This window comes from Camellia sinensis, chromosome 9 (genome assembly GCF_055761805.1).
Source record: "Camellia sinensis isolate YWXY chromosome 9, ASM5576180v1, whole genome shotgun sequence".
NCBI classification, from domain to species: domain Eukaryota; kingdom Viridiplantae; phylum Streptophyta; class Magnoliopsida; order Ericales; family Theaceae; genus Camellia; species Camellia sinensis.
Genome location: NC_138969.1, coordinates 190,307,356 through 190,379,444, shown reverse-complemented (window position 1 = coordinate 190,379,444; position 72,089 = coordinate 190,307,356). Strand labels below are relative to the sequence as shown.

At 37.6% G+C, this 72,089-nt stretch overlaps 2 protein-coding genes across 2 annotated transcripts; one reads left to right on the top strand and one right to left on the bottom strand.

Moving 5' to 3' along the window:
* Positions 1-25,842: 25,842 nt before the first annotated feature.
* On the top strand, positions 25,843-30,516 carry LOC114315629 (S-type anion channel SLAH1). The gene is made up of 2 exons (XM_028262239.2): positions 25,843-26,743; positions 30,137-30,516. The coding sequence occupies exons 1-2, from the start codon at positions 25,892-25,894 to the stop codon at positions 30,410-30,412; spliced, it is 1,128 nt and encodes a 375-aa protein (XP_028118040.2). The 5' UTR covers positions 25,843-25,891; the 3' UTR covers positions 30,413-30,516.
* Positions 30,517-70,779: 40,263 nt separating this feature from the next.
* On the bottom strand, positions 70,780-71,778 carry LOC145800003 (uncharacterized). The gene is made up of 2 exons (XM_082889654.1): positions 71,451-71,778; positions 70,780-71,345 (listed from the first exon to the last, which is right to left on the bottom strand). Exons 1-2 carry the CDS (start codon positions 71,776-71,778, stop codon positions 70,780-70,782), a joined length of 894 nt encoding a protein of 297 aa, XP_082745780.1.
* Between the last annotated feature and the right edge of the window lie 311 nt (positions 71,779-72,089).

Here is a 72,089-nt window from a genome sequence, read left to right as displayed (position 1 = left end):
TAAACTAGTCGTAGGACAGTTGGCATTATCAGACCCAAGCGGGCAATCTTTCACTATGTGACCTGTCTTGCCACATCGGAAACAAAGACTAGATGCCCAATAACACGCCCTTATGCCTCCTTCCACAGTTAGGGTAAACTGGAATAGACCCACTGCTTTGACTTGAGCTATTTGTAGACCCCGTGTTCTGCTTTTTACTTACATAAGAACAACATTTTCTGAAACAGTACCCAGACCTTTTTCCACTCCATTCTATTGTTGTCGTTAGGGCCTTACTTTGTTTCATAGAGGCTAGGATAGATTCAGCTATTAAGGATCTGTCAAGGACTTCCACGTATGTTGGCAACTTCAATACGCCTACTCGATCAAATATGTCTAAATCCAATCCTCCTTCAAATTTGAGGGCTTTCTTATAGTCTATGTCCACCATGTGAGGAGAAAATCTGGCTAACTCAGTGAACTTAGCCTTGTACTCAGCTACGGACATTCTACCTTGCTTGAGTTCTTGGAATTCAAACACTTTTTCGGTCTTGAAAACACTCAGGGAAGTACTTGTCATAAAAGATTTCATTGAATTGAGCCCATGTCATGTTTCTATTGGTATTCCAAATCAATAACCACCATCTCTGAGCTTCTTCTTTAAGAGTATAGGTGGCCAATAAAAACTTTTGAGTCTCAATACAGGGAAAAACTTCAAACAACTTCTCTATTTCAAGTAACCATGTCTCCGCTTTCAACGATTCAATGCCACCCAAGAAAGTTGGCGGTTTCATCTTCATGAATTTCTAAGTTAAGTTGATGATGTCATTATTATCGGGTTCAACTTGTACCAGCAGAGGGGGCAAAGGTTGTTGCCTCTACTATTGTGTCATTACTTCGGTCAATGCTGCAAGCATCTGTTCCATTCGACTCATGCGAGCCTCTGAGGATTCACTTGTATCGTTACTTCTTGCGTTCCCCATGATGCTATAGGGAAAAAGGTAATAATAAATAGAGGACTAATCTTGTTCAGTTCTTTCAATTTCATATGTTCAGGTTCAGATTTAGTTTTCATAGTTATAGAAATTCTTCACGCACACACACATGCAGATGATATATCCTTACTTCTTTCTAGGACATGCTATAGCTCATATGGACTTGTGTGTGCAATATAACTCGTGCTCCGATACTACTCTGTCACGACCCAAACCCGCCCCTATAGGTTTAGCGTCATAACCGGCCAGTAATCCTTGGATTACCAAAGCCCTCTTAACAGTATAACATATAATTAAGGGCTGAGGAAGCAATAAGTAAACATACATAGTCCATTGAGCTGTGCTAACAAATATGAGACAAAATTTTCAAAATAAACGTATATATATACACGTGATGTCATAAATACAATAGTCTTATGTCACCCTTTTATACAGATAAAGTCAAAAGGGAACTTAGCCCAAGTACAGATAAACAGAACAAATTCAAATAAAGCCTTGACATGGACCTCTCAAAATGAACCTCCTCGAGAGGCACAGTGGTTGGCTAACAAAAGAGAATCTTAGCCGTCAACTCTTGGCTTGATCACATTCCTGATCACGTACATTCATAAAGGATATAATGAATGATATCTATACCAGATTCAAAAAATAGGTTCATATTTATTTCAGAAGCAGAAGCAGATCTATATTCATAATCTTGTTCAAATCGTATACAGAAATTAGAGTTCGTACTTGATCATACGTGGTACATCTATTAGTGCTAACAGAATAGATATAGAACAGATGCAAAAATATATGGTGGTTATGAATAACCAGTTCCATAAAGGAACCTCCAAATCTGTGTAACAAATAATAGATATGCTGAGCTCCATGATGGAGCCTCCGATACAGGTAATAGAGTGCAGACATAATAAGTTCCATAATGGAACCTCCGATACTAGGTAATAGCTAACAGATATCACATGATGCTACGGATGCCATAAATACATTGTCAGAAATTGGACAATCATTCATTTTACAGAACATAGCATTTCAGAAAACAAATTTTAATTCATCATACAGAAAATAAATAAAGTTTAACATAGCTTTACTAAGGGGGTGTTTGGAAAGTAGCTTTTTTTGGCTAAAATAGCACTAAAAGACAGAATAGGCTAAAATAGCTAATAAGACAAAATGTCACATCAAGCCCATAATCATTTTACTTTTTCTCTCACAAACATCACATCCAACTATAAAAAAAATCAAACTATCTTTCCAAACACAAAAAATTTAGCCTCCTAAAATTGTCAAAAACTAAAATAGCCTATTAAAATAGCAACTTTCCAAACACCCACTAAGTTATTACTCACAGAGGGCTCCAAAAATAGACAGATGGTACAAATGAATCAGATAGCTTACGGCGCGTGATCTACAACAACACATAACATGTACACATTGTAACATATGCTTGGTTGGTACTTAAATTCTTTCGTTCCATACTTAGTGTGTTTCTAGGTCTTAACTTCTTGTTGAGTCTTAATCATGCCTAGGAATGCCTAGGATGTAATGTGGATGCCAAAATGCACTTGAACATGTTTTACAAACTTGTTGAAAATAGGGGTCTCGCTCGAGCGCAACTTCCTTCGCTCGAGCGGACATGCAAACTTGTGAGGGGCCGCTCAAGCACAACTTCCATCGCTCGAGCGGCCTGTAAACTTCGAAAAAGTACTGGTTTAGAGATTTTTACGCTCGACGGACGGTCGACGGTCGCTCAAGTGTAAGACTCAGGTCCTCACTCGAGCACAACTCTTGTCGCTCAAGCGGTTTGCAAAACATGTAAACTTCGGGGAGCTTGCATTTCACGCTCGAGTGGACTTCTGGTTGCTCAAGCGGAAGTGTAAAATCACAGAGTGGTCGGAAGTGCAGAATCTGGAATTTCCATATTGTACTCCCCAGCTCCAAACTCAAATTCAACCCTTCAAAATACTTCTCTTGGGCCCCAAAACTTGAGAAAACAAGTCTAAATTTGGAAAACATAAAGAATTAAAGATCATTTCATGAAATCAAGGCCCATAAGTATGCCAATTTTACAAACTCAAGCTTAAATTGTGAAAACATAACATGAATATGACATGCATGGAGTGATTTAAGCTCCAAGTTTCCAAATCATGAGCAAATGAGATGTTTAGATAAAAAACTTGTTGAATTCCTTAAACAAAACCAAGATATGGACATGCATGTGGAAATTCTTAAGAATCAAACTCAAAATGCTATGATATATGCAAGCATGCTTGATACACTTCTATAGTCAACCATCTAAGTTCAATTCTTGCACTACACAACTCAATTCTTTGAATTCATGTGCTAAGTGACTTAATCCCAAAGCTAGAAGGTTGAATTCTTACCTTCAATGGTCAATTGTTTGAAGTCTCAAGCCAAATTCTCCAAATTCTCTTGTAATTCTCCTAAGATGAGCTCATTCTTCTCTTTTCCCTCACTCTCTACGTTTGTCTCTTGAAGGCTCAAGGATGATGAGAAAAAGGTGGCTCAAGTGGTGAGTATAGACCTAATGTAGGCTTGCTTACGACATTTAATCAATCTCAACTTAAGCTAGGCAATTGACATCAATTATTCTAATTTGATTCGTTCCGAATTGAATTTTAATTGAACCTGCCATAATATTCTAAAAATTCCGAATAACACATATACCAAGTCAATTTCGTGATCGAATGTCGATAAGGCCTTCGATTCACAAAATATAACCAAATTTCAAACAGATATTCCTAAAATAGACAGATAGATACACAAATAATACAATGCACAAATAATTAACGCAATATTTCATCTTAATTACTTATTAGGCATATTAAATCGTGGGTTAACGTTAATTAGAGGTTGAGGTTGTTATACTACTGGTGGCAAGATTTCATCTAAAAACATCTGAGTATTCACAAACTACCCTTGGCAACTCAACTCGGACTTCATCACACTCACTACCCAATAAGTTTGCAAACTAAGCTCACTCCGACCACGCGGATCATATATTGGTGACAAGACTCTATCAGCTTTGTCCCCCCATGAAATAAAAATAATCACCGCTTAAGGTACATACAGTAATCCTTTAACGGTAACAATCTATGACAACCTGATACTCAATATAGCATCAAAACTCGACATGTTAATCAATACAAATGCAAAAGGAAGTTGGTGACCGGCAACCTCTATGTCACAACACCGACACCCTTGTTCTAAAACAATCTCACCACCAATAGGTGACTCTACACTGAGAGGAGATGCTAACCGAACCGATTCTAATCCCAAAGCCGATGCAAATGCAGATGAGATAAATGAATGGGATGTATCCATATCAATCAACACATTTGCAATAGAATTGCATAACAAGAAAGTACATCTCACTACCGAAGGCGCTGGTACTAAATCTGGTATGGCAACAGCATACACAAGCCCTGTAGCTCTCTGCTCTACTTGCTCACCCCTTAACTTGCTCACCCCTTAGAGCATAAGACTAATGCACTTACTGAGCCGAAGAGGCTCCCTGATTGGTTCTCGAGGCCTGTGCTGATTGTGCAAACTAGTGGCCCTATGTCTGTCTCAAACCAAACGCACCAGATATGCCACCCAACTGAGGGCAAAACCTCTTCAAGTGCCCAACCTACCCACATTGATAACAAGTAGGGGGCTAGCCTCTCCCCTAACTCTGGCTCTGAGAACAAGTCGAAGATTATGCAAACCGCAGTCCTCTTCCCTTTTGCGGGTAAGCTGGAGACTTGTGGCCTAACTAACCACACTTAAACCAAGTAAAATTTCCCTAACCACCTCTCCTAGAACCCAACTCGGTACTGGAAAAGTGGACCTCGATTGAACTCCCTGGGATTGCTGTAGGTTAGAAGCCCTTTGTCTCTTACTATCCCCTTAAACATCCTGACTCCTCTTGAAGCCCCTCCTCCGTTCCTCCTCCATTTGCATCACGGTCTCATGATGAGCCGCTGACTCTACAAGTCACCCGTAATCTCTAATCATTAAATGGACTACCTTGAAAAGAAGCCTGGCCCTTACCCTTTTTTCGAACTCTATACAACGGCGCTCCTCTGTCACCACTAACTCTGTTGTAAATCTAGAGAGGCTATTAAAGGCTGCCTCAAACTTAACTATAGGCGTGTTGAGCTGCTTGAGCTGTGAGAACTGCTCCCTCAACTTTTCCCTAAAAGTGGAAGGCAAAAACTTATCCTGGAAGGCGTTGACCAAAGCCTCCCAAATCACTCCAATGCGCCTACGCACATATTTCCACCACTGACCTGCATCTCCCTTTAGCTAGAAGGATGCTAGGGTCACTCTTAGTTTATTGTCCTCAATGCCAAGCTTCTCAAATGTCTTCACTATCTGCTCTAGCGACTCATTCACCTTCAGTGGCTCCTTGGAATCACCCAAAAACGCATCCAGATTTGACCGAAAAAATTCTCGCTTCAGAAAAGACGGCGCCGTCTCAGGAACGTGGGCCAGGACTTGATTCTCAACTTCTAAGAATGTCTATGGATTCCCACAATGCTCCGGCCATCTCACGAGCTAAGGCGTCCATGGCCTGCTGACCTGTCGATTCGGCCACGTTGGCCTGACCAACTCCCTCTTCTTGTGCTAGAATATCATTCAGTATTGGCACCTCCTATCGTCAAGGCCTACCACGTCTACCACCGCAACCACGTCCTGACATCCTAATGAAGGTAACAAAAGAAATTAGCACATTACAAATGTATTGAAGCTAACTCACTCACGTCATAATACAATGGACAATAGTAATTCACTCCATATAAACATATAGTCACATAAACACATACAAATTTCCTTCATGGATAATGACCATCCCGCAGTGTTGCTAGAGTTCCAATTAGAAAGAGCAGTGATCAAGTGCTCTTCTAATAGGACTTCTAGAAACCCGTAGACTTAATTAACATCCTAGAAATTAAAGCACATACCCATAAATTCCCATAGATATGTTATCACATGGCATTATAAATATACAAACATCTCTATCAAACGAGATAAACCCATTGTGGTAAGAACCACTTCCCACGTACCCAAAGTATTCAAACTCGATACGCTTTGATATCAAGTTGTAACACCCCAAAATAATTATAATAAGCCAACCGTAATGATAATTAAATAACACTATAAATCAGAGTACGATATCCTTCCATTTCATGAAACTCAGTTGTACAAAAAAGGTAGCACATGCGAATATACATTCATAAGTCCTAACCCTGAATCTATAGCATGTGTCAACAACAAAAATAAGAAGTAGAAGTTAAACAGATAATGAAAATGCCCTGAAGGCAACAACTTTCCATGACAATGCTTGGTTACATTAAAAGTGACTTTTAAGCTCAATACATATAAAGCCCTAGGCTTGTACAAACATTAAATACGAATGACAAAATAACAAAACTGAACCTTCAGCTGCACAGTCCTTCTAAGCTAAGTCCTTGGTAGAGGTATCTCACCAACACCTAAAAATGGTTTTCCCATATAGGGTGAGCCAAAACCCAGTAGAAATAATTCAACACAATATATGAATCTTAACAAAGATATAAGGGTGAAATACATATGTAATGCCCATGTCAAAACGTTTTACATGTCTTTCCCAAAACCATGTCATGCTCAGTTTATATCTCAATTCTCAAATCATGTCTTTTACATTAGAAAACAAGCGGGAAATCTCAACTAATACAACCTTTCATGGATATTTCGTCCGCGGGAAACTGTCAAATGGCACCCATGTAAACATAGTCTATAGAAGCACTACTATTGTCATTTTACGGATATTTTGTCCGCGGGAATCAGCACCCATGTATACGCGCATTTTTTGGGACTTTCACCCTAGACACATTGGCCAACTTAATTTGAAGATACATACGTCTTTCCAATATTCAGTTCTTTTCTCAGATTCATATACATATGCAATATATTAAATGAGCAACAATGTTCAATGTACAAAGATAAGAAATTAGTTTCAATTCACCTAGTTCTCATGCAATTTCTACAACAATTATAGCTATCATTCACCAATAGCGTAAAATAGATAAATAAATTCCATTAAAGATACACTTTTCCAAAATCTCAAATGGGAGTGATAATACATATCCAACTCCACCATCATCCTCAATATCCATCCAATTTCACATTCCCAACATTAATTCCATTTATTTATACAAAATAAATATTTGAAACATTTAGGTCAAAATCCCTTTTTCTTCCAAAATCCAATCCAAATATCAAAATTAATAATTTTATCACCACTCAACCTCATTTTTCACTCCCACAATCATTTTCCATAAAATCATTTGTAAACCCCTCTTTTGATTTTAAACCAAAACCCTAGGTTTGTTCAAAATCCTCTAAAATCACAAGATTGTTCAATAAAAACAAATAACTAAGTTAAAAATCATAAAAGATGTTAGAGAATCCTTACTTCGAAGCTAGAAGACCAAGGAGAGAATGGAGAAATCTCAAGGAAGTCGAAATCCAACTTTGCTCGGATGAAAACGAAGCTCTAAGTAAGCTCTACCATTTTCTCAAAGGAAGTAGGGTGAAGAAATCAATGGATCCAAGTGTTTTAGAAGAGAGAAGGTAAGTGTTAGGGCGAGAGAGTCTCAACTTAGGGTTCTTAGAAGTCTGGAGAGGGAGAGAGAGATATATATGAAAAAGTGATATAAAATGGCCTTTTTACAAACTGATATACACACAGCTCGCTCAAGCGCAAGAATAAGTTGTTCTACTCGAGCACAAGAAGATTCGTTCGTGCGCAGAATACACACTTGCAGAAGTTTTATAGACAGAAGACCGTCGCTTGAGGGCAAAAAGTCTCGCTCGAGTGAAGAACACTACCTCCCCAGTATCTCTGCAGGCTTGCAAAAGTACTGGGAGCTCACAAAACTCGCTTGAGCACAAGAAGTTTCGCTTGAGTGAAGAGGCCAAATTCTGGACAATAGCGGTTTGAATCAACTAGCAACTAACATGTTCCAAACACAACCAAGACACTCCAATACTTAAACTCAATGAGAAATAAGGATGGTATGAATATCTAAATAAGACAAATGAAACCTGAATTCAAAACATCAACGGGTCGAGTCTAAACCAAGAACGTTATATCTATTTTGTTGATCATGTGATTGAGAAAATAAAAAATAAAACAATATATATATATATATGTATGTATACATTATGATGCGGATTTTAGGCTCATATTTGTATGAAAAAAATTTCATTTTTCCCACTATATAAAAGTCCAATCTAAACTACAAATTATCATTCTTAGTAATTTCTTTTGGATATAAATTCGATTTAAAATATATATATATATATATAATTAATAGGTTCATTATTATTATAAAAATAAAATAAAAATGTTGTGATTAAGTAATTGCTTTCTTTATGATTAACCAAAAACTGTCTTAAAATCAAAATACTCCAACTAAATCATATAATAATAATAATAATTATTATTATTATTATTGTTATTCACTTTGCTTGGTTTGGGTTTTCTAAAAATATTTTTCAGAAAATTTTATTTTCTTATTTTTCATAATTTTTTTGTTTTTACTAATTTTTTTTTAATATTTTAAGCATTTTTTAAAAAAATTTTTTAGACACATCTAATATAAATACACTTAAAGAGTATGATTTTCGTGAAAAAAATCTTTAAAAAATTTACTAATAGAAAAATTATAAAAATTCAGTATATTTTTCTTATTTTTGTATATTTATTAATTTTTTGAAATATTTTTTCACAAATATTTTACTTTTTAGATACATGTAAGTAATATGCATCTAAAAAAGTATAAAAAAAAAAAGATGCTTAAAATTTTAAAAATATTTATTAAAAAAATAAATTAAACTCAGTTTTCAAAAAACTAAATTTAGAAAACTGAAACCAAACACACTGATTATTATTTTGCAAGTTGCTTTACATATCTTTGTGATGTTCAGAACTAATAACTTCTCAAGGAGTTGTCTAACAACATGAACCTTCTTTTACTGTAAGTGTTCTATTTTATTTTATTTTTTAGTATAAATTCTTTAATTGTTTAGTAAAAAAATGATATTTATTTATTATTTATTTTTTATGTATACTACTATATAAAATAAGCCCTTAACTTGGTTATTTAGATAGGACTCAATAAGCCAATTATAACCAAATCACTTCTTCATTTCTACTTTTTCACGTTTGTTTCCCAAACTGTTTTACTGTTCAAAAAGCACTTTCTTATTTTGTGTACCGGTAGGAGTGAAATTTCTACTTGTAAAGATTTACTGGAAATATTTCTACACAGTGTTTGAGGATGAGATAGGAAAATAATTAATAAAAAAAATTATAAATATTAAGGAAGACACCAAAAGATATTAAAATATATATATTTAATTTTTTTCACGATCTTTATAACAAAAATATTAGGATTGTTCCTAAAAAAATTAAAAAATAAAAATTACGAAAATAATTAAAGATAATTCAAAATTTTAAATTTGTTTGTTATAGCTTATAAGGTTCAATTTATTTTTTTATTTTTTATATTTATTGATTAATAGTTTATTATTTGTAGATAGTAATAAGATTCTAAAAAATATTACATTAAAAAAAATGAGATAGGATACCTTAAAAAATTATGTACAAATATAATTTTAAATTTAGTTAAGCAAATAAAGTAAAAAAAATTATAAATAATAAAGAGGACATCAAAAGATATTAAAATTAAAATTAAATATTATAATTTGTTTTGAGTTGTATACACATTGTGTGCCCACGGCTAATTATTATTATTTGTTTAAAAAAAAAAATACTGTTATAGGTCACCCCTTATCGAATCATGTCCTTGTCGCCCTTTTTCTTTGCTTTGAAAGAAAATAGCGTACAACCCCTCACAATCCACACCCCATCATTCTTTGAGCTCCGACGTCAAGAACACCAAGATTTGGAGGCTTGTTTTAAAAAGTTGGTTAAAAGTTATTTTTTAAATATTTTTTAATTTTTTTTAAAAATATTATAAAAAAAGTAAAGAGATAATCTGACTCAAAATAAATTAAAAATCAAAAATTAACTCTTAATCATGATTCCAAAACACCCCTAAATATAAGGATTGGAAGGCACATTCGTATTGATTGCGGTGTAGCGATATTAAAAATATTGAGTGATATATATTAAAAATTAGGTGATGCGATTGTGAATTTTTATAAATCAAATGTTGCAAAAAATTAAAAAAAAAGTTTGTAGTAATTAAACTAGTTGTATTGATTATGAATCAAATAATGAATCATGTATCGTTAATTAGCCGATACATATACAATATTATTCCCACCTTATGGACGGATATATACAACCGTGGAGAACACAAAATCTAGTTATTATCTTAAGGGCAATTTATGGTGGTGTTTGGGAAGTTGGTTCCCAAATTTTTTTCTCATTTTTTTCACTAAAAGACAAAAGTTTTGTAAAACCAAAAAAAACAAATACAAACAAAATATCACATCTAACCTCATAATCATTTCATTTTTTCTCTCACAAACATCACATCCAACCACAAAAAAACTCAACTATCTTCCCAAACACTAAAAATTTTTTATCCAATAATATCCTACAACTAAAAAAACCTACATAAAAACCCACTTCCCAAAGTCATCCTTATATTTCTAATTATGACAATTTTATTTTTAAATTTTTTATATTAGGTCATTTGATAATACCTATTTATAAATTTAACTGAAATTAAGAGGTAAAATAATTCATTGCATGTTTGTCATCCAATTTCAAATAGTTCATTCCTTTTTAAATGGATTATTTCGCTATTAATTTTTAGGACGAATTATACTATCAGTCCATGTAATTTGAGATTTGTGTCACTTTAGTCTCTAATTTTTTAATTATGATACATTTAACCCTGAATTTTGAATATTATTCTAAATAAGAACAATAAAAAATGTTTCATTTTCAATCGATCCGTTTCAAGGGCAAAATTGTTAGACAATGTATTTTGTATTAGTTAATTTGTATATTGTTTGAAATGTAATGACATTTTTTTAATGAATAATGTTGGAACTTTCTTGATTATAAGATTCTATTTGGTTTCGTTTTCAGAATCTATTTTTAGAAAAAAAAAATTGAGAAACTAAAAATTAAATTGGTGAAAAAAATTAAAAACACATCATTTTTATATAATTTTATCTTTTGCGATGGTTGAAATAATTTTTGAAATATTTTTTTTACATTTATTTTTGTTAAATTAGTTTCTATTTTTTCAAAAGTTAAACATAGCAACAACTTTGATATCATTATTAAATCAATTTATTAAATCAGAAAAAATTCAAATTAAAAACATTTCATATATTAAACATATCTATTACACATTAAAAGTCTAATAATCATCTATTACATGATAACTATTAAAACATATCTGTACAACCATCTATTATATTATAACCATAAAATTATAGTATCAACAAAAATAACCACCCATTATATGATCAACATCCAAACACATACTAAAAATTAATTTGGTAAAAAATAAAACATAAAAAATGTAAAAAAATTTGTCATTTTTATATCATTTTATCTTCGGTGTGTGGAGATAATTTTTAAAAATTCAAAAAAAAAATTTCACATTTATTTTTGTCAAACTAGTTTAAGCTTCGTTTGGGAAGTGAGTTGGTTTTTTGGATTTTTGACTTTTTTGGCTATTTTAGCCTAGGCTAAAAAGCTTGATTTGGAAAGGATTTTTTGAATTTTTGACTTTTTTGACTTTTTTTGTGAGAGAAGAGTATAATGATTATAGGTTAGACGTGATGTTTTGTTTGTTGTGATTAAAATAGCCTATTTTGTCTTTTGTGGCTAAAATAGCTAAAAAAAGCCCATAAACCAACTTGCCAAACGGAGGCTTATATTTTATCAAATTGACGATTTTACTTTTGAAATGGAGTAATAATGTTTTCAATTGTCTTTATTGAAACGAGATTCAAAATTTAGAATAAAATGTACCACAATTGAAAGATCAGGAACCAAATTAATACAAGTTTTAAATTACAGGGACCGTTAACGTAATTCATCTTAATTTTTATATAATTTTTTTATTAAATGTTATTGATTGTAGTAAATTAATACAATGCGAAAATTTTAGAAATATTTTAATACAACTAAAATCACATGAATTAAATTATCACAGGCGACGAATTACAAGACCACGTGTATAATTTGCCAAATATTTGGTAGGGTTTTACCAAATAGTTTAGGAGGATTTTCGTATAAATCTTAATAAGTGAACTTATTATCTAATTGATCTCGTGAAAATTAATAATATTTTTTATTAAATATTATGAAAAAAAATAATTAATTTTTAACTTTAAGTGATAGTTTAAAAAATTCGTCACAAAAAAAATCACTAATTGTAAATTTTAGTGATAACTTATGAAAATCGTGATAAAAAAAAGTTAATAATTGTTAATTTTTAGCGACATATGCAAAAAATCATCATAAAAAATTATTTTTAATAGTAATTTTATTAATATTTATTTTCAATAGAATTTTATGAGAATTAAATTCAATTATTAAGACTTATTGATAATTTACTCAATAATTAATAGTTTAATAGCTGACACAGCTATAGAACAAGCATTGAAAAGAGATGTGCCACGTAGCTCGAAAGACGGCCCCCCCGAATCCCTCGAATTCAAAAACGACGTCGTTTTTTATTTTTAGTTTTTTTTTTTTCATAAGAAGAGAATCAGAGGAAGAGAAGGAAGGAGGATGAAGAAGGAGAAAGAGGAAAAAGAAGAAGAACTGGAGGGGAGGGGGCCAACAAAATCGGGCTGGAGGCAGAGGCAGAGCGGAGGCGGAGGCAGGGGGCGAAGGCGGAGGCAGAGGCGGAGCTGTGACGAGCGGGGCTGCTGCGACGAGCTGGAGCTGATGCGACGAGCGACGGAGGGTGACGATCGGGCGAAGGCGACGGCGGGCGGAGGGCGACGGCGGGCTCCTCCTCTTCCCCTCTCTTCTCTTTCTCTCTTCTCTTTCTCTCCTATCTCATTCGAGGGATTCGGGGGGCCGAAATTAAGGGGAAAAAACATTTTCCCATTGAAAAATAGTCATGTGGGGAACAGGACATCCATATATCCAACAACTTCTCCTCAAAATGAATGTTGAGTCTAACCGTTCATGATAAAAGCTTTTACTTATTTATTTTTTTTTCTTTTCTTTTTCAATATTTATTTATTTATTTTTATTATGAAGATAAATCACAAACACACTTTTTAAATTTTGTTTCAAATATAAATTGTCATGTAATTCAAGAAATTATATTATGCACCTTCAAGTTTATAATCACATAACAAATGACTATTTTTATTAATAAATTATCAAGTCAATTAACGATTTTCAATAATGTTATAAATGTATTTCAATTAACAATTCAAATAATTTTATTATTGTATAAGAGATAATTAAAATTTTATTTTATTTTTTGTAAATTCTGTTAAATATTATTTTTTGACAAGAAGTTATTTACAATTTTTATTTTTTTGGGTGAATATTTATAATTTTTATAATCACAAATAGAAATGTGTATTTTCAGCAAATCTGAAGATATATTTATGATTTACCTTATTATTATTATGGGAGGTGATCAAAGGTCAGTTAGACCATCTTGCTCATCAACCAGTGCTTACCAGATTAGGTTCGAACTTTTGATAAGAAAAGCTGGTGATCATCCATGTCAGCTCTCTCTCTCTCTCTCTCTCTCTCTCTCTCTCTCTCTCTCTCTCTATATATATATATATATATTCAACATTTTAATAATGGAGTTACAACTTTGCAATGCTACTGGTTATTTGGAATAGCTAAGAAAGTTATTTTTAATTTGTTGATTTTTTTATTATTTATATTTGTTATAATTTTATTTTTGTTTTTATTTTTAAGATCTTTTTAAATTAGAAGGATCTTAAAAGTAAAAATAAATTTTAAACAAAAAATATCATTAAAGACAATAGAATTTAAAAAGAAAAAGAATTGAAAAAATTATCGAGAAATCTATTTTTAGAGAGTGCATGGCGTTAGGTTCAAGAACATTTTTTTGATTTGGTTGTAAATGTTAGAAATGGGTTTTGGAAAAAATCTGGAAAACATAATTTTTTTTAAACTTTGATCTAATTGTTAGGTGGGATCCATGCGTCAAAGTTGACTGGTCTAAGTGTTAACGCGTTTTATGCCGCGTTGTGAATCACATAGTATATTTAGTTGGTCAAAATCATTATCGGGGTGAATGGAAAATTGAAGCTAAAGTGAGCTCCATAGAAATAGAGATTTTTGTGAAAATTCCTTAAACTTTGAATTAAGGCTTGTCCCACATTGGTTTGGTGAGAAGAATTTTGTGAGTTTATAAGGCATAAGTTTGTAACTTGAGGAGGGCCCCAAGAGGCACCCCAAGTATGTAGAATGGAGAGGTTATGAGCAAATTGAGTTAGACCCATTGGACCCAAAAATAACCCCGCGCGTCGCCGCCACTGTCCAATCGGGCAAGCTGGGCATGAGTGCATGGTATGAGATTGGATTGGGCTTGTCAGGTCCAATACTTACCTTTTTGAGCCAAAAACATTTGAATTTTTAAATTCTAATTTTTTGGAATTTAAATTTCGAAAATTTGGTTAGAAATCTATGCAGGTTTATATCTGTCCCAATTCAAATTTGAACACAAACAGATTCATATCTGTTTGAATTCAAACCCAAACAGTACCATTCAAACCAAACAGGCCTACTACCTGTTCAAACAGGTTTATTACCTATGTTAATTCAAAATGAAAAGTCACCTTTACACCTATACATAGGCAAGTCTCTCACTTGGTTTTTCACTTCAATTTCGTCCAAAATATTTTGCAATTATTCTCTACATTTTGCTACATTATTTTCTTGTGAGAAAGAGTGTAAACACTTAATGTGTTCGTTGTGCAAACAATTTGTAGTGATGCTATTGTTTGTTGTTGATCCTTTTATCCTGGAAGATAGATGTCCACATTCTAAAAGTACCGTGGAGAGGACGAATCTGTCTTAAGGATACAATGTTAAACACTAGACTTGATTAGAAAATTTGTTCAATAAATTAATTTGGTAAGCAATTAATTTATTTTATGTTTTATTTTTTTTCCTATTTCAAATTTTGATTTTGTTTTAGTAACAAAATAAAAATCTGTTTTATTTATTTTATTTTATTTTCTGGTTTGATTTTTGTAATTAAGCAAACTCTCTCATTTTCTTTATTTCTTCTGTATCCTATTTGTTGTTAAATACACAAACAGAATTTATTTTTCAAATACAATGAAGATTGTCCAACAATCTTAAGACAAAATATTTTTTAGTGTCTTCATTGTATTTAATTTTCTGTGTATTCACAAAGTGATATTCTGGTTGGAAAATACAAATAATAGTAATATACTACTTGACAAATAGTAGTAATATACTGTTTATTTTCTTTGACAACTAGTAGTAATATACTGGTGTCATTAACAATTGTAGAATATTAATTTGTGTTACAAAAAATTATTGTGGTATTTTATTTTTCTAGTTTTAGTAATAAGGAAAATAAAATTATTTTGTGTTATAATTTATATACTGGTTTTAGTAACTAGAAAAATAATTTGCGTTTTGGTTTTTTTGATTTTTGTAATGAGGTATTATGGCTGCTAAAAGTAGTACTTCAAATCCGATCGTTACAACGACTTTAGTCCCTATCCAGAACCATGTTCAAGTTCCGATAAATCATGGAGAAAAATCGAAAAAATTTAATGGCACTGAGTTTAAGAGATGGCAGCAGAAAATGCTATTTTATCTTACAACTCTAAATTTGGCTCGATTTCTCCATGAAGAGGCTCCAGTACTTAGAGAGGATGAAAGTGATCGGCAAGTTTTGCCCCCAAAGACGCTTGAAAGCATTCTGATTTCCTGTGTAGAAACTACATCCTCAATGGCTTTGACAATATGCTGTATAATGTTTACAGCTCTTTGAAAACAACAAAAGAATTATGGGATTCTTTGGAGAAAAAATACAAGACAGATGATACCGGCACAAAGAAATTTGTTGTCGGTAAATTTTTGGACTTCGTTATGGTAGACTCCCAAATAGTAATTTCTCAAGTTTAAAATTTTCAAATAATTTTTCATGATATTCATTCTGAAGGTATGTCTCTTAGCGAGTCTTTCCAAGTCGCTGTTTTAGTGGAAAAGTTGCCACCGTCTTGGAAAGATTTCAAAAATTATTTAAAATATAAACGCAAGGAGCTGACCACGGATGAATTGATTGTAAAATTGAGAATTGAGGAAGATAATTGAAAGGCTGAAAAGAGGAATGGTAAAAATCCCATTGAGTCTAAGGCTAATGTGGTTGAACAAGTGCACAAACCACATAACAAAAAGAGAAAATTTACTAAAGATGGTCCTAAACAATGCGACAATAATGGCAATAAAAAGTTCAAAGATAAATGCTATAATTGTGGTAAAACCAGACATCGAGCTTATGATTGCCGCCGCCCTAAGAAGGGTCGCAGAAGTACAAGCAAGAAGACCACCAATCAAACCAATGTGACAGAACTTGATTACATCTCTGACGGGGTAAATGACATCAATCTCTCTACTGTGGTGTCTGAGTCTAATTTGGTTGGAAATCCCAAGGAATGTTGGGTTGACACTGGAGCAACTCGTCACATTTTTGCGGACAATAAGATGTTCACCACCTACAATGAGGCTGCAAATGGTGAACAACTTTTTATGGGAAATTCTTCTACTTCTACTGTGGCTGGATAAGGAAATGTGATCTTGAAGATGACATCAGGGAAGGAACTGACCCTCAACAACTTACTGCATGTACCAGACATCCGGAAGAATTTAGTTTCTGACTCTTTGTTAAGTAAAAATGATTTTAGGCTTGTATTTGAATCTGATAAATTTGTATTATCAAAGAGTGGTATGTATGTTGGTAAGGGATACATGAGTGATGGTCTCTTCAAGTTGAATGTATTGACAGTTGTACCAAAACTTGCTATGAATAAGAATAACACATCTTTTGTTTATATTCTTGAGTCGAATTTATGGCATGGTAGATTAGGACATGTAAATTTTGATGCTTTGCATAGATTAATTGGTTTGGATTATATACCAAAGTTTGAAATTGATCCTAATCACAAATGTGAGAGTTATGTAGAAGCGAAACTAACTAAGGCTCCATTTAAATCGGTTGAAAGAAAAATCGAACCTCTAAAATTAGTTCATACTGATATACGTGATCTTAAATTTATTTAAACTAGAGGAGGCAAAATGCATTTCATAACATTTATCGATGATTGCACAAGATATTGTTATGCTTATTTACTTAGAAGTACAAATGAAGCCTTAGAAATGTTTAAACTCTACAAAATTGAAGTTGAAAATCAACTTGGTAAAACTATTAAAATGGTTAGAAGTGATAAGGGTGGTGAATATGATGCACCATTGAATGAATTTTATGCATAGCGTGGCATTATTCACCAAACTACAGCATCCCATTCTCCACAGCAAAATGAAATTGCTGAAAGGAAGAATAGAACCCTTAAAGAAATGATGAATGTCATGTTATTAAGTTTAGGCTTACCGTAGAACTTGTTGGGGGAAGCAATATTGTCTGATAATTATGTTCTTAACAGAATACCCCACAAGAAAACCAACAACATTCCTTATGAATTGTGAAAAGGTTGATCACCTTCCTACAAATACTTAAAAGTGTGGAGGTATTTGTCAAAGATAGAAGTTCCTAATCCTAAAAAGACTAAGATAGGACCAAAAACAGTAGATTGTGTGTTTATTGGTTATACTCAGAATAGTAGTGCATATCGGTTTCTGACTTATAAATCAGAAATACCTAATATAAATATGAACACTATTAAAGAGTCAAGGAATGTTGTGTTTTTTGAATGTCTTTCCTTACAAGAAATGACATGAATTAAGTTCACAAAAAAGAACTTATGATTGTACACAAAGTCAAGAGACTAATGACAATCAAACACAAGAGACTAGTAATGGTCTCAACCAACAGGATTTAACTGATGATGAACCAAGACGAAGTAAGAGAGTTAGAACATCAAAATCCTTTGGTCCAAATTTTTTGACATACTTGTTAGAAAATGAACCTCAAAGCTTTAAGGGAGCAATAACAGGTCCTGAAGCACCTTTGTGGAAAGAGGCTGGTAATAATAAAATTGAATCTATTATGAAAAATCATACTTGGGAATTGTTGGATCTTCCACCTAGATCTAAACCTCTTGGATATAAATGGATATTCAAGAGAAAAATGAAAACAGATGGTTCAATAGATAAGTATAAAGCAAGACTTGTGGTAAAAGGTTATAGACAAAAGAAAGGTCTGGACTTTTTTGACACATATTCTCTTGTGACAAGAATAACATCTATTCGTATGCTTATTGCCATAACAACGTTGTATAATTTAGAGATACATCAAATGGATGTCAAGACAGCTTTCTTAAATGGTTATCTAAATAAAGAGATCTATATGAAGCAACCCGAAGGGTTTGTAGTGCCAGGGCAAGAAAAGAAAGTTTGTCGGCTTGTAAAATCTCTTTATGGATTAAAACAAGTACCTAAGCAATGGCATGAAAAATTTGATCATGCTATGCTTACTAATGGGTTTAAGATAAACGAATATGACAAATGCGTCTATGTTAAAAACACTGACCAAGGATATGTTATAGTTTGTCTTTATGTGGATGACATGCTTATCATTGAAAGCAGTCAAAATATGATCAAATCAGCTAAGCAAATACTTAACAAAAGATTTGATATGAAAGATATGGGGGTCGCAGATGTAATATTAGGAATGAAAATTACTAAAACATCTGGCAGATATACATTATCTCAATCACATTATATTGAGAAAATAATTGATAAAATTATCAAGGATGATATGAATGTAGTTAGAACACCTGTAGATATCAATTTTTATTTATCGAAAAATAAAGATGATGCGATGTCTCGGTTAAAATATTCTCAAATCATTGGAAGCCTAATGTACCTCATGAATTGTACTCGTCCTGATATAGCTTATGCTGTCAGTAAATTGAGTAGGTACACTAGTAACCCCGGAAAAGACCATTAGAAAGCGATCATTTGGGTTCTTAGATATCTAAGATTTACCCATGATCATGGTTTGAACTTTACTCGATATCCAGCAGTACTCGAAGGTTATTGTGATGCCAATTGGATATCAGATACTAAAGATTCAAAATCCACTAATGGATATGTCTTTACTCTAGGAGGCGCTGTTGTTTTTTGGAAATCTACGAAACAAATATGCATCGCACGATCCACAATGGAATCTGAGTTCATTGTTTTAGACAAAGCAGGAGAAGAAGTAGAATGACTTCGCCACTTCTTAGAAGACATTCCAATGTGGCCAAAACCTGTGTTAGTTATCTGCATTCATTATAATAGTCAATCTGCAATAGGCAGGGCAGAAAATCATATGTATAATGGTAAGTCACAACATATTCGTCGTCGACATAATACTGTAAGGAAATTGCTCTCAAATGGAACAATCTCAATAGATTATATAAAATCTAAAGAGAATATTGCGGATTCGTTAATAAAAGGATTGACAAAAGAGCAAGTGTATAGTTCATCGAAGAGGATGAGATTAAAACCTATTGCATAAGAGTCATCATAATGGTAACCCTAATTATATGACTAGAGATCCTAAGAACTAAGTTCAAAGGGACAACTAAGTTATGTGTGGCTCGCCAGAAATCACAAAAGGATTAAAATTCCCTACTCATTCCTATGGTGAGAGTGATATTTGCAACATGTGTTGTATGCAAGGGTTTAAGGATAAGCTTAGTTTTTAATGATTACTTATATCTTGATTTAGGCATAAAAATCAAGACGATTATAAGAGATACTTACAATAAGAATCACCTATATGAGTGTCAAACTGGGGCCGGTTCTATGAGAATGAAGATGCTAAATTCTCTAGAAGCACTCATGAACAACCAGGAGCGTTCAAGGCCAAAATGAATACAACTGTCAGAACCACAATGTGTTAGAATATATTTTGTATGAAATCTATTGTTTTGGCTTACACAAACGGCTAAACAATTCAAGGCATCGCGTCCATTGGTTAGCTAGCAAGTCAGATAGGTTATCACTAGGGAAGGTTCAAGGCCGAAAGCTACCTATCTTGATGCAATATATTTTCGATTTAAACTCTTTTGACAAATTCTGCATATTGTTGCATTTCCGTTCTCATCAAATTCCATTCATGTGGGAGATAGTTAGAAATGGGTTTTGGAAAAAATCTGGAAAACATAATTTTTCCTAAACTTTGGTGTAATTTTTAAGTAGGATCCATGCGCTAAAGTTGGCGGTTCTAAGTGGTAACGCGTTCTATGCCGTGTTGTGAATCACTTAGTATATTTGGTTGCTCAAAACCATTATCAGGTGAATGGGAAATTGAAGCCAAAGTGAGCTTCATGGAAATGGAGTTTTTTGTGAAAATTCCTTAAAGTTTGAATTAAGGCTTGTCCCGCATTGGTTTGGTGGAAAGAATTTTGTGGGTTGGTGAGGCATGGGTTTGTAACTTGGAGAGGGTCCCAAAGGGCAGCCCAAGTTTGTAGAAGGGAGAGGTTAAGGACAAATTGGGCTAGACCCATTAGACCCAAAAAAAACCACGCGCACGCCGCTGTCCATCCTGTCGGGCGGGCTGGGCTGGGCGCGGGTGCGTAGTGTGAGGTTAGGTTGGGCTTGTTCGGCCCAATATTTATTTTTTTGGGCCAAAAACATTTCAATTTTACTCTTCTAAAATTAAATTCTAATTGTTTGGAATTTGAATTTTAGAAATTAAATTCAAGAATCTGTCCGGTTTTTGGTTCCAAAATATTCGTTTGGAAATCTATACAGGTTTATATCTATCCCAATTCAAATTCGAATCCAAACAGATTCATATCTGTTTGAATTCAAATCCAAACAGTGCCATTCAAACCAAACAGGTCTACTATCTGTTCAAACAGCTTTATTACTTGTTTAATTCAAAATGAAAAGTCACATTTACACCTATATATAGACAAGTCTCTCACTTGGTTTTTCACTCCAATTTCGTCCAAAATATTCTGCAATTATTCTCTACATTTTGCTTCATTATTTTCTTGTGAGAAAGAGTGTAAACACTTAGTGTGTTCGTTGTGCAAATAATTTGTAGTGTTTCTATTGTTTGTTGTTGATCATTTTATCCTGAGAGATAGATATTTACATTCCGAAAGCACCGTGGAGAGAACGAATCTGTTAAGGACACAGTGTTAAACACTAGACTTGATCAGAAAATTTGTTCAATAAATTAATTTGGTAAGTAATTAATTTATTTTCTGTTTTATTTTTTTTCTTGTTTCAGATTTTGATTTTGTTTTAGTAACAAATAAAAATCTATTTTATTTATTTTATTATATTTTCTGGTTTGATTTTTATAATCAAACAAACTCTCTCATTTCCTTTATTTCTTCTGTATTCTGTTTGTTGTTAAGTATACAAACAGAATTTATTTTTCAAATACAATGAAGATTGTCCAACAGTAAATACATGATTAGTGATTTTTTTTTTTAAATTTTTTATGAAAAGAACAAAGTATTGTTTTGAAAGATATATATATATATATATATATTTTTACCACTGCCATCGGTAACAAAAAATTCGCTGGAGCTGGTCGACTGCTGATAGTGGCTGTCGGTGGTGATATGGATCAATAGGTATATTATAGTGGACAAATAAATAGATAGGTCTTCCCTTGAAGCATCTTGGGCTGCCTCTAGGAGCCAACCTACACAGGAAACAAACTTGGAAACTAATGGTTGATAGGTTGGAAACTAATGGCTGAATCTGAAGCCTAGCTGTGTTGGCATTATTGTTTGTTGTATGGTGTCCCTATGTAGCAGTATGGTTGGTTGGGTTTGGGCTTGTGGGTTTTGTATTTTTGTTTTGTATTTTTCGTTTGCTGGTCTGGTTGGTCACTCAGCAATTTTGATGGGTTATAGCGAATGATTGGACATTTATTCTAGTGCTAACTTAATTGGAATTGGTTTATTTCGTTATGATACTATTCTCCCACATCATTGTTTTTATTGATGTATTCGTTTCTTTTTTCATTAATAAAAGTTTCTTTTGTTGATAAAAAGAAGGGTAATATGACCTTTCAAAACTGTTATGACTCTTATGACTCTAAGATCATGTTTGATTCACAAAATTAATAGTAAAGTATTAATAATCCTATTAAATTAGTGTGGTATCCATTATCTAATTGGATTAATATTTATTGGATTAATAATCCCATCCCTACCCTATTACTAATAATCCTACAAATTTGTTGGATTAATTATCCATTAGATTAATAATCCTAAACCAAAATGCTAAAATAAACATAGGATAATTAAGCTCACGGATTAATAATTCCCATCCCAAGATCTAATCTACCCAATCAAACATGCCATAAAAGATTATTGCTAGAGATTATTGTCTCAAAAGTTTTTAAATTGAATTTGTGACTCGAGGTCACTTGAATTTTATTGACAATTTTTTCAAACAGTTAGTAAAAAAGTTTATTAAAATGACAATTGTAAAATCCGATGCTCAACACACAACAAACGCACTCAAAGAGAGAAGAAATTATCTTTTGTTCCTGGAGCAATAACACATGATGCTCAACTTGATAGTTATTGGTTAAAATAATGGGACCAAGTAGCTTTTATTGAGTTTTTAATAAATAATTTGGCAAGTATCAAATAATAAATAGTGTAAAATAATTATTTAAAATTTTCAAATAATCACTCCAGAGAGAGAGAAAGAGAGAGTGAATTGTGTGGATCTGACATTTAGGTGTGAGGAAGTTTCACAATTTCCTTGTCAAGGCTCATATAAGTTGGAAAATGTTTGATATTCTTATAAATTTTTCATAATTCAATCTATAATTATATAATTTTATAAGTGTCAATTTTTAATTGATTAAACACTCAATAATGTGAGATTTATCACTCTTATCACATTATTATAAATATATTTATAAATATAAAATGTAAATCTTTAACATTTATTGATATGAGCCACTCAACCTTAATGTCCATGTAAACTAGCTTTATTATTATTATTATTTTTTTTTTTTTTATTATAAAAAAATTCTCCCACTCTCCTCTAGGTACAAGCAAGCTAGCTTGCTTAGGTCCTACATTTCTCATAAAGCAAATAGTTAGGGGCAAATTGAGTTGGGGTATTTTCATGTCTTTGAAAGTCAAGGTGAGTAATTTTTTTTTTATGTTCAAAAAAAAAAAAAAGGTGAGTAATTTTTTGAGCACATGAGAAAATATAGCGGGACCCATGAGAATACCTCACCTAGCCAATTGCTGACTAGGGAGATCCGAGTAATTGAGGCATTGATCGAAAACAGATTAATTTAGTAATTTTTTAATTATTTAATTAAAATATAAATTAAAAAAAATTAATGTATTTGAAATAATTTTTTATTTTTTTATAAAAAGATGTATAAAAAATAAAAATTTTTTTTTTTTTAAACTTTTTAATATAAATTATTAGTTTTTTAATTTTTTTAAAGACTTTTTAACTAAAAAAACGTCACTGGCAGTGTCGGAAAATGATCCGTAGCTTGAATTTGGTGGGTCAAATTCGGCTCGAAATCTAAAACGACGTCGTTTTGAATTTTGATTTTTTTTTTGACAATGCTACGTAACTCAAATTTTGTGACTCAAAAGTGGCTTAAATGGCCAAAACGACGTTGTTTTGACCATTTAAGCCACTTTTGAATCACAAAATTTAAGTTACGAGACATTTTCCTTTTTTTTTTCTCTCTTGCTTTTTGATTCAGAATACACAGAGAGAAGCCAGAAAAGAGAGAGAGAGAGAACGAGAAAAGAGGAAGAGAGAAAGAAGAGGAGAAGAAAAGAAGAGGAACCGGCGAAGATGGTGATGTTGATTTGAAGATGATGATCTGAAGAAGAAGATAACGAAGATCTCTGTTTTTTTTTATCTGTTTTTTTTTTTTGATCTGTTTTTTTTTTTATTTGCCATCACCGATCTGTTTTTTTTTTTTGATCTGGAGATGATCTCTGTGTTGTTGTTGATGAAGGTGTACCGATCTGAAGATGATGATGTTGATTTGAAGATGATGATCTGAAGAAGAAGATGATGAAGATCTCTGTTATTTTTTATCTATTTTTTTTTGATCTGCCATCACCGATCTGTTTTTTTTTTTTTGATCTGGAGATGATCTCTGTGTTGTTGTTGATGAAGATCTCTGTGCTTATGATGATGAAGATGAACTCGCGTTTGATGTTGGAGATCTGTGTTTTTTTTTTTTTTTTTTTGTCACTGATCTCTGTGTTTACAAAATATTCAGGGTAATTTTTTTGTTGTTTGATGAAAAGATCTCTGTGTTGTTGTTGCAGATCCCTGTTTTTGATTTGGATTGATCTCTTCTTCTTCTTCTTCTTTTTTTTTTTTTCTTTCTTCTCCTTCTCCAGAACAGAGACAAAAAAAAAAAAAAAAAAGCAAAACAACACCATTTTAAGATTCGAGCCAATTCAAACTACAGTGTTTTTGAGCTACGAATCGAAACTGTTTCTTGTCTTTCAACTTGAGTGGTTTCCGCACCCAATATGTCTTTTTCCGATGCACCAAAAAACACGAGTGGCTTCCACACCAATAAAGTTGCAAACCTAATTTTTTTTATTTTTTATTTTTTATTTTTTATGTCTATCCTCTCTCTCATAGTTTTAAATATTAATATCAACATCTTATTGGTAGTGTTTTAAATATTAGATTGGTGAGGGTATCGGAAAAAAAATTGGATAGACGGATAGATTGAATTGGAATAAAATTGTAATGTCATAATTATTTTATAAATATTTTTATAATTTAAAAATAAATAAAATTATTCATTAAAAATATATTTATAATTTAATATATATATTCATCAAACATATATGTTTATATATATTTTTATATTAATATTATATATGTGTTTGAGGGAAATTGGTTTGAATACAATTAATATTATATATTTTCTACAAATTAACAAGGTATCATGGTGGTGGTAGAGTAGAAATTCAAGTTCCTTGGAGTTTGAGGTGTTAGGTTCAAGTCTCTTTAACATTAGATTTTTCAATATTAGACCAAATATATCAAATCGGACCGGGTTTAGCGGTTTAACTGCGGTTCCCACCGGTTTTACTTAAAATGAATGATTTTGAAGAGGATATATCCGGACCATAGATTGGTCGACAATTTGACCAGTTGAACTGGCCGATCCGATCCAATTTTCAAAATATTACTTATTGGTATAACTCATAGTGTAACGGGACACACAATTTTATAATAGTTGAACATTTTAGTATCAATCGTGAATCAATCATTTAAGTTATAAATTAGCTCACAAATTGTATAGAAATCAATACTATCAAAAATCAGCCTATACATGTAATTTTGTGACTACATATATTAAAAAATTAAAATTAAAAAAATTTACACAGAATCTAGCATAGCCTGTGTGAATAATATTTAAAAATAGAAAAATGATATATAAATCTATTTTTTTAAATCTATTTTCTAGACATGTGTAAGTGATATGATTGATTGATGATTACAAGAAAATATAAAAGAGTATTACATTAAATATCATAATTAATTGTCATATCATTAAACTTAAAAAATAAATTTAATTTTTAGACTTGAACATGGATGCTATTAAAAATATGCTCTCTATCTCACACCTTATGTCACCTATATAAGCACCTCTTATGGTGTAAAACTAACACAAATCATCTCATACAACAAAACCACACTTTCTAATATTGTCCTTCTTCCAATGGAGAATGAAGCTTCTCAACCGCCAATCAAGATTGTAATAGATGCTTCTATCACCACAACGACCACCACCACCACCACCAAGCATTCATCACTTCTCTCCATTTTAACCACCCTCCATGCAGGTTACTTTAGAATAAGCCTCTCCCTGGGCAGCCAAGCTCTCTTATGGAAAACCCTAATCGAGCACGCCAACGACATTCGTGCTCTCCATGCTGTCTTTCACATCCTCCCTTCCACCGCCTTCCTCCTCATCTGGTGGCTCGCTTTATCGACTCTTGTCACACTTTCTCTTCTCTACCTCCTCCGATGCTTCTTTCACTTCCCTATGGTGAAATCTGAGTTCTCTCACCACGTTGGCGTCAACTACCTCTTTGCTCCCTCGATATCCTGGCTTCTTTTGCTTCAATCATCACCGTTCATCGTCCCAAACACCGTCTCCTACCAAATCCTATGGTGGGTATTCATCGTTCCAGTGATAGCTCTCGATTTGAAGATATATGGACAGTGGTTCACGACGGAGAAGCGGTTTTTGTCTGTGTTTGCGAACCCGACGAGTCAGATATCGGTGATAGGAAACTTGGTTGGAGCTTGGGCCGCGGCAGAGATGGGGTGGAGAGAGAGTGCTATGTGTACATTTACACTTGGAGCTGCACATTATTTGGTGGTATTTATTGCTCTTTATCAGCGGTTATCAGGCAGTCATCGACTTCCGGTGAGGCTCCGGCCGGTTTTCTTCTTGTTCGTGGCTGCTCCCAGCATAGGGAGCTTGGCTTGGAACTCTATCTGTGGGACTTTTGACACACCATGCAAAATGCTCTTCTTTCTCTCCCTCTTCCTTTTCACTTCTCTGGTAATTTTGCATTGCATTTTATGATGTGTGGTTTTAAATAACAAGTAATAGCTAATATCAGACATTACCAATCGATATATTAATATATATTAGTATTGAAAATAAAAAATTTTGATACATATTCAGTAATACAATATATCATATCTGATGACGATACCGTTGGTATGGATCGATATTTAAAATTATAATTTGACACTCATTATATGCAAGTAAAAATACAAAAATAAACGGTGATCATAGGTTGTGGGCCTACTCTAAACTCATACATTACAAAAAAAAAAATTGAGTGAACTATTGATATGGCCTAATGATTGGACTTAATTCTCATCAAGTGCTATTGAAAATAAGTCTTGGTAAAATTATCGTTAAAAATAATTTTTTTGTGACAATTTTTTATATGTCGATAAAAATTGAGAATTAGTGACTTTTTTTTGTTATGATTTCTATAAATTGTTGTTAAAACTTACAATTAGTGATATTTTTTTATGACAAATTTTTTTATAGGACCTATTAGACAATAAATTCACTTATTAGGACCTACAAGTACCAAAAAAAAAAATTAAGATTTTACAGATTAAGATTTAGGGACAAAATTATTTGTTAGGGACTAAATATTTTTGTTGCGAAAAATGTTATTATTATATTTTTAGTAACAAAAATTGAACATTAGTGATGAATTAATATCCTTTTAGGACCAAATTTTTTATCCCAAAAAATAAACCATTTTGAGATTAAATTATTTTGTTCATAAAAGCCTATTTATTAGTGACATTTTCAAAATTTTGTCACTAAAAAAATCTTTTTTTTTTTAATTTTTTGGGACGACTTTTTAGCGACTATCCTTATGACGATAGAAATTAGTTTCTAAATGCCTTTTGCAACACAATTTTTACTTTTAGAGACCAAAATATTTGATCTTTAAAATTCTTATATGTTGTAGTGATAGGTTGTGGGTCCACTCCTACCTTATTTCTGTGATCTCAATTTTTAGGGAATTAGATTTCATTTATTTTAAAAATAAAATTTCATTTTTAAAATAAATGTCATTCAATTATATGATTTTGAGAATAAATTATTTTACCTGATCCGCATTAAAAATTAGATGATTCTGATTAATGGTACGGCCAGAGTGAGCCAACAAAGTATAACCTCGCCTCTCAAATCTCCAGTCCAACTAAAACATATAATAATTTTAAAGATCAAAATTTGATATCTAAAAGTAAAAATTTTGTTGCAAAAGATATTTAGGGATTAATTTCTATCGTCATGAGGGTAGTGGCTAAAAAGTTGTCCCGAAAAGTCAAAAACAATGTTTTTAGCGACAAAATTTTGAAAATGTTACTAATAAATAGACTTTTAGGGATAAAATAATTTTCTCTCAAAATGATTTATTTTTTGAGACAAAAAATTATATTTCAAAAGGATAATAATTCATTACTAATGTCTAATTTTTGTTGCTAAAAATATAATAACGACTCTTTTTATAAAAAAATTATTTAATTCCTAAAAAATAATTTTATTTCTAAATTTTAGCCTCTAAAACCTTTTTTTTTTTTTTTTTTTTTTTTTTGGGTAGTGAATTGCAGGACTTGAAAGAAGCTCCTTTGAAAAGGGGGACAGAAAGGAAAGGAGTGTTCTACAACTTATGGTCGGCTTGAAAGAAGCTCCTTATTTGAAAAAAAACCAAATTTCCACAAAGGATGGGAAAATGACATTGGAAGTTAACCACTATGATAATTGAATTAAATAGAGCTGTGCACACTATAAAAAAAACAAATTTCCACAAAGGATGGGAAAATGACTTTGGAAGTTAACCACTATGTTAATTGAATTAAACAGAGCTGTGCACACTATAAAAAAAAGGGGTAAATTATAAATACATATTTTGAGATTTATTTAAAATACGAATTGTTCTTTGTATTTTGAAAAATTATAAATACCTCCTGTCAGAATTTTTTATTTAACAGAATTAATTGAAAAAGTGAAATTTCTAACTGTTTACCCATACAATAATAAAATTATCTGAAGTATTAATTGAAATAAAATTTTAACATTATTAAAAACTGTTAATTAACTTAATAATTTATAAATAAAATGACATATTTGTTATGAAATTAGAAACCTTATGGGACATAATGTAATTTCTAGAACCACAGAGGATAATTTGTAATTTAAGTAAACCTCAAGGGGTGTGTTTGTAAATTATCCTAAAAAAATTCTTCATTTGTAGCATGCCTCAGAGACCCATGACTACAATCTTTTAGGCCTCATTTGTTTTGGAAAATAGAAAAAGGATCGAGATTGGAATTGAGATTGAGGTAGAACCCACTAATATTGTATTTATTTTGGGAGATGGAATCCCCTCTGGGTTAGGATGTGCCTTGGCGAGGGGGTTAGAATTGAGGCTTGGGGCTTGGTATTAGAAAATAGTTTGTCGGACTAATTTTTTCTTTTTTTAATATTAATGTTTAATTTTTTGTATTTTTTGTTAAGTAAAAATCATAATTTTATTTATTTTATTTTATTTTTTATTTTTTACATGTTGGGCATTTTTTTAACATTAATGTTTTTATATTTTTTAATTTGTTTTATTATTTTATATAAAAATAATTTAACAATCTCTCATAATTTTACTTAATTCTCTCACTATCATCAAAACAAATATAATTTTACTTAATTCTCTCACTATCAATCCCGTTACTAACAATCCACTCACTATTAATCTTCTCTATTTTACCTCTGAAAACAAACGAGTTCTTAATTTAGACATTCTAGCAAGAAAACTTTTTATGTCTTAATATTTTTTCATATATCGATCAATATTAGATAATATTGATTGGTATATTAGTATCAAAAGTCTAAAATGGGCCTGTTTGGTAGCCATTTCGTTTTTAGTTTTTAATTTATGTTTACAAAAATTTAAAAAATTGTCATAAAAACTTATTTGATAATTTTTTTAGTTTATAAATGGTTGTCTTAGTTTATAAATTTAAGAAAAAAATGTAAACTCAAAAAATCAGTTTACGTTGATTTTTAAGCAAAAATTTAAAAATTTGACTAACACAAATTTTTTTCAAGTAATTTTTTTTTTCAATTATAATGTGCATGATCCCATTGTCAGAAATAATAAAAAATAAATATAAATATTTTAAGCCTGAACAAATATATTTTTTAGTTTATGTATTTAAAATTTTTCAAATATTTTATTCCAATCAAATGCGTTTATAATTTTTGTTTTTCTAAAAATAAATAAAAATTAATTTATAAAATTTTTATAAATATAAACAAAAAAGCGTAAACGTTACCGAACGCGACCATATATTGACTGATGTTTACAATCCTAGTTGAATCGTGTTTTAACCATTCACCAACCCTTTTGCTCTATATAAACAGGCTTGCAGACCAGCACTTTTCAAGAAATCAATGAGAAGGTTCAACGTTGTATGGTGGGCTTACTCATTTCCACTAACTTTTCTTGCCCTAGCCTCGGTCGAGTATGCTAAGCAAGTCAAAGGCATCGTAGCACCCGGATTAATGCTTGTGTTGTCCGTGCTCTCTGTTATAGTTTTCCTTTCCTTGATGGTGTTCACTGCACTCAACACTAACGTGCTTTTGCGTGAAAACGATCCAAGTTTAACTTTTAGTTGTACTTTAAGAACAAAAGCTTAAATTTGGCTTGTGATGTCCAATGTCAATGGTACTCTTTCGCTCCTCTGAAAAAAGAGAAAAATGTAATACTTCAAATTTTTCTACAAAATATATTTTTAGAATAATATAGCAGTGGCAAAATTGTAAATTATATTCATGATGATAGCATTAAGATTTTGTGAAGAAAAATTAGGTTGATAACTAATTGTTGTGTGAAATGGACCTTAAATGTCATGATATTATCATAAGAGATAAGATAACATGAAGACAAAAGGATGAAACAAATCAAAAGTAAGAACATACCACGAATGCAACACAAAGAAGAACAATACATCTAACTATACAAATAAAAAGTTTACATATAGTTTAAAATTGACCTTTTACTTTAAAATAAAATATCTATGAATATGACTTTTATTTATCAAAAATGCATTATTACATTATTCTTATAGTATGTTTTGCATAAGTGCTCATTTCATAGTCAGCAAAAATTAACACAAGATCTATAGTATGTTTTGATATTATATTAATTGTTTTCAAAGGAATAACTTATTTGTAAAAAGTTTATTCACCCAAAAAAAAAAAACTTATTTGTATAAAGTAGGAGATTATGATAAGATAAATGATGAACAAGATGATAAGTTGAGCATAGACACAAGGCAGTCTCAGCCACAGCCAAGCCTGCAGCTTTTCCTTTAATAATTTATTATTCTCAAAAGTCAATATGCACATGCATGTCTGTTTTTTTATGCTGAAATTTGAGTGCTTAATAATCCTATCTTATAATTAGTAAGCCTCCAACTGTGTAATAATTATTAATTATTAGTGAATTAATTGTCGTTCAAGAGTTTTAACGTATCATTTATATTTTAATCAAAAACTAATTGAGAAAAAAAAATTATATAGTGACATTTTTAAAATTATGAATCATAATAACAAAATCATAAACAGCCATATATATATTTTCATTTATATGACATTATTAGTCCATTTTAGTGGGAGAAAACATATAACGTGTGGTGGAAAACCTACCACAAATACAAATTGTTTTTCACTTACTTTTGTTGGTGCTGCCTACTTGGTTTTCCACATAGTGCGACATATTCTCTAACCCTTTTTGATTAGCAAATTGAAGTCTATGAAAATTAATGACGTTGACATGTACATGGGTGCTTAACAGAATTTATGAAAATATCTTTCTTACTCTTTTAATTTGACGAGACTCTACAAATATTTATACTCAGTGTATTATACTCAGTGTATTATCACTGAGTTTGTTACGAAACAAACTAACTAATTCACAATCTAACTAACTAACAATATAACTAACCATAACCATATCTATTATCACATGGGTGAGCTAAGGTGTATGTTGGCTTCTCTGTTGGCTGCACTCGTGCATTGAGCTTGAGCTACTGATGCTGAGATGAGTCTGGCTTGAGCTTGAGCTTGAGCTGTTGATGCTGAGATGAGTCTTCATCAATACTCTTATCATTCCCCCGCAAACCAATGGGGCTGGGAAGCACCATTAGTTTGTCCTTAAGATAATGAAACTGAGAAGAAGACAGAGGCTTAGTGAAAATGTCAGCAACCTGATCAACTGAAAGAATATAAGAAAGAGAAATCTGTTTAGAAGCAACTTGTAGACGTCCCCGAACGTCCCGGGAGGGAATCCGTTTTGTTCATTTGGGTTTACTATAGTTCAGGACTCAATGTCACGGTCCTGTATCTAATCTCTCAGAGTGCAATGCAAGACCGATGAATCATCAAAGAGTCCAAATCCGGCAAATCGTTTTGAAAAACTGATTTTTAGAAAGAAGTGCCAAACATGGACTGCTTTGCCAGATACCGAGTTGCCACCTAAATATTTTATTTTTGGGGAATTTAGGAAACCTTGACTCGTGCCTAAGGCCACGTGTCCGTCATTACCAAAGTTGCCTCGGCTCGGGAACTTGGGTACGATTGGGGAAGGTCACTTCGCGAGCACCCCCGTTCGCCCGATCAAAGATCGGCCTCTACTAACCATGATATCGAGTTTTAAAAACATTATGTGCTCTTATTCCGGTTATTAGCTTAGAATTACTATGTGATGCACACAACATACAAGTATAGACTGGATCATTTGAGTTGGAACAAAACATCGCATATCCGTTTGTTTTCAAAATAGATTGAAATTTGCTACTCGCAAGTAGGCTAAAACACGGGTTTCGACGAATTATTCCAACTCAAGTAACCAACCCTTCACCCACAGGCATTCGGGCAGTTATATCACAAAAGCACATAGCCTCATGGTAAGCATGCAATCATGGCAGTCACTCACACGCATGCAAGGATGCTAAAGCATAAACATTTACCGAGTACTCCGAGCAAAAAAAAGAAGCTAATTAGAAAACATGCATGAATCTTAACTATGCTGAGATGTCTAATGCAACACATGCAAAAATGCAACTACAATAGGCTTGGCTATTCTAAGATGGCATATGAGACGCAACAATCGATACATGTATTCAACTTGGAATTGGAATACAATGCAGTTAGCATGATGCGCCGAGCCCGGTGCATGCAAAACAGATGAATGGATGCAAACATACGAGCATAAGGATGCTAATTTAAACGTGCCCTAAAACTAACCATCATAAGCTGGTAAATAAAAGGGAGAAAGACGTGGGGTTGAAAGACATACATCACACACATGCACACGCACACTTATTACAATATTGCCCTCCTCGGAGGGTTCGAATAAATAATACACAATCGAATGAATAACGAATTACAGTTAATTATTACACAACTCTAATTAATTAACAAATTAACTAAAATGAATAAGCTAGCATGCAAAACACATGAAATGGACTGCCTCAGCTCGGTCTTGAATGACAAGGAATGCATGCATGCTCGAGTCGCCTTGCCGGAAAATCCATCGCGATGCCCCGATTTGTCTCTGTTTGCAACTGGTCCCACGATACTAAACAAAACTCCAAAAGGCTGAAAATCCACCATGTTGTAGGGATACTACCGACCAGTTTTTGCTGTTGGTTTTCGGTTTGCTGCAATAGAAAGCAAGAAAGGGGCATGGCAAAGTATTTTCAACATATGTGTGCACGACCACTCTCCCCCGTTATTGCATAAGCTCTAGGGAGTGTAGTCCTCGATTCTCGTGCCACCAATCACGCATCTCGATGCATGATGGCCGAGGAGTCGGATTGCACGACTCGATGTAAAATGAATGCACATATAAACACTACAAGGACTAAACTCCATCACGGGTAATCCGGAGTGTCGGCGACCGGGAATCGAAGCACGTTTCGTCACTTTGAGTACGAAACGTCCATCATTTTCCATGTTTGGGCTAAACCCTACTCCAAACACTATGCAACAACTAGAATGGCATGGCATGCAAACACAATGCAACAACTAGCATGCAATCCTAAACGAAATGCAACTAAGACATGCAAACATGCAAGGAATGACATGCAAAGGTGCAACTAGCATACGCAATGCTATGAACTATGAATGGCATACTCAATGCACATGACGCTATATGGCATACACAACGCACATATGACGATGGACATACACAAAGGCATAATCAAGGCATACACAATGCGACGATCAAGTATGCGACAACATGGACATGGCATACACAATGCAAGATGGACTTAAACTAAAATGAATGGGCCTTAGCCACACTCAAATCAGTGGCCAATCATGATGAAATTAAAGGCAGGAACACTCATGCAAACATGCCCAATGCATGGGACCGAACTTAAGACATCAAATGCCACTCTACCAAAGCATGGCAAGGGATGAAATATGGCATACAATCACACATTTTCCAGCTCTGACATGACATGCAAGATGGTCCCGAATCATGCAAACACCTCACACAATGCATGCTAGATGGCCCGAATACCGAAACTAGTGAAGCGCATTACACTAGAGGTACACAAAGCAATGCACAAATGGCAAAACCAGCCCCAAACAGACCCTAGGCAGGTCCAATATAGTGGGAAAAGTGGACTAAAATGATGGCTCGAAAGGCATGGAAATGAAGCTCATGCAATGGTCCAAAAACGAGGCATACAAGCACGACTCTCAAACGCATTTAAAGAGTGGAAAACATGGGAATATGGCATACATGTAAGCTCTGAAATATGATGCACAATGGTCCCAAAACATGGAAACACCTCAACATAAGCATGCAATAGGCTCCAAAACTCAAAGCTAGGTAAGGATATTGAACTACAACCATGCATAGCAAGCATCATTCGAGCATGAGGCATAAAAATAGAGCTAAGGCAGTCCAAAACATGCAAAAAATTAGTTTAAATCATGGCCAACAAGTGCTAGAATCAAAGGCCAAAATAGCATTTAATGTAAGTTAGTAAAGAGGATTTGCACTACAAGCATGTGAGGCAATCAAGAGGTCACCAAACCAGCAAAAGCCAGAGGTATGAAATGCCAAATAAAGCCCAAAAAATCACTGAAACATGGTCTATGCATGCAAGAATGATAGGCTCCTTTGATAGGCTATAAAGAGAGTTGTTCTACACATGCAAGATGGATACCTAAAATGGAAAAAAGGGCTCTGGACAGAGCCTATGCAGGTCCTAAAACCCACCAAAAATGGCCTGAAACATGGCTTGGAAGCATGCAAATAAGGGCTCCTTTGTTAGGCCAAATATGTTAGTAAACAAGAGAAGGGGTGAGAGGGTCACCCCTCTCTGATTTTGGTGCTCAAAAAAGCATGCTAGTGTAGACACCCCATTTTTGACCGACCTTGAGACTCAGACGTCACCAGTTGAGCACTTGGTGATATTGCATAATGTGCTCGTTCAGAAGTTTCAGAGTCTTGGCTGCGAGCCCCGCCTCCGGATTTTCGAACCCTCTTCTGTGCCTTGTCTCGGTTTGCGAACCAGACTCGGTTTTCTCTGTTTCTTTTCCTGAGGGAAGGGAGAGGTCCCGTAGACTATCTCTCAGTGCCCGTGGGCTACATTTGGTGGCCGTAGGCCATTTTTCCTATTTCGGAGCCCGGTTTCCGATTTTCGGAGCCGTCAGGCCGTGTGCCTCGGTTCGGGACCGCCTAACCATCTCCGTTTGCTCTGATTTTTGGCATACATCTTATTTTCTCCCTTTTGAGGGACACTGGGGTCTGAGAAACCCACTTCGTGGCCGAACGCCACTTTCAGTGTTTAAACGGGCAGTTTCCGGGGCCCCGAACTGCGTGTTTTGGCCCCCGAACATTCGTTTTGCATCGGTTTTCGTTCATTTTTGGCAGGTACCTCTGTTTTATCACCAGGAAGGTCACTGAAGGGTGGGAGGCTAGTAATTGTTGCAGCAACCAGTTATCTCTCCTTCGGAGCCTCCCGGCGCCCGTTTTTCTGACTTCCGGGCCAATGTTGAACACCCTGGGGTTAGTGTTGCCAACTTTCAACCACATATTTGTGATCTACACACCTGGGAGGACCCTAAAAACCCATGGCCGGCCAGTAATTGTAAAATTACTTTTTTACCCCTCTCTTCTGGGCCAATGTTGAACACCTTGGGGTTAGTGTTGCCAACTTTCAACCACATATTTGTGATCTACACACCTGGGAGGACCCTAAAAACCCATGGCCGGCCAGTAATTGTAAAATTACTTTTTTACCCCTCTATTCTGGGCCAATGTTGAACACCATGGGGTTAGTGTTGCCAACTTTCAACCACATATTTGTGATCTACACACCTGGGAGGACCCTAAAAACCCATGGCCGGCCAGTAATTGTAAAATTACTTTTTTACCCCTCTCTTCTGGGCCAATGTTGAACACCATGGGGTTAGTGTTGCCAACTTTCAACCACATATTTGTGATCTACACACCTGGGAGGACCCTAAAAACCCATGGCCGGCCAGTAATTGTAAAATTACTTTTTTACCCCTCTCTTCCGGGCCAATGTTGAACACCCTGGGGTTAGTGTTGCCAACTTTCAACCACATATTTGTGATCTACACACCTGGGAGGACCCTAAAAACCCATGGCCGGCCAGTAATTGTAAAATTACTTTTTTACCCCTCTCTTCTGGGCCAATGTTGAACACCTTGGGGTTAGTGTTGCCAACTTTCAACCACATATTTGTGATCTACACACCTGGGAGGACCCTAAAAACCCATGGCCGGCCAGTAATTGTAAAATTACTTTTTTACCCCTCTATTCTGGGCCAATGTTGAACACCATGGGGTTAGTGTTGCCAACTTTCAACCACATATTTGTGATCTACACACCTGGGAGGACCCTAAAAACCCATGGCCGGCCAGTAATTGTAAAATTACTTTTTTACCCCTCTCTTCTGGGCCAATGTTGAACACCCTGGGGTTAGTGTTGCCAACTTTCAACCACATATTTGTGATCTACACACTTGGGAGGATCCTAAAAGTTTATGGCCGGCCATTAATTTTTCTTTCCATTTTTGCCCCTCCTCTTCAAATGCAATGTTGAACACCCTGGAGTCACTGTTGCCAACCCCAAACCACATATATGTGATCTACACACATGGGAGGACACCAAAAGTTGGTGGGAGGCCAGTAATTTTGCCGAAAAGCCAACTTCTCTTTGGTCAAAAGTGGTTCAGCATGAATCCGGGAAAGAGAAAAAGCTGCGCGGCTTCACCGAAACGGGCGTAACTCTTTGCACAAGAGGAATTAAGTTATGAGGCCATCACCATTGGAAAGCTTACTTCCGGGGCTTCATTTTGCACTCAAGAATCTCCCAAGTCCAAGTCCGGGGGGGAGAGATGTGGTTGGTTGAAGTCCGCTTGGGCTGAATCTGCGCGGCTTCACGGAAAGGGGCATAACGTTTTCTACAGGAGGAATTTTAATGCAAGGTTTGCGCCATTGGAAAGCTAACTTCTGGGGCTTCATCCTAGGGCGTGGCCGGCCACTTTTTCTGGCCGGCCGGCCGTTTTTTTCTTTGATCTAGCCGGCCGGCTATGTTAAGTGGCCGGCCGGCCACCTGGAGCAAAAGTGATAGGCCGGCCTGCTTCTTCAGGTTGAGTGCATTCCAACTGTGCCTTGGTTTTCTCCCAAAAATATCTGCATCCGGGGGGACCCTTTTGGGGGAATTTTGCTCTCCTTTATGCCCCACCTTTACACCCTCCTTTTGGTCCATATAACCAGCTGCCAACATGCATTAGAGAGGTTGGAAAAACTCTTCTTCAAGTCTCCATACTCAACTCCATCTCTATAGCTCTCAATTCTTCAAAAAACCCTAAGTCCCTAACCATCATTCCTTCTACACCACCAAGCTCTACCACCACCACCTCATTTCCAGCAACAAGGAAGGTTTCTCAAAGGCGAAAGAAGCTGCAAATTCATCCAAGAAGCAACAAAAGTTTGAGTCTTCAAGGGTAAGTAATACTTTTACCCTTTTGACCCTTTTTCTTGATCTATTTCTAAGCCCCACTTGCTTTTTGTTTCAAGCTCCGGCCCTAACTGAAAAGGCCCATATTTTGAGCTCACCTTCACTTTTCATTAAGGGCTCAACCCTGTTTGAGCCCTCCATGACACACTTGCTTCATTGATCTTCTTATATGTCATGATTTTGCATGCTATTTTTGGCCCATGAGAAATCTGTTTTTGAGCATGTTGTAAACTGATATTAGGCTTATTTTGAGCCCCTCTTCAACATTGGAGAAGGGATCAACATTTTTTGGTGTCTCCATGTGTCACTTGTAGTTATATCCCTTATTTGGCCCCATTTTTGCATAAATTGGCAGCCCTCTTTTCTTCTGTTTTTGGACCTTGGTCCGAACTGAAAGTGGCCTTATTTTGGCCTATACTTCATGTTTCATTAACACTTTTTTTCTGTTTGGTGATTATTTTATATACTTCATGTTATAGCACCTTTTTGAGCCTCATTTTGCATCACATTTTTAGCATGTTTGTATACTGATTTTGAGGCTGCCATATACTGTAAATATTCATATTTTTGGTCCCTCTTCAGTGTTGTAGAAGGAAATTTTTCAGTTTGGGTTTTTCTTATATCACTTGCTTCATTACCCCTCTTTTGGCCCCTATTCTTGCATGCCATTTTTGCCATACCTATGCTTGCTGTTTGGCCATGTTTATAACTGTGAAAGTGCATCTTTTGGGACTGTCTAGCTTCTGTCTTTGCATTGCATGTCCATATTGTGCATGTTTAGCATAGCTATAGGCCATTTCGGGTGCCTAAATTCGCATTTCGGGACATTTCCTTGCATTTCATGTCATTTCGCTTCATTTCGGGACTGTTTTCCCCCATATTTTAATGCTGAAATTCCATTAGTATGCTTGCATATCATTTTTGCCATGTTTCATTGCATTTTGTCATCGCCTCGGTTTGCGTGCTCGTGTGCACGCATTTCGAGGCACTCCTTTTTTATCCGCCGGCATCCTATGTGAGTGTGGCTGAGTCTCACTCATGTTGGTATAAGCCCATTTGTCATTTCCATGTCATTTCATTGCATTTTGTCATCGCCTCGGTTTGCGTGCCCGTGTGCACGCATTTCGAGGCACCTTCTTTTTATCCGCCAGCATCCTATGTGAGTGTGGCTGAGGCTCACTCATGTTGGTATAAGCCCATTCGTCATTTCCATGTCATTTCATCATATTTTGCCATTGCCTCGGTTTGCGTGCCCGTGTGCACGCATTTTGAGGCACATTCTTTTTATCCGCCGGCATCCTATGTGAGTGTGGCTGAGGCTCACTCATGTTGGTATAAGCCCATATCATGTTTCCATGTCATTTGCATTGCGTATACTATTGCCTCGGTTTGCGTGCCCGTGTGCACGCAATTCGAGGCATCTCATTTTCATTGCATTCTATCATCGCCTCGGTTTGCATGCCCGTGTGCACGCATTTCGAGACACCTATCATCGCCTCAGTTTGTGTGCCCGTGTGCACGTATTTCGAGACACCTATCATCGCCTCGGTTTGCGTGCCCGTGTGCACGCATTTCGAGACACATATCATCGCCTCGGTTTGCGTGCCCGTGTGCACGCATTTCAAGACATATATCATCGCCTCAGTTTGCGTGCCCGCGTGCACGTATTTCAAGACACATATCATTGCCTCGGTTTGCGTGCCCGCGTGCACGTATTTCGAGACACATATCATCGCCTCGGTTTGCGTGCCCGCGTGCACGCATTTCGAGGCATCTCATTTTCATAGCATTGTGTATGTTAGGATTGCATCTTAGTTGCATTTCATGCATATCATGCATATTGCATCGTGCTCGGAATAGGAGTTAGCCCGGGCGCGGGAAACGAGGTACATTTCGTACTCCGAGTGACGGAATGTGTCTCAATTCCCCAGTCACCGACACTCCGGATTATCCATGATGGAGTTAGGTTTTAGTTGTAGTTTCATGTGCATTCATCCTATATTGAGTTGTGCATTTCGACTTCTCGGCCATCATGCCTCGATATGCGCGATTGGTGGCACGAGGATCGAGACATGCATATATCTGTGCAAATACATTGCTATGCCCCTTTCCTGCTCTCTGTTGCAGCAAAATGAAGAATCAGCAACCTTTTGGGGCTTGGCACGCATTGCAAGAACAGGTGTAAACAGAGGCTAATTGGGGCATTCCGGTGGATTTCCGCGCAAGACAACCCGGACATGCATCATCCACCAGAAGCAAGGCAGTCCCTGGCTTGCACGCCAGTTTCATTCGCTTTTTTTAGTTAATTCATTAATTAATTAGAATTCTGTAATATTATTTCGGACTGTAATATTCTTTTATTTGGGACTGTAATATTTGGACTATATATTTATTTGGACCCTCCGAGTGAGGGCATAACTGTAATAAGTGTGCGTGAGTGTGATGTATGTCTTCCAACCCCACGTCTTTCTCCCTTTTATTTATCCGCTTGTGATGGTTAGATTAGGGCATATTTAAATTAGCATACAGTATGACAGCATGTTTGCATCATCCATCTGTATTGCATGCACCGGGCTCGGCGCATCATACTAACTGCATTGTACTTTCAATTCTAAATTGAATACATGATAGTTGTAGCATTTCATATACCATCTTAGAATAGCCGAGCCTGCTATAGTTGCATTTTGCATGTGTTGCATTAGGCATTTTTGTATACTTAGGATCATGCATGATTTCTAATTAACTTCCTTTTTTTGGCTTGGAGTACTAGGTGAGTTTTATGCTTTAGCATCCTTGCATGCGTGTGAGTGCTGCCATGAATAGCGTGTTTACCATGAGGCTAATTGCTTATCTGATATAACTGCCTGAATGCTTGTGGGTGAAGGTCGGGTTGTTTAAATTGGAACAAATCATTGACTGTGAGTTTTAAGCCCACTAGATAATGGCAAAATCATATTTTTCTAAGCCCACCTGAGGGTGGCAAATCCACGTCTTAGCCTACTTGCGGGTAGCACCATCAAACCACTTTCAAATAAACAAACATGAAATGTTTTGTTCCAATTCGGGCGACCCGGTCTATACTTATATGCTGTGTGCATCACATAGTAACCTAGGCTAATAACCGGATTAAGGACACACAAAGTTTTCAAAAATTGATATCATGGTTAGTAGAGGCCGGTCTATGACCGGGCGAGCGGGGGTGCTCACGAAGTGACCTTCCCCAATCGTACCCAAGTTCCCGAGCCGAGGCAACTTTGGTGATGACGGACACGTGGTCTTTCAGCACCGAGTCAGGGTTTCCTAAATTTCCCAAAATAAAATATTTAGGTGGCGACTCTGTATCTGGCAAAGCAGTCCATGTTTGGCACTTCTTTCAAAAATCTGTTTTCTCAAAACGATTTGCCGGATTTGGACTCTTTGGTTCAGACTTAGAACCGTGACTACGAAAGTCGAGTCCGAGCTGTAGCGAGGTCCCCCGCGGGCTTGTTACAGCTAGCCACTGAAAATCCACTGGATTTCAGTGGCTAAGAGACCAAACAAAGGTCAATGCAAAGGCCCTAAGGCATGGCTCAAAATAAGATGAAATGAAGCATGCAAAAGGGGGTAGATGACCCCCAACAGAAAAATGATCTTAAACAAACATGTTAAGGGCCTCAAAATAAGACCTTTTTTCAATTTTTGACAAAGCCCAAATATGCTTGCAAGTATAGCTAAAAGATGAAGCAAAATAAAGACCAAAAGAGAGAATAGGGTGTTACCCTTGAAGCTCAAGCACTCCAGTAGCTTTTGGGCCAAAATAGCAACTCCTTAGCCTCTGAAAACAAGCTCCAAGGTGCTTAGGTTGATAGTGGAGGTGTTGTGCTAGGAGATGGTATGCAAAGGGGTCAAGAACTTCAACCTTTCAAGGCCTAAAAGGAGAGATATAGAGGGATATGTATGTATGAGCCTTAGCCAACTCTTGAACCCTTGCAAAGGAAGATGAGCCCTTCCTTTATAGAGCCAAGGGTCCAAAGCTTCTCCTAGAAGCTTAAAACCAAGAGTGAAGATCCTCCATACACGTGTATGGAAGATCCAGTCTGTGCCCTCCAGCTGGCACAGTTGGAATCAACTCAGTGAGACAGAAAATGGGAGAAGCTGGCCGACCAGTTCAAGTAGTCGGCTGACCACTTGCCCTGGTTGGCCGACCAGGGTCAAAAGGGTCAATGCAAAAAAGCTGGTCGGCAGCCTCTAATGAGGGTCTCCACATGAAATGCAAGCAAGTGGTATGGTGGGAGACCAGCAATTGTGGCCTAAAAGTGAGGGAGACTAGTTACCTGTCAAGGAAACTGCCCGGCGGGGAAAAAGTGGTCTCCAAGGAGAAAAGGTGGTCTCCCACCCTTGTACCACCTTCCAAACAATGAAAATAGGGTCCATGCCAAAAATGAACTAAGATGGACGTAAAACGAGGGTTCGGAGGCCAAAACGAGCAGCCGGGTGCCCCGAAAACTGGCTGTTAAGCATCGAAAGTGGTGCGCGACCACGAAGGTGGTCTCCCGGCCATAGTGTCCCTCTAGAGAGAGGAAACAAGGTGTGTGCCAAAAACCGGAGCAAACGGAGAAAGTTAAACGGTCCCGAACCGATGCGCACGGCCGACGGCTTCGAAAATCAGAAACTGGTCTCCAAACGGGAAAAATGGCCTACCACCACAAAAAGTAGCCCATGGCCACTGAGAGATAGTCTACAAGACCTCTCTGTCCCTTCGGGAAGAGAAAACAAGACCTAGTTCACACACCGAGGCAAAGCACAAAAAGGTTCCGACGCCCGGAGGCAAGGCTCTCAGCCGAAACTCCGAAACCTCGAAACGGGCACAACATGCGCAATCACCGAACGCTCAATCGATGACGTCTGAGTCTTGAGGTTGGTCAAAAATGGGGTGTCTACAGTTGCCCCTCTTCGACAAAACTCGAAAGTCATAAGTGACGGGAGTGAATGTCAAAGCCCAGAGACGACCCATTTTTGACAAGGCCGAAGACTTAGACAAACAGGCGAGATAACAAAGAGATGTGCCCGCAGGCAGGGATGCAAAATGTTATGCAGGAAGATTTTGATAATTGGACTTATACACTACGTGAAGCCAGTTTGAAAAATGGACTTATACGCCACGCGAAGCCGGTTTGATGATTGGACTTATGCAATGCACTGCAATGTAGTGGCTAAAATGCAATGTAATAACTGGGAAGTGAAGGTACCTTACAGGGGCAAATGGCAAATGACTTACCTCATGCTGCTGGGGATCTTTCGCTTCTTCTTGGTTGAACCACAGGTACTAATTTTCTCCCCGACTATGGTTGCAGCTTTCTCTATTCTCCAACAGGGTGACAGACTAGGTTGGTTCAGTATCCAGAATTGAGGCGCATACACATGCTATCTCAATCTATGGGGCTGCCATACAGATTTCAAGCCAAGGATATACCCCTGGGTATTTAAACCAGACTTTAGTCTCGGAAATCCTGAACCTTTGCATTCTAGGCATGAGCCATTCAAACCCTAGTTTCCACCGTCTTAGTTGGTCTCCTAGGAACTCACCGCAAACACAGGCCGGTGGCTATACCAGACCACTGGAAGTCGTTCGGGCACGACAAACACCAAAGGAATTGCACCTTTAGAGGATTTAAGGTCTCCTTGACCAGCGAATGCACAAGACAGTGCGAATGAAGATGCAGGATTTAAGGTCTCCCAGACCAGAGAGTGCACAAGATAGTGTGGTGCTATGCACTAACAAGTGCAAGTGAGGTGCGTAAGAAAGCGCGAGCAGTGCACCAACAAGTGCAGTAAGGTGCGCAAGATAGCACGATGCAAATGCATGCAAAATGCCATGGTGAATGCAAATAGGAAAATACTCCAACCATGCTGGAATCATGAGAGGAGGAAAAACAAACAATCAGGCATGCATACGACATAAGCTAAGTCAAATTCCAAATACGCTGAAATCGCGTGAGGAAAGGGACACTCAAACCATGTTGAAATCGTGAGAAGAGGCCTGAAAACAACCGCCTAGGTGCATACACAACACAACCCGAGATGAATTCCAAACACGCTGAAATCGTGAGAGGAGGTCGAAAACAAAACGCCCAAGCGCGTACACGACACAACCTGGGATAAATTCCAAACATGCTGAAATCGTGTGAGGAAAGGGACACTCAAACCACGCTGAAATCGTGAGAAGAGGTCCAACACAAACTGCCTAGATGTGTACACAACGCAACCTGAGATAAATTTCAAACACGCTGAAATCGTGTGAGGAAAGGGACACTCAAACCATGCTGAAATCGTGAGAGGAGGTCGAAAACAAAACTGCCAAGTGCGTACACGACGCAACCTGGGATAAATTCCAAACACGCTGAAATCATGTGAGGAAAGGGACACTCAAACCACGTTGAAATCGTGAGAAGAGGTCCAACACAACCCGCCCAGGTGTGTACACTACGCAACCTAAGATAAATTCCAAACACGCTGAAATCGTGTGAGGAAAGGGACACTTAAACCACGTTGAAATCGTGAGAGGAGGTCCAAAAACAAACCCTCCAGGTGCGTACACGACGCAACCTGAGATAAATTCCAAACACGCTGAAATCGTGTAAGGAAAGGGACACTCAAACCACGCTGAAATCGTGAGAGGAGGTCCAACAACCCGCCCAGTGCGTCTACAACGCAACCTGAGATAAAACCCGCCCAGGCCCACACATCAGGCGTCCTGAGATAAATTCCAAACACGCTGAAATCGCGTAAGGAACGGGACACTCTAACCACGCTGAAATTGTGAGAGGAGGTCCAACAACCCGCCCAGCGCGTCTACAACACAACCTGAGATAAAACCCGCCCAGGCCCGCGCATCACGCGTCCTGAGATAAATTCCAAACACGCTGAAATCGCGTAAGGAACGGGACACTCAAACCACGCTGAAATCGTAAGAGGAGGTCCAATCAAACTATCAGGCGCGTGCTCGGCGCAACCTGAGAAAGTCCCGGAGGACAACGATCCTAAACGCAGCTCGACGTAAAAGGATAAATGATACAAGATAACACAAGATGCAAATAAACGCAATAAGTGCGATGATGCAGTACATGTTACAAGCAACGTAGAGTATGATGTTTAGGGAATGCAATAAATATACAAAGCGGCACTTTAGAAAGCACCTCATGGAGTGAGTGGCGGTAAACCGCTTTACTCTGACGGGGATCTCCCCTCCATTGTGTTCTTCGAACACTTACCTTCAACTCGCAATATAAAGGTTCTAAAATGCTGACAAGGAGCAACATCTGCATGTAGAAACCACAAATGCCGTTTTTCGTCCTGATCATATTCATAACTTTCCCTAGGAACTCATTGCAAACACAGCCAAGATGCCTTCGGCAGGGAATGGTACTCAGGAAGAGCACATCTGATTGCCATTCTGGCTTTGAAACAATCAACACAGTATTCTGTTCACTCTGGACACACAGCTCATACAGCACACTACTCATTCTGAACACACAGTTCGTAACACTGTACTCTGTTTCTTTTGAACATATAGTTCATAACACAGTATTCTGGTCATTTTGAACACATGGCCCGTAACAGCACACTGCTGACTCTGAACACACAGCTCACAACACAGTACTCGGTTTATTCGGTACACAGCTCATCCTGAACATATGGGATGTAGTGACAGAACTTGCAGAAGTTGAAACAAGCTCAGGTGCTCCAAATTTTCCCTCTTTTCTTTTGCTTTGCAGCTAGGAACTTTCATAGCTTCAGATGGGTCCTGGTTTTTACTGTTCTCATATGACCTGGGTTGAACCTTGCAGTTTTTATGAAAGAACAAATTATGTTTTGCACAAATGTGGAGAATGGCACGGCACTCTGAGCACAAAACGATTTTTTGAAAGTGAGATGAGAAAAGGGTTCTCAACCGGGTATTGAGCCTACAACTGACCACAGCCAAAACGACTCAATAACGGAAAACAAAAGGTAGAACAACCTAAACACAACTCAACAAAGGAAAAACAAGGAAAAACAACCTAAACACAACTCAACAAAGGAAAAACAACCTAAACACATCTATTGACACTCAAACGACTCAAAACAAGAATCGAAACAAACAAAAACACACAAACACAACACTCAGCTATGTTATAAAGGCAAGAGACCTCTCGTTGCACGAGGAGCCAGTTTCTTCTGGTATTGTTTCCCACCCTTTCTCACTTGTGATTCTCATATCACTCGGCCCTCAAGCTCTGTTTTCTAAAAAAGCCCTTTACTCACTTTCCCTCTCAGCGCACATCTCTCTATTCTTCAATCTCTCATTTTTTTTATCCCTCTCCTGGGTGGTTGATGGATAAGCAGGAAGTTGTGGGCTCCTGCCCCTTGTATTCTACCAGATTCTTATTCTTGTTCACAACAGTGAGTTTCTCACACAGAGGGGTTGCGCTACAACTGGGTGTGTAGCAAATCTGCAGCTGACATCGGTTGACGATGCTCTGCTGGGGAGTTTGGACGTGATCAGATCTATCCAGATGAGGGAGTGAAATATCTTGATCCATTCCAGTTCGTGCTTCGCACTTGGCTCGATACCTCGCTGCTTAGAGGATGTGAGAGCTTTCTGCCCTTTTGCGATTAGCTTCAGTGGTACCCTTTTCCGGCAGGTATGAGTGCCCTTCCTGGCGAGTATGTTGGCAATGGGGAAAAGACAGAAAACCTGGCTCAACTGTGGCCCTAGTTCATCATTTTGACCATTTTTGTTTTTGGCTTTCTAGTAAAACAATTTTGACCAAAATGAGAGTTAGATTAACATGCTTGTTCGATTTTCTGATTTGAAATCATGCAAGTCAGGTTATGAGCACTGAAAAATTTCCTTTTTTGGGTCCAAGAAATGGTTCAGTTTTGGAAAAATGGAGTAATTTTCGAGAAAATTAGTCAACTTCATTAAAAATTCTCAAAACTATTTTTACAAATGGCCACTGCACAACGAGCGCAGAATTTACTCTTGAGATGCACAACCTCAGATCCAAAACAATGGAAAATTGCCCCTTGTCTGAACGATACTGCATGGTAATTGAAAGTTGCCCCTAGTCTGAATAGCACCGCAGCATTGCACGGCAACGGAAAGTTGCCTCTAGTCTGAATAGCGCCGCAGCACGTGGCAACCAATCCTCATAGTGACAATTACAACCAAATTCTCGGATATAGAGAAGACAAAGATGATCAGAACTATCGCATGGACACAGTCGAATTTGAAGTGTTTTACGACTGGACTTCAGAATGAAGTTGCCTACGTATCCCAAAGATGGGAATCAAGCCTTACGTAGTTCGGGGTAAGGTACACTCGGGTATTAACCTCTCCTTTTGCACTCTAACTTTTGCCAAGGTCGCCCTTTCTGGGTTTCCAACCTTGCGAGCTTTGTTCTTCTTTTCTTTTCAATTCTTTTCATTTCTTTTTTTCTTTTTTTTTTCATTTTCCTCATTTTTATTATTTTTTTTTGTTCTTTTTCTTCTTTTTCTTGCTCTAACTTTTGCCTGGGTCACCCTTCCGGGTTTTCGGCCCAGCGAGCCTCTCAAGGGTAAAAGTGTAGCTTTGTCCATGTCAAATGGTTTTGAGATCCTAAAGTCATCTGTATCTAGGAGAATGGCTACTGTTCGCTGACGATGCAGGAGTCCATCCAATAGGGGGGCTGAATTTGCCCCTAGTGTTGTGGATAGGAACTCAGTTGTCTTTTAGCAAAAAATTTCCTCTTTCCCCCTTCTGGGATTTGGCATTCTTGCCAGTCTTCCCTGGTTTGCAGAAAAGACCCATCTTTGACTCTTCGAGTGCATCTGACATTTTTGCCCCTAGTTCAAGAGCAGCTTTTGATCTAGCTTCTCAAGCTTCCTTTGATCACATCTGATATTCTAGCCCCTAGTTCATGGGCTGCTTCTGATCCGGCCACACGGGCCTTACATTGTAGTTGACCGTTGAACATTCTGAATTAAGGTTCAAGGTTTGGAAGCAAAGGGGTTGAGTCTCGAGGCTAAAAGCAATCCTAATCTGCACAATCTCAAGAGCAATTCCACACAGGTCTTCGTAGAACTACGCAAAACATTTTTTGAAATTTTTTTAAGAAAGCGACTAATCGCTCACGTTAGACAATGCAGAACCAATCTGGATCAAGCCAGGATCCTTCTCAGTACTCACATTAACAAACATGATCTCAATCATTAGGGGCTTAGCATGCCTCTCTTTCTCTCAATTGATCAATTTTTTTGCAAATCCCGAGGAATTCCTTCCTTTTTTGTTTTCATCACAATGTTCAAAAAGTTTTGAAAAACTCAGGTCAAAGTAATGATTTCAAAGCACAGAAAAGACACAGTTTTTAGTCAAATACTGCCATCTTATTTAGAACTTCTGGCACAACTAGCACAAGGCAGAAGCAAACACAAGAGTGTGAAAATCACTGTTGTTCATTCAACTCTGTTGGCATTATTGGCTCCAAGGAAAAAACAGACTCAAAAGAAAATGAAAAGACAAACACAAAATAAGCAAGTGATGTCTGAGGTAACACCCCCGAAATCACCTGACTCCAACAAAACAGGACTGACTCGGTACAACAAGACAGACCTAACTGACTAAGTAAGAAAAGACTGACTCTGTACAACACAGCAAGACTGACCCAATACCCAAGTCAGAAAGTAAAGTAAACAGCATTTGCAAATGCTCAAAATAGTGCGTGCCATCCCCACAGCTGGAGTGAACTAAGTGCCATCCTTAGGTGGGTCATCCCCCAATCACATGGTCACATTATCCCCCAAGTTCACCGATCCAGTGCTGCTAGACTTTGCAGAGCTTGGTGCGGCAATGACCCCGTTGTCAATTAAATCTTGCACTTCTTGGCGAAGACGAAAGCAATTGTCGGTGCCATGACCGGTTTGTTGATGGAAGGCACAGTACTAGGCAGCATCATGCGTAGTCGAAAGCGGACTCGGGAGAGGCTGAGGCTCAAAGGGTTTGAGATAGCCTTGTCCAACAAGGATTTGGAAAGCTTTGGACAAAGGCATATAGAGGGCATGGAAGACCCTCTGACCTCGGGGTTGGTACTTCAAAGTTTCTGGATTTTTGCTGGACGCACCAGCAAAGGGATTGGCAGGTGCTGACCTGGTTTGCCGATCTCTTCCGAGTGTAGGATTAGAGCTCAAAAGATCGTTTCTGGTACGACGACCCTTCTCCAGATTTTCCCTTTCATTCTGAGTGACGAAAGTATCCTCCACAATCTTTGCAATAACTGCGAGCACTTGCTGTTTGTTTAGCCCTTCCGCTTTCAAAGCCTCCACAGCCCACATAAGGTGTTCATGGGGATCAATGCCTGCCCCTACCTTGTTCTTACCACTGGCCTCCACTTCGTCAAGGGATCGGCCTTCTTCAAATGTAGCCCGTCCCAAGATTGGGGAGCTTTTTGACATGAAGTTCCCGATATGCGATGTGGTCGATGACGGAGCCAATATTCCAAAGGCCAGGTCTGCCACAGTTCTCTGAAGATCTTAAATCATTCTCATCAGCTCAGAAGTAGTGGGTTCATCGGTTTGAGATGATCAGGGTTCAGGTGCACCTATCATGCATAAGTCCATGCTGACCAGAATGAACACCTCAGGCTTAGGTAGATGGGCTAGGGTGATGTATATGCTGGGGTCGAAGGTGGATGGTAGTATATGGATGAGGTTAAGGTGGGGAGGTGACGAGTCAGTACTAACCTGAGGTCCTTTGGGTGGAGCTAGGGTCTCTTCGTCAATAAGATCCTGAATCTTATGACGGAGGCGGATGCAACGGTTTGTATCATGACCGTGTTGTTGATGATAGGCGCAGTATTTAGCTGGGTCATATCTTGGTGGAAGAGGATTTGGAAGGGATTGGGGTTCTAGGAGTTCTAGGTGCCCTTCTTCTCGCAGTTTTTTCAAAGCTTGAGAGAGACTCATGTAAAGAGGATTGAACTTTCAGGCTTGGGGCCGATTTGAAGTGGCGGATTTTTGGCCATTGAGGGAAGTGGTGATAGAGTCTACTTCTGAGCATTTTGCAGCTGTGCTACCATCAGTAGTAGCATTGGAACTGCGAACAACATTCTTCCACAAAGGCTCATCATCTTCCACAAAGATTCCTTGTCTGATGGTATCCTCGATTTGAACCCTCATTTCATGAAGGGCTGGAAAGGTAAACAGAGGTAGGACGACCATCTTTTGCAACAACTTGCCATGTAGATTCCGAACAATCATCCTGATCTGATCTTTGTCGAAAGGCCTTGTAGTCATCATTGAGGCCTTTGCTCTCCATCTCGCGATGAACTTTGAGAAACTCTCCTTTGGCTCTTGGCGGGTGACTTCGAGATAATGAGTTGTGACCTCGATCTGTGTATTATAGGAGTATTGAGCAATAAAGGCCTCAGCAAGCTCTTCCCAGTTCTGTTTCACAAAGTCCTCCAATTTCGCATAACAGATTGCGGCTATCCGAGACATGGTTCGACCGAATAGTGACAGCTTTTGGGTTGTGGTCAAACCCATTGGCCTCAGGATATCAGAAAATAGGTGGAGGTGCACCATTGGGTCTCCAGAACCATCGAAACGATCAATATGTGGCATCCTGAACAGGTCCGGTAATGTCACCGCCGAATCGGTGTATCCATCCTCTATGTCCGAAATGGACTTCACACCCAGAGATTTCTTGAATAACTTTTCAAGCTTGCTTACTTTTAGTGCCGTGGGGTCCACCTCGAACTCAAAAGGAGAATCCGGCAGGTTGGTCTGTGCTTTGGATAACTAGGGTAGGGTTGGAAGCGGAGCCGGCCCTGTTGGAATGTCCATATCTTCCTGGTCATTAGCTGTCTCCCCGAGTATTGGCACTCTTGGTGGGGGAGGAGCTTGGTGTGAAGTGGATGCTCCGGTTTGCTGTCGCAGCCTGGCAATTAACTCTGCCTGTTGAGCCATGACCTCGGCCTGTTGTTTGGCAAATTTTGCTTGACGAACAGCGTCCTGCTGCATGGTTTTCATACTTTCCTGGAGCTGACACATCATCTCTTCCATGCTAACTGAAAATTGCTGATCTAACTGAATAAGTGTGTATCCCCTTTCTGAGGTGGAAACAGATATCTCAGCCCAACTACGCATAGGTAAGGTGGATAATGATCACTGATCCGAAGACTGTTGAATTGATGATCTGTGCCTGACTGGCCTTTTTACCCTGCCTCTGGCAAATGAACACTGATTGCCCTTGAACTGAATCTCTGACCTGACAAAGTCTATCAGCACAAGTCCAATGTACCCGGGGCATATCGAAGCCTTCTGAAGCTATGGTTCCCAAGACTACCCTAGCAAAGGAGAAAACAAGCAGCATCTCAGCCCAATTTCACCAGAACAGATATGAGCAAAGCTGAATGACTGTGCTCTCCACTGAATTCTGCCCCAAAACAAAATCTGATATCCGCAGATATAACTGATTCTCAAAACACTGATACCGATGCTCGCAGGCCTGATACCCAGACTTGTAAACTGATACGTACAACCTGTAGAGACACACTCTAACAGCACATAGCAACCAAGTGAGAACCAAAAACACCCCTATGGAGGGGTAGGGTTTCCCTGTCCTATTTTGTCAGGAGTTAGGGTTTCACTACGCACACAGCGGTTTCAAACAACCTATAATCGGGTAAGCAACCTGTCCTAGTTTGGAATAGTCACTATGAATTTCGAATATGCACTAGGTTGAATGGTCAAAAAAGGTGCCCCGGTAAAAATCGGGGTTTGTGCTCCCATCGTGGCAGAGCCCGTAACCGGTCAGCCTTATGGCACGCTTCTCAAAGCGAGCCTCCGACAAACCATTCAAGAATAGCATATGGCAAACACGGTGTCTTAGGCGCACCAATGTAAATGCAATGCAAAGAGACACATAAGTGTAATCAAAACAAGATATTATGAGTTCGAGTCAAGTTCTCTAATTCCCCAGTAGAGTCGCCAGAAACTGTAGACGCCCCCGAACGTCCCGAGAGGGAATCCCATTTTGTTCATTTGGGCTTACTACAGTTCAGGACTCAATGTCATGGTCCTGTGTCTAATCTCGCAGAGTGCAATGCAAGACCGATGAATCATTAAAGAGTCCAAATCCAGCAAATCGTTTTGAAAAACTGATTTTTAGAAAGAAGTGCCAAACATGGACTGCTTTGCCAGATACAGAGTTGCCACCTAAATATTTTATTTTGAGGGAATTTAGGAAACCCTGACTCGTGCCTAAGGCCACGTGTCCGTCATCACCAAAGTTGCCTCAGCTCGGGAACTTGGGTACGATTGGGGAAGGTCACTTCGTGAGCACCCCCGCTCGCCCGATCAAAGATCGGCCTCTACTAACCATGATATCGAGTTTTGAAAACATTATCTGCTCTTATTCCGGTTATTAGACTAGATTACTATGTGATGCACACAACATACAAGTATAGGCTGGATCATTTGAGTTGGAATAAAACATCACATATCCGTTTGTTTTGAAAATAGATTGAAATTTGCTACTCGCAAGTAGGCTAAAACACGGGTTTCGACGAATTATTCCAACTCAAGCAACCCACCCTTCACCCACAGGCATTCGGGCAGTTATATCACATAAGCACATAGCCTCATGGAAATCATGCTATCATGGCAGTCACTCACACGCATGCAAGGATGCTAAAGCATAAACACTTACCGAGTACTCCGAGCCAAAGAAAGAAGCTAATTAGAAAACATACATAAATCCTAACTATGCTAAGATGTCTAATGCAACACATGCAAAAATGCAACTACAATAGTCTCAGCTATTCTAAGATGACATATGAGACGTAACAATCGATACATGTATTCAACTTGGAATTGGAATACAATGCAGTTAGCATGATGCGCCGAGCACGATGCGCCGAGCACGATGCATGCAAAACAGATTAATGGATGCAAACATACGAGCATAAGGATGCTAATTTAAACGTACCCTAAAACTAACCATCATAAGTTGGTAAATAAAAGGGAGAAAGACGTGGGGTTGGAAGACATACATCACACACACGCACACTTATTACAACATTGCCCTCCTCGGACGGTCTGAATAAATAATGCACAGCCGAATGAATAACGAATTACAGTTAATTATTACACAACTCTAATTAATTAACAAATTAACTAAAATGAATAAGCTAGCATGCAAAACACATGAAATGGACTGCATTAGCTCGGTCTTGAATGACAAGGAATGCATGCATGCTCGAGTCACCTTGCCGGAAAATCCATCACGATGCTCCGATTTACCTCTGTTTGCAACTGGTCCCAGGATACTGAACAAAACTCCAAAAGGCTAAAAATCCACCACGCTGTAGGGATACTACCGACCAGTTTTTGCTGTTGGTTTTCGGTTTGCTGCAACAGAAAGCAAGAAAAGGGCATGGCAAAGTATTTTCAACATATGTGTGCACGACCACTCTCCCTGTCATTGCATAAGCTCTAGGGAGTGTAGTCCTCGATCCTTGTGCCACTAATCATGCATCTCGATGCATGATGGCCGAGGAGTCGGATTGCATGACTCGATGTAAAATGAATGCACATATAAACACAACAAGGACTAAACTCCATCATGGGTAATCCAGAGTGTCGGCGATCGGGAATCGAAGCACGTTTCGTCACTTTGAGTACGAAACGTCCCTCATTTTCTGTGTTTGGGCTAAACCCTACTCCAAACACTATGCAACAACTAGAATGGCCTGGCATGCAAACACAATGCAACAACTAGCATGCAATCCTAAACGAAATGCAACTAAGACATGCAAACATGCAAGGAATGACATGCAAAGGTGCAACTAGCATACGCAATGCTATGAACTACGAATGGCATACTCAATGCACATGACGCTATATGGCATACACAACGCACATATGACGATGGACATACACAAAGGCATAATCAAGGCATACACAATGCGACGATCAAGTATGCGACAACATGGACATGGCATACACAATGCAAGATGGACTTAAACTAAAATGAATGGGCCTCAGCCACACTCAAATCAGTGGCCAATCATGATGAAATTAAAGGCAGGAACACTCATGCAAACATGCCCAATGCATGGGACCGAACTTAAGGCATCAAATGTCACTCTACCAAAGCATGGCAAGGGATGAAATATGGCATACAATCATACATTTTCCAGCTCTGACATGACATGCAAGATGGTCCTGAATCATGCAAACACCTCACACAATGCATGCTAGATGGCCCGAATACCAAAACTAGTGAAGCGCATTACATTAGAGGTACACAAAGCAATGCACAAATGGAAAAACCAGCCCCAAACAGACCCTAGGCAGGTCCAATACAATGGGAAAAGTGGACTAAAATGATGGCTCGAAAGGCATGGAACTGAAGCTCATGCAATGGTCCAAAAACGAGGCATACAAGCACGACTCTCAAACGTATTTAAAGAGTGGAAAACATGGGAATATGACATACATGTAAGCTCTGAAATATGATGCACAATGGTCCCAAAACATGGAAACACCTCAACATAAGCATGCAATAGGCTCCAAAACTCAAAGCTAGGCAAGGCTAGGACTACTACCATGCATAGCAAGCATCATTCGACCATGAGGCATAAAAAAAGAGGTAAGGCAGTCCAAAACATGCACAAAATTAGTTTAAATCATGGCCAACAAGTGCTAGAATCAAAGGCCAAAATAGCATTCAATGTAAGCTAATGAAGAGGATTTGCACTACAAGCATGTGAGGCAATCAAGCGGTCACCAAACCAGCAAAAGCCAGAGGTATGAAATGCCAAATAAAGCCCAAAAAACCACTGAAACATGGTCTATGCAAGTAAGAATGATAGGTTCCTTTGATAGGCTATAAAGAGGGTTGTTCTACACATACAAGATGGACACCCAAAATGGAAAAAAGGGCTCTGGACAGAGCCTATGCAGGTCCTAAAACCCACCAAAAATGGCCCGAAACATGGCTTGGAAGCATGCAAATAAGGGCTCCTTTGTTAGGCCAAATATGCTAGTAAACAAGAGAAGGGGTGAGAGGGTCACCCCTCTCTGATTTTGGTGCTCAAAACAACATGAAGCATGCAAAGGGGGTAGATGACCCCCAACAGAAAAATGGTCTTAAACAAACATGTTGAGGACCTCAAAATAAGACTTTTTTTTTTAATTTTTGACAAAGCCCAAATATGCTTGCAAGTATAGCTAAAAGATGAAGCAAAATAAAAGACCAAAAGAGAGAATAGGGTGTTACCCTTGAAGCTCAAGCACTCCAGCAGCTTCTGGACCAAAATAGCAACTCCTTAGCCTCTGAAAACAAGCTCCAAGGTGGTTAGGTTGATAGTGGAGGTGTTGTGCTAGGAGATGGTATGCAAAGGGGTCAAGAACTTCAACCTTTCAAGGCCTAAAGGGAGAGATATAGAGGAATATGTATGAATGAACCTTAGCCAACTCTTGAACCCTTGCAAAGGAAGATGAGCCCTTCCTTTATAGAGCCAAGGGTCCAAAGCTTCTCCTAGAAGCTTAAAACCAAGAGTGAAGATACTCCATACACGTGTATGGAGGATCCAGTCTGTGCCCTCCAGCTGGCACAGTTGGAATCAACTCAGTGAGACAGAAAAAAGGGGAAGCTGGCCGACCAGTTCAAGTAGTCGGCCGACCACTTGCCCTGGTCGGCCGACCAGGGTCAAAAGGGTCAATGCACAAAAGCTAGTCGGCAGCCTCTAATGAGGGTCTCCACATGAAATGCAAGCAAGTGGTATGGTGGGAGACAAGCAATTGTGGCCCAAAAGTGAGGGAGACTAGCTACCTGTCAAGGAAACTGGCCGGCGGGGGACAAGTGGTTTCCAAGGAGAAAAGGTGGTCTCCCACCCTTGTACCACCTTCCAAACAATGAAAATAGGGTCCATGCCAAAAATGAACCAAGACGGATGCAAAACGAGGGTTCCGGGGCCAAAACGCGCAGCCGGGTGCCCTAAAAACTGACTGTTAAGCATCGAAAGTGGCGCATGACCATGAAGGTGGTCTCCCGGGCCATAGTGTCCCTCTAGAGAGAGGAAACAAGGTTTGTGCCAAAAATCGGAGCAAACGGAGAAAGTTAAGTGGTCCCGAACCGAGGCGCACGACCGACGGCTCCGAAAATCGAAAACTGGTCTCCAAACGAGAAAAGTGGCCTACAACCATGAAAAGTAGCCCATGGCCACTGAGAGATGGTCTACAAGACCTTTCCCTCCCTTCGGGGGAGAAAACAAGACCTGGTTCGCAAATCGAGGCAAAGCACAAAAAAGTTCCGAGGCTCGGAGGTAAGGCTCTTAGCCGAAACTCCGAAACCTCGAAACGGGCACAACATGCGCAATCACTGAGCGCTCAATCGATGACGTCTGAGTCTTGAGGTCGGTCAAAAATGGGGTGTCTACATAACTCTTTCACGAATGAAATAACAATCTATTTCAATATGTTTCGATCAGGCATGAAAGACTGGAGTGGAAGCTAATGCCATAGCCGAGACATTATCACACCAAAGAACAAGGGAAGATGAACAAGAGATGGACAACTCTTTGAGGAGCTGTTGAAGCCAACATAACTCAGCAACAGTGTGAGCCATGGCTCTATATTCAGCTTCAGTGGAGGATCTAGAGACAGTGGCCTACTTTTTAGCAGACCACGAAATAAGATTTGGACCAAGGAACACACAAAAGCCTGAGGTTGAGCGGCGATCCACACAGTCACTAGCCCAATTAGAGTCAGTGTAGGCATGAAGTAGAAAAGGACCAGGTGAGAAGGGGAGATCTTGAGATAAAGAGCCTTTAACATAGCGAAGAATCTGTTTGACCACAGCAAAGTGAGCAACAGAAGGAGAGTGCATATGCTGACATGTATGATTCACTGCCAAAGCTATGTCAGGCCTAGCTATAGTTAGGTATTGTAAACCACCAACAAGGCTGCGATAAAGAGAACGGTCAGAGAAGGGCAACTCAGCAGCAGGATCAGAGGAGGATTTGAGAGCCATAGGAGTGGAGCTAGACTTACAATCCACCATGCCAGCTTTGAGCAAGAGTTCACCAGCATACTTTTGTTGTGAAAGCAAAAAGCCATGTGAATGAGACTGAACTGAGATGTCTAAAAAATAGGAGACAAGACCCAGTTCTTTCATGGAAAAAAACCTCATGCATTTGCACAAGAAGAGCATTGATGAGAGTAGAATCATTACCAGTGAGCAATATATCATCAACATAGACAAGGATGATGACAATAGAAGAGGAAATAGTCTTGACAAACAGAGATGAATCTAAATGACTAAGAAGAAATTCTTACCCAAGCAAGAACTTAGAGAAGGTAGAGTACCATGCTCAAGGAGCCTTCTTGAGGCCATAAAGAGCCTTGTGGAGCTTACAGACATGAGAAGGAAACTGAGGGTCTATAAAACCGTGAGGTTGATCCATATACATTTCTTCTTCCAAGGTACCATGTAAGAAAGCATTGGACATATCCAACTGCTTAATAGGCCACTGGTGATGTAGAGCTAGACACAAAAACACATGAATTGTAGGTTGTTTTTCCACTGGACTGAAGGTCTCATGGTAGTCAATACCTTCTTGTTGATGATAGCTCTTGGCAACAAGTCGAGCTTTATAGCGAGCAATAGAGCCATCTGAGTTCTTTTTGATACGGAAAACCCTTTTACAGCCAATGGAAGACTTCTGAGAAGGAAGGGGCACTAGAGACCAGGTGCCCTGATGATGGAGGGCCTTAATTTCTTCAGTCATAGCCTGAAACCAAATAGGAGATTGAAGAGCCGGCTTAGTAGTGACAGGTTCTGTCTGAGTAAGATTAGGAATGTGAGTTAGAAGAGCCTTAGTTTTTGACCTAGTGAGCATAGGATGAACATTAGAAAGAGAGTAAGAAGATAAATGAAGATCAATAGAAATAGATTGAACAGGAATAGAGAAAGGGACAGAAGTGGGAGCAGCTGCATTAGACTGTATAGCAGAGGACTGAGTAGCTGCAGTGGGCTGAGTAATAAACTGGACAGTAGGCTGTGCAGTAGGTTGAAGAGCAGATGAGAATGGAGCAAGAGTAGACTAAGGAGCTATAGGAGTTGCAGGAAACTGAGACACAACAAAGCTGGATGGAGGAGTAGTAGAAAAAAGTTGAGGTGGAGCAGACTGAACAGTTGAGGGAACATAGGACCAAAAGAAAGAAGAAATAGCAGGTAAAGTAGAAGGGACTACAGTAGTGCGAGCAAAACGAAAATAACTCTCATTGAATAAGACATGTCGAGAGAGAAAATTTTTTCCTGTAGTGGGATCCAAGCATCTGTAGCCCTTAGTGGAAGGATGATAACCCCAAAAGACACAAGGAGTGGGTCTGGGTTGAAGTTTGTTGGAAGTGTAAGCCCTAAGCCAAGGGAAACATTGACAACCAAAGACTTTGAGAAAAGTATAATCTGGAATGGATTTAAACAATAATTGATAAGGAGAGAAATGACCTAGAGATAGACTAGGCATTCTGTTAATAAGAAAAGACAGAAGTAGCCATGGCTTCAAATCAATACTCAAGAGGGACAAAAGATTGAAACAGTAAAGCAATAACAGTTTGAGTAATATGTTGGTGTTTTCTTTCTGCAATACCATTCTGTTCAGGAGTATAGGGACAACTAAGCTGATGAAGGATACCATGTGGTGCAAGATAATCAGCCATTTTATGATTCACAAATTCACTACCATTATTTGTGCGAAAAATTTTGAGTGAGAGGTTGAATTGATTTTCAGCACAATTCTTGAAATGAACAAACGTAGAGTACACTTCACTTTTAACAAATAAAGGAAAAATCCAGGTAAATCTAGTAAAGTCATCTACAAACAAAAGATAGTATTGATAACCATTTTTGGAAGCATGAAATGGTCCCCAAACATCACTATGTACTAGAGAGAAAGGTTGTGAAACAGTTGATGTAAAAAGCTTAAAAGGAAGCTCGTGAATCTTAGCTACATTGCAAGGAGTAGAAGACAAAACATCACATTTATTTGCAAACCTAACAGGTAAATATTTAGCTATGTGATGAAACTTTAAAGTGGAAGGATGGCCCAATCTTTGATGCCAAGTATCCAAAGACACCTTTGACAGAGAAGAAGTGTGATAAGCTTGTGAGCAAGGAGTAGTAGATGAAGAATTGAAGTGATATAAATCATGCATATGAGGGCCTCTATAGAGCACCTATTTTGTAAGATTGTCTTGAATGAGAAAAGAATTAGCATAAAAAATCACAGAACAATTATTATCTTGAGCTAACTTCTGCACAGATAATAGATTTAATGAAATTTGTGGCACGTGAAGCATATCTTGAAGGTGAAAAGAAGAGTGTGGAGTTGGTAAAATACCCTTACCAACATGTTGAATTGGTAATGTCTGGCCATTACCTATGGTAACCTGATCAGTCCCATGATAGGGCTGATAAAGATGGAAATTGTTGAGATCATTGGTAATGTGACTAGTTGCAGCAAAATCCACAAACCATGGAGCGAAAGAAACAGATAAAGAAAATTCTGAACCAAATGAAGGAGATGGAGACTGAACTACAGAATAAGCTGTGGATTTAGACATGCTAGATGAGATGAAAGAGTTGGTGGATGAATAACTGGGATCTATTCTGTACCAACAATCAAGAGCAATGTGATTGTGACCTCCACAGATTTGACAAGAGGTAGAAGATCCTTGAGTAAACTGTCTATAACCTTGAGAAAACTGACTATGGCCTTGAGTGAACTGTCCATGGCCAAACTGTCCATGGCCTTGTCTGCCTTTAGCACCTCTCATAGAGAACCTATTGTTACTATATCTGCCTCGATAAGAGCTGCGACCTCTATAATTTGAGCCTCTAGATCCTGAAGACTTAGATTCAATATTGTGAATTGCAGAATAGGCCATGGTGGAGTCAGTGTTGAGAGAAGACTTGGTCTTATTCTCCATGTGAATAGACTTTGAACAGAGAAGAGAGCTCAACTCTTCCATAGTGATTTGCTCAGCTCTAGCATGAATTGTTGTTTTGAAAGCATCATACTCGTCTGGTAAACCATTTAAGGTTAGAAGAACCAGATCTTCATCATCAAGAATGGAAGAAGCAAGACTGAGTTGATTAGTTATGGTTTTGATTTGTAAGGATACTCTTCCATTGATAAACCTTTTTTGGACACAGACTGCAACTTGTTCTTTAACTGATGGATATGAGATCGAGATAAAGATGTATATCTCTTCTTCAAGGCAGTCCAGACCTGCGAACAATGTGGAAGATGAAGAACAGATGCAAACACAAGTAGTGAAAGAGTTGCAGTGAGAAGGCTAAGCAAATGAGCATCGATAATCTTCCAATTTTCAAACTCAGGATTCAGAATAGATTTTCCTGAAGAATCCAGCACTTCCGGATCTGGTGATGCAATTGATCCAGTAACAAACCCTAAGAAATTAGTAGCTCGAAGAGCATTTTGGATTTGATTTTTCTAGATCAGAAAGTTAGTAGAATCTAACTTGACTGTGATAAGAGAATTAAAATTTGTCAGAAGAAGACTCAGATTTGATGGTAATATGAACGAAGATGAGTTTGAAGATGAATACGCCATTGAAGAACCTTTACTCGTTGGAGATGAATTGCTCTGATACCATAACAGAATTTATGAAAATATTTTTCTTACTTTTTTATTTGATGAGAGTCTACAGATATTTATACTCAGTGTATTATCATTGAGGTTGTTATAAAACAAACTAACTAATTCACAATCTAACTAACTAACAATATAACTAACCATAACCATATCTATTATCACATGTGTGAGCCGAGGTATATGTTGGCTTCTCTGTTGGCTGCACTCGTGCATTGAGCTTGAGCTGCTGATGCCGAGATGAGTCTTCATCAATACTCTTATCAGTGTTGTCCTTGTCTTGCACTTGTCGGTTATATTGTGAGATTTAAAAAGTCTAATATTAGTATATGATTAAATTTTGGATTAATTTCATTTTTATTTTTTATTTCATTCTTAAACTATTAATTTCATTTATTTAGTTCTTAAACTTTTAATTTCAACTAATATGCTCCAATTGGGAATGCTTATCCAAATCAGTAACATTTAATACATAATTTGATGGCACAAAGTTCATTTCAAAATTTGTAACTTAAACCATACAATTAAATATATATATATATATATATATAACTAATATGCTCCAATTGGGAATGATTATCCAAATCAGTAACATTTAATACATAATTTGATGGCACAAAGTTCATTTCAAAATTTGTAACTTAAACCATACAATTAAATATATATATATATATATTTTTTTATTTCATTCCGATGTATTATTCATTCCGATGAATAATATAACAATCATAATATTATTCTACAAGTCTGAGACATTACACAATAATGGATCTATTGTACCAATAAAGTGATAAATGTTAAATAATAAGTAAACTTAAATATAAAAAAATTGATCTACACATCATTAGTCATCCACAAATTACTACAATTATTTATGAGAATGAGGCATAAAGTTGACATGCTTAAGTCAGGAAATTAGGTAGGTCTGCTTAGGTGTTCTTATGACTAATCAAAATAAGTCGTGTTTATTTTGTTTTTATTTTTAATTTTTTTTAAAATAATTTTTTTTTATTGATGAATAATAAATTACACCATAGAACAATAAAAAAAAAATTGATGCACAGATATTATAGTAAAGTAATCTGATCTCAATTAAATTAATACCATAAAACAAACCCAACCATCTACAGTATCGCATTAAGTTAGTAAATAATCAACCAAAAACAAAACAAAACCCACAATACATCAAAAATAAGAAAAATATTTGGGAGTACTAAAAAGAGAGCACTAGCGAAAATATTAATGATGTGACAGTAAGTTTCGCCTATTTTCTATGATTTTTTTTTTTTTTAACCATTTCTAATACATTAATGCTATTAATAATTTATCCTTTAGTGGTCAACCATCAGCAGCAGCATTATCAACTCCATTAAGTCAAATGCTTGCAGCAGCATCACTAAATACAGCAGCATCACTAACAGCATTATAAAAAACCAAGCCTCACCTTAGCATTATCCGCACCCTTGCAGCCTCACCTTAGCATTATCCGCACCCTTGCAGCCTCACCATAGCATTATCCGTACCCTTGCAGCAGCAGCACTAATTACAGCAGCACCACTACCAGCATTATAAAAAATTAAGAAAAAATGGTTGAGACCATTAACTAACGGTAGTATTAATGATGTGATAGTGTAACATGTTCGGGAGGAATTTGCGCGCGTTAAATAGTTCGGACTCCTGAAATCTTTTTAATCTAGTCTCACGAGTACAATGTGAAACGTAGATGATAGTTTAGATTTGACAACGTTTATTGAAAATTTATTTTATTATAATTTTGTCAAAAATGGACTGTGTCATCAGTTCGCCACCTAATATTTTGGGAAATTAAAAAACCCATGACTCGTGCCAAGGCCACTGTTCGTCGTAACCAAGGATACTTGGCTCGGAACCTTAAGTATGAGAGGGGAAGGTCAATAATGAGCACCCCCGCTCACCCGATCAAAAGATCGGCTTCTACTAAATATGATATGAATTTTATTTTATTTATATGTTCATGTTCTAATTATTTAATAAATCTTAAAATTTACTATATGAAGCATACAAGTATAGACTATGTCATTCATTTTGGAACAATTTGATATCATGCATTTTGAAAGAGTTTTGACGATGTACAACCCAAATAAATTGAGTTTACAAGCATGAAAAATCAACATCATTTCAAATTAAACGACACAACCTCTATCCACTAGCATTCATAGGGTTATATCACATAAGCAAATAGTCTCATGGTAGAATGCTAGACATAGTAAGAAAAACACACACAAACGAGATGCTAAAGTATAAAAACTTACATGTTTGACGTCCCACGAATAAGCTACAAAACAAAGTTAGTAAAATATGCATGATCTTACATACAAAATCCTAATATAATTCACTCATGAGATGCAACTAAAGATTCGATCTCTAAAATATGATATGTGAAATATCTCAAGAACATGAGGTAGCGCACATAATCACATAGGAATTGATTAAATCCACAAATGCAAACTTAGCTAAATCAAGATGCATGAAACATGGATGCAAAGCATAACTATGATGAAAAATAAATATAGTGTTTATGTACAAATAAAGAGAGCAAGTAAAAGAACAGGATAGAAAGAAGCGGAACAGGGAATTATTACAACATTTTAAAGAATAATTACAAACTAAATTAGAGAGGGATGAGGAGAATATTATAACAAAATAAAAATCTCACAATACGCTCAAAATAAAAAATAAATAAAATAAAAGCTTCATGTTCTTTGGAACTGCCGGTGGAAATTGGTCAATATTGGGAGATTACGCCATCTTGTTCGGAAGAAGCTAACCGACTGGTCAAATTAGCCAGCCGACCAACTAGGCTAAGTAAAACCTGTCTTGTTGCGAAACTATGAAAAGGAACAAACAAAAAATATGTAGGTGGCTCAATTAACCACTACCGGTTAGATTAAAAAAATAAGAAAACAAATATAAAATAAAATAAAAAGTGCAAAATCACAACATAAACCTAAAACAATAATGCAAATATAAGATAGAACATGCAAGATTATAACAAAACTAATATGAGCCTAATAAAAGAAAAAAATAAACAAATATGAGGTATAACATGCAAGATTACAACAAAACTAATATGAAATTAAAGCATGCGAATAGAAATAAATAAATAAATAAATAAATAATTATGAGCTAAACAAACCACTAGGATTATAACAACACACTATGAAATATAAAGTAAGAAAATAAATATGAGATAAACAAACGACTTGGATTATAATAAAACATTATGAAATAAGAAGCAAGAAAATAAATATGAGATATAAAATATAAAAAAATGAAAGACTAAAAACTTACTTTCCAAAGAAAGATTGAACTTCTTGATTTCCAGACTTCCTCTTGATCACCCTCAAGTGTAGGAAGTGTGTTATCAAATCCTCAATTCAAAATTATGGAATTTGTGATATGGAGAGTGGCTAACTCTTTAGTGTTTCTCACTTTCAATCACTAAACACTCTTTCTTATGATCAAGGCAATTAATCTTTGGCTATATCAGAATTTTTGGAGTGGTTTTGGTGTATGGAAATGAGGAATTTCAGTAGCTATAGAAGGTATGGGGTGTATATGGAAGATAGGAATATTTTTGGCTCAAAAACTCAATTTTTCTCTCTTTTTTCACCATTTTCTCACTCTTTTCTCTTCAATCTCGTGGTCCTCGATCTCTCTTACAATATGATCATTCTATATAGGCAATAAGGGAGAGTAAAGGTCAAAAAGAAGGTGGGAGACAAGGTGGAAGACAAGAATGCGATAGGAGGGCAAATTTTTAAGGTGGTTGCATGGGATACTCCTTTATGGATGCCAACAAAATCTCTTTTTGACAATGGGGGATGATTAGGTATAATGGAGGATAAGTTGAGATAATGGACGATGAGTGGGTGCACTTGAATGGATAAGAAAATAGGTAAATGGGGCGTGCCAACAGAACCAAAACCAAGAAAAATGGGGCTGCCTCCATTTTGGGCCGAGTTAACAAAATCTGCTATTAAGTCCAACTTCAAATGAGCATATCTCTCGTATATGGATTTGGTTTATGGTGATTCTTAGGTCTAAATTGAAGCCCCGGAAGTCTATTTTTCAATGGTGGTGGCCTCACATCTAAATTCTAAGTGTACAAAGAGATATGCCTGATTTAATGAAGGCTGCTCATTTCTCTTGGGCCAGGTCAACAAAATCTGCTCTCAATCCCAACTTCAAATGGGCATATCCCCCTTATTTGGACTTGATTTTCGGTGATTCTTGGGTCTAAATTGAAGCCCCATAAGTCTAATTTCCAATGACGGTAGCCTCACATTTAAATTCCAAGTGTGCAAAGAGATATTCCTAATTTAGTAAAGGCTGTTCATTTCCTTCTTAACAATTTAATGCTCATCGTTTTCCTAAACCAGTTTTCTTCCATCCCCTCCTGTTCCTTCAAATCCAAACCCATAAAGAAGATTTTTTTTTTTAAAATATTGTTTTCAAAGAGTTCACATTTCTTCCGTTTATTTCCATTATGTCCTTACTCGATTTACTGAAAAGCGAGATATTTTAATTGAAATGGGAGTCTCAGAACATCGTAGAAATATTTGGAAAAATATCTTGAAAAGAGGATTTTAAAGTCTGAAATAGTTTGGCCAAAAATGTGTGAAGGCAGGGATTAAAACTCAAATTTCATTTTTCTTGTTGAAGATTGCTAGGGAACACATTTTGATTATCATCATCGGGTAATCAACAGAAAGCGCCCAAGTCTTAGGGCCAGTCAAAATGAGATGTCTACAGTTGCCCCTCTTTGACAGAGCTCGAATTCATTTCATGACGTGAGTGAATGTCAAAGCCCAAAGACAACCCTTTTCACAAGGCCATAAGACTTGGGCAAACAAACAAGATGCAATGCAAGTGGTTGAACCCGAAGGTTGCCTACGTATCCCTTTGCAAGGAATCAAACCAACGTACTTCAAGGACAAGATGCTAATGATATGCTGGAAGATTTTGAGAGATGGTCTTATACGCTACACGAAGCCAATTATTTTAGACAAACTTATGGTCATGCAAGAGAGGAAAGACCTCAACCAAGAGAAATCAACATCCTAACACGTCTCACGCGAAAGGAGGAAAGATGGTGTAAACAACAGGCGCACCTGATGTTTTTAACCGAGTGAATCAACAACCTAACGCGTCTCACGCGAAAGGAGGAAAGATTGTGTAAACAACAGGCGCACCAGATGTTTTTTAACTGAGTAAATCAACGACCTAACGCGTTTCACGCGAAAGGAGGAAAGATAGTGTAAACAACAGGCGCACCTGATGTTTTTAACCGATTTAATCAATAACCTAACGCGTGTCACGCGAGAGGAGAAGGGGTAATGTAAACAGACAGGTGCACCTGCTGTTTTTAACCGATTGAATCAACGACCTAACGCGTCTCACACAAAAGGAGGAAAGATGGTGTAAACAACAGGCGCACCTGATGTTTTTAACCGAGTGAATCAACAACCTAACGCGTCTCACGTGAGAGGAGAAGGGGTGGTGTAAACATACAGGCGCACCTGCTGTTTTTAACCGATTTACAATCCTAACGCATCTCACGCGAGAGGAGAAGGGGTGGTGTAAACAGACAGGCTCACCTGCCGTTTTTAACCAATTTGAAATCCTAACACGTCTCATGCGAGAGGAGAAGGGTTGGTGTAAACTGACTGGCTCACCTGCTGTTTTTAACTAGTTTATAATCCTAACGCGTCTCACGTGAGAGGAGAATGGGTGGTGTAAACAGACAAGCGCACTTGCTGTTTTTAACCGATTTGCAATCCTAACGCGTCTCACGTGAGAGGAGAAGGGGTGGTGTAAACAGAGAAGCGCACTTGCTGTTTTTAACCGATTTGCAATCCTAACACATCTTACGCGAGAGGAGAAATGGTGGTGTAAACAGACAGGCGCACTTGCTGTTTTTAACTGATTTGCAATCCTAACGCGTCTTACAAGAGAGGAGAAGGGGTTGTGTAAATAGACAAGCGCACCTATTGTTTTTAACCGATTTGCAATCCTAACGTGTCTCACGCGAGAGGAGAAGTGGTGGTATAAACAGATAGGCGCACCTGCTGTTTTTAACCGATTTGCAATCCTAACGCGTCTCACGCGAGAGGAGAAGGGGTGGTGTAAACAACAGGCGCACTTGATGTTTTTAACCTAGTGAAATCAACAACCTAATGTGTCTCACACGAAAGGAGGAAAGGGTGGTGTAAACAGACAGGTGCACCTGCTATTTTTAACCGAGTGAAATCAACAACCTAACGCGTCTCACGCAAGAGGAGAAGGGGCGGTGTAAACAACGGGCGCACCTGATGTTTTTAACTGAGTGAAACAACAACCTAACGCATCTCACGCAAGAGGACGAATAGTGAACTTGAGATCCAAACGCGTTTCACGCGAGTGGAGGAAAATGAACACAAATCTGAACACGTTTCATATGAAAGGTGCGAAGGTAAAACCAACAACATACCTAACCATATCTCATACGGAGAGGGGGAAGGTTTTAATCGGGTAAATATCAAATCATAACACATTTCACGTGAAAGGAACAAAGGTAAATTCGAAGTCCAAATGCGTCTCACGCGAGTGGAAGAATGATAGAATGATTTCTTGTTGACAAGGGGTAATCTCTACATGTAGAAGCCACGGATGCCGCTTTTCTTTTTGATTATATTCACAACTTTCCCTATTCTCCAACGGGGTAACAGACTAGGTTGGTTCAATATCCATAATTGAGGCGCATACACGCTACGTCAACCTATGGGGCTGCCATATAGATTTCAAGCCGGGGATACACCCTTGGGTATTTAAACCAGACTTTAGTCTCGGAAATTCCGAACCTTTTGCGTTCTAGGCCTCGGCTATTCAAACTCTAGTTTCCACCGTCGCAGTTGGTCTCCTAGGAACTCATTGCAAACACAGGTAGGTGGCTATACCAGACCGCCTGAAGTCGTTCGGGAACGACAATCACCAAAGGAATTGCACCTCTAGGGGATTTAAGGTCTCCTAGACCCCGGGAGTGCACAAGATAGTGCAATGCGCAAGATAGCGCGATTGAATTAAAATTGTGTGGCAGATGTTCGAAGTGAGATTATTGTGCGATAGATGCACATAATGAAAGGAGGAATTGTAAGTTCGAACCAGATACCGTATACATATACCATATACAGACAAATCCATATAGATCAAACATAGACATAGACATGTACATACGGTATACATATATTCATATACAGACAAAATACACACAGATACGGACATACGGTATACATACATATATAGACAAAATATACAAAAATATATACATACAGTACACATACATATACAGACAAAATACACACAAATATGTACATACGGTATATATATATTTATATACAGACAAAATACACACAAATATGTACATACGGTATACATATACAGATTCAGGGAATATTCCATTTGCGGCCATCAGTGGGAAGATGCCGTTACTGAGAAGACATATTCCGTTTGCTGACGTCAGTGCGCGTATGCAAAACACGCAAAAAGAAAAGAAAATCACAAAATGCATGGATACGGGGGTTCGACCCTCTGTTCTCAAGCTTAGTTTCCCAGTCCTCAACCATTGAGCCGAACTACCGAACCAAACCACTCTTGTGACAAAATATTCAAACAAATATATATATATATATATATAATACATAGGTATACGAGATTTATATACATAAAACCAAAACAAAACAAAACAAAAGAAACACTCATTTGCTATGGGGGTCGAACCCTTAACCTCAGGCTTAGCCTTTCAACCTTCAACCACTGAGCCACATCACTGAACCCAAGCCACTCTTGTGACCAAATGTTCAAACAAATATATATAATACATAGCTATACAATATATATACGTATATGTAGAACTCTCTCGCGTCTCTCTCTGTTTTTGTCTTACTCTCTTTTCTTTCATCTTCTTTAAGCGTTGTGTCCGGCGTGCGATTTTAACAATTGCGGCGCCTGACCGACAGGCTATCCAATCCTGCCTGGATTGTCAATGATCATCTTAGCCTTCCTCCCTCTTTGTCTTTTTCTTTGGTTTCATCCTCTTCTTAAGTTGAGGCCTGCGAGAGAGGGCAGAGCAAAAGCCTGCAAACTTTCTCTGCCACCATTCTGCAACTTCTATCTTTTGCACTACTCTCCTCTGTCATGGCCTCTTCACACGGTTCTCTTACACATTTTCCAGACCTGAATGAGTCTACGATAGAGATGACTGATTCTGACTCCTCTGAGCCTCAACCACGGGCTCCTCCTCCTTCTCCTGTTTTTAACTTTCCAGCGATGTTAGTTGAACAAATCATGGCGGCACATTCTGACATCGAAGCAAACTCATATACGCTGAGGTCATGTGTGGAGACCGTGACTGCGGTCTTCAACTTGTCCCGTTGACTGCAGAACAGGACGTGTGAGGTACATCAGTTGAATGCACAACTCTCCTTTCTCCAACGTATGTACAAAGACGCTCGAGTAGAAATTAGTGTGCTGAAAAAGTAGAGTAAAGAGCTGAAACGACAGGCCACCTCTGTGGCTCGATTCAAAGTTTCTTTGCACAACCAATTTGATGGCCGGCGAGGAATAATCTCCTTCGGAAGCTCTGCCAAGGCCGAGGCAGAGTCTTCAAGAGCTTCGAAGGAGTAAAGATGAAGCGAGGCAACTGATGGTAAAGTCAGGCAACAAAGCTGTGTGCAAATGAAGCCGGTTGTAATCTTTGCCGCCGAGCTAGTGTCGGAAAATTGAGAAAATGCTACTCTCTCTTTCTGCTTTTTTGTTGTTGTTGTTGTTGTTGTTGTTTTTTTTTTTTTTTGTTTTGTTTTGTTTTGTTTTTTTGTTTTGTTTTTTGTTTTTTTGTTTTGTTTTGTGTCTTTGTGATCGGGGATATCCTCCATTGACTGCAATAAAATCAGTTTAGTTTTTGCACATCAATGGCGTGACTGGCATATCACTTTGAACTTGAAAACATTTTTGTTTGATTGAATTTGAGAGTGATTGAATTTTGAACTCTGAATTGAACATTGATTCTATACTGACCTGAATCAAAGAATGACTTAACGAAAGAAGAACGAAGCAAAACGATCCAAACACACTTATATACACTGACTAGTATAAATGCATCGTCTGGTATAAATATACTGACTGGTATGAAAGGAACACACTTATATACACTGACTGGTATGAATACCCTGATTGGTATGAATACACTGACTGGTATGAATATACACTTATATACTCTGACTGGTATGAATACACACTTATATACACTGAATAGTTGACTCGAGCGGTGGAGAAGACATAATCTCTAACTCGACTATGCCCCTAGTTCATTACCTTGACCCTTTTTTGTCTCTTGATTTTTTTTGTAAACATGTTTTGATCAACATGAGAGTTAGATTAGCATACTTATTCCATTTTCTGTTTTGAAATCATGTAAGTTGAGCTGTGAGTACTGAAAATTTTCCCTTTTTAAATCTAAAGAATGGTCTGAGTTTTGGAAAAAATAGAATAATTTTTGAGAAAATCAGTCAACTTCATTAAAAGTCCTCAAAATCTATTTTCGCAAATGACCACTACTCGATCAACATGAAATCAACCCTTGAGATGTACAACTGAATTCATCTTGTGACTGAACCCGTCATGAAAGAGAAATAGGACAACCGAATCAAATGGGAACGAGCCAATCAAAGATAGCCGAGTCGAATAAAGATACCCTAATCAAACATGGACGAGATGAGTGAGTTGAAAAATGATTAAGGCCGAACTTCAAGATGAAGCTGCCTACGTATCCCAAAGATAGGAATCAGGCCATACATAGTTCCGGTTAAGGTTCACTCGGGTATTGACACTCCCCTTTTGTGCTCTAACTTTTGCCAAAGCCGCCTTTTCGGGTTATCAACCTTGCGAGCTTTTCATTTTTTTTTTGGCTCTATCTTTTGCCTGGGTCGCCCTTTCGGGTTTTCGGCCCAGCAAGCCTCTCAAGGGTAGTACTTCTTCAACTTATTCATGTTGATTGGTTGTGAGAACTCCAAACCATCCAAATCCATGAGAATGACTGCTCCTCCTGACCAAATTGATTTAATGATGTGGGGGCCTGTCCAATTGGGTCTAAACTTGCCCCTAAGGTCGTGAATAGGAGCTCGGCTGTCTTTCAATACGAAGTCCCTTTTCCTCAAATTCCTAGATCTAATCTTTTTGTTGAATGCTCTGGCAATCCTACGTTGATACCCTTGAATGTGGTATAACACCTTCAATCATCGCTCATCAAATAGCACCAGTTCCTCAAATTGGTTCTGTTGCCAATCAGCTTCTGTTATCTGACATTCAGCTATAATCCTCAATGAAGGCACTTCCAACTCAATCGGCAAAACAGCCTCCATTCCATATACCAAAGAGTAAGGGGTTGCCCTTGTAGACGTTCGGATTGATGTCCTGTATCCCCAAAGTGCAAAAGGTAACTTATCTGGCCAATCTCTATAAGTTTCTACTGTCTTACATAGGATGTTCTTATTTGCAGCTTTAACGGCTCCATTGGTTTGTGGCTTATAGGTTGATGACTTGTGGAAAGCCACGTTATACTTCTCAAGTAGAACTGCCACTTCCCCTTGGAAATGTGAGCCATTGTTTGAAATTAATTCATTTGGCACCCCGTATCTGCAGATGATGTTGTTCTTGATAAATTTGGCCACATGTGATGCTTTCAGCACTGAATACGACTGTGCTTCAACCCACTTGGTAAAATAGTCAATGGCAACCAAGATGAACTGATGCCCATTTGAACCTTTCAGCGTGACTGCCCCGATGACATCTATGCCCCAGACTGAGAAAGGACAAGGCGAAGTCATATTGTAGAGTTTTGATGGCGGGATGTTCATGCGATTTGCATGGATTTGACATTTGTGGCATCACCTAACAAAGTTAATACAATCACTCGTCATGGTTAACCTGTAGTATCCTTGTCTAAGGATTTTTCTGGCTAGCATTACACCGTTCATATAGGCTCCGCACTCTCCTCCATGGATGGCTTCCATGATACGCTTTGACTCTTCTTCCTCTACACACAGCTTGTGCATTCCCAAATGCCCTTTCTTGTATAACTTATCTCCACAAATGACGAACTGAGTGGCCAGACACCGTATCCCCCTTTTGTCTTTGATGTTTGCCTCTTGTGGGTATATACCTCTTTCCAAAAAATTCCAAATATCAAAGTACCAAGGGTTTTCATCTTGAACTTCTTCCGTTGTGGCTATCATTTCATATGTGGGGGTGTACCTTTGTTCTATAAGGATCGGGCGATCTTGACCCTAGCCGGTGCATCTACCATTGATGCCAGGGTTGCCAATGCATCAGCAAATCGGTTGTTCTCTCTTACCAAGTGTGTAAAAGTTAGTTTTTCGAACCTTGGGATCAATATGTCCAAGGTCTGATAGTAGACTTTCATTTTTTTCTCTTTAACTTTCCAATCTCCATTGGCTTGAGAGACAACCAAGTTCGAGTCCCCGATCACATCCAACCTTATTGCCTCTAGTTCCAGGGCTGCTTCCAATCCAACAATGCATGCCTC

Bases quoted from the DNA above. Each gene is read 5' to 3' on its own strand.
- LOC114315629 (XM_028262239.2), top strand. From the start codon at position 25,892: ATGGAGAATGAAGCTTCTCAACCGCCAATCAAGATTGTAATAGATGCT. The intron at 26,744-30,136 runs GTAATTTTGCAT...CTATATAAACAG, and splicing joins TCTTCCTTTTCACTTCTCTG to GCTTGCAGACCAGCACTTTT.
- LOC145800003 (XM_082889654.1), bottom strand. From the start codon at position 71,778: ATGATAGCCACAACGGAAGAAGTTCAAGATGAAAACCCTTGGTACTTT. The intron at 71,346-71,450 runs GTATTAACTTTG...GTCCTTTCTCAG, and splicing joins GTTAACCATGACGAGTGATT to TCTGGGGCATAGATGTCATC.